Source organism: Carcharhinus amblyrhynchos, chromosome 5 (genome assembly GCF_965287045.1).
Source record: "Carcharhinus amblyrhynchos chromosome 5, sCarAmb.v2.hapA, whole genome shotgun sequence".
Lineage (NCBI taxonomy): Eukaryota > Metazoa > Chordata > Chondrichthyes > Carcharhiniformes > Carcharhinidae > Carcharhinus > Carcharhinus amblyrhynchos.
In genome coordinates, this window is record NC_137328.1 from 20,643,401 (window position 1) to 20,715,421 (window position 72,021).

General features: G+C 43.2%; 1 protein-coding gene across 1 annotated transcript; it reads left to right on the forward strand.

Annotated features, from left to right (window-relative positions):
* The first annotated feature begins 31,827 nt into the window (after window positions 1–31,827).
* On the forward strand, window positions 31,828–57,679 carry LOC145343403 (5,6-dihydroxyindole-2-carboxylic acid oxidase-like). The gene is made up of 6 exons (XM_080189626.1): window positions 31,828–32,838; window positions 39,582–39,786; window positions 42,408–42,575; window positions 49,332–49,511; window positions 55,553–55,699; window positions 57,167–57,679. Exons 1-6 carry the CDS (start codon window positions 32,155–32,157, stop codon window positions 57,373–57,375), a joined length of 1,593 nt encoding a protein of 530 aa, XP_080045752.1. The 5' UTR covers window positions 31,828–32,154; the 3' UTR covers window positions 57,376–57,679.
* Window positions 57,680–72,021: the final 14,342 nt, after the last annotated feature.

Genomic DNA, 72,021 nt, shown 5'->3' on the forward strand with positions numbered 1-72,021 from the left:
AAATATATGAAAGTGCTCTGTAAATATAAGCTTTACTTTCTTTCCCTTTTATCAATGCATTGCTATCTTACGGTAGTTACTTAAAAGAAGTAACATTAAAAGAACACTGAAGTGATCTAATCCCATTGGATAATCCAATTTCAATGGACATGCAGATTGGAGATGGTGCCACAACATTTTGGCCCCAATTATCCAACTGGTTAAGCCTATGAGAACATAAGGGTGGTACAATGGCACATGGGTAGCACTGCTGCTGCACAGCACCAGGGACCCGGGTTCAATTCCGGCCTTGGGTGGAGTTTGCTCATTCTCTCCATGTCTGCATAGATTTCCTGTGGGTGCTCCAGTTTCCTCTAACAGCCCAAAGATGTGCAGGTTAGGTGGATTGGGCATGCTGAATTGCTCCTAAGCATTCCAAGATTTATAGGTTAGGGTGACTAGTGGGATAAATACCTAGGGTTATGTGAAAAGTCCTGGGTGGGATGCTCTGTCGGAGAATTGATGCTGACTCGAGGGGTGAATGGCCTCCTTCTAAACTGCAGGTAAACTACAATTCTAGTGTCATTGAACGTAATCGTGGAATCACCCCTGTGGCGTCAGTGTATTTGAATGTAATTTTATTAAACTGAAACTCACTCCTAGTTCACCTTTAAAGTCTATATTTCTACTGAGTTGACAGTAAACCTTCTGTATCATTTGATGCTTAATGAGATTTGGTGCATTCCTGATCACTAAATTCCTTTCTTTGTAGACAACATTCCATTTCAATTGACCACATTTGGAGAAACAAGCACTCTCTCAACAGTGCAGACTGCAATCACAATAAATAAATCTGAATCTTTTCATGTGAACATACACAATGTCAGCTTAGGCTTTTCAGAGAAAGCAACATTTGCCAATAAAACTAAGAAAGGTATGTATTTAAGTGAAATTTAAAAAATATATACGTTTCCCTTGATACCTTCTGAAGTTCATGATTCGTAACTGTTCAATGTATAGTAATTGAGTATTTCATTGTGTTCAGATAGTGGGCAGTAAGTGGGATTCTCTTGTGTTTTGGGGTACATATTTGTAATCTGTCTCTGGAAATCGCAGTTCATAAATGCACAAAGATTAGGCTCCAGTTCTATTCTTCACTATTATCTATTTTAAAATAATACCTCCAACTGTTTCATTCACAGCAATCTGCTAAAAACAATTTTGGAAAGAATGTGATGGAGATGGAAGAATATGTCCTAAAATTAGGTGTGGATGGAGTTTGGCATCATAGAACATGTCCAAAAGTCAACTGCAGTTAATGAAAATGAATATCTGATGGGAATGTAACATTTTTTCTGTTCTGAATTCCTGCTCATTCCACTCTCTCCCCATGTCTATAACATGATAAAAATATTTGCTTCTGGGAAGACAGTGGCACCGTGGCAGTATCACTGGACTACTAATCTTGAGATGCAGGGTAATACTTTGGGGACCTGGGTTTGAATTCCACCATGGCAAATAGTGAAATTTGAATTCAATAAAAATCTGGAATTAAAAATCTAATCATAAAGCCATTGTCAATTGTTGTTGAAAACCCATCTGGTTCACTAATGTCCTTTTGGGAGGGAAATCTGCCATCCTTACCCAGTCTGGCCTACATGTGACTCCAGACCCACAGCAATGTGGTTGACCCTTAAACACTGTCTGAACAAGGACAATTAGGGATGGACAAGAAATGCATTCCTAGTCAGTGACACCTAAATCCCATAAGTGAACTTTAAAAAATGCTGCCGTAACATTACAGCCAGAAAACTAATAGAGTCATTGAGCAGTATTTTTGCAGCCCAGCCAAAATTCCCACCAAACTGTTGGTTGCCCTTCAAATTTCCACTCCCTCCCATGGGTAGTAATTGGCACCAGCGGGACTGGAAAATCCCAGCCATTGAATCATGAAGCAATAGAAGGAGGTCTTTCAGCACATCCATGCAAACACTTTGGGCCCGATTTTACCATCAAGTTGCGTCTGTTTTCGTATGCGAAAACTTGGTAAATTTGGGTGTCAGGCAAATAATACAATCTGTGCCCGCCTCCATGCCTGTTCCTCCTTTACCAAGCGCCTAAAATGGCCGCAATCAGGACCTTGCCCGGGATGGGCAGGACAGCAATTTCACTGCATTTAAATTGTACTAGTGGGCAGCACGCCCAACTTTACCAGCACTTCCTCCTTAACCACCACTTTCGCCAATTGGGAATCAGTGTGAATCAGACATGTCCAATAAAAGACCGATTCGGGTGCTCCCTCAGTGAGGGTTAATGAGGAGGTAAGTGCATAGCGTCCGACGGCTCTCTGTTACTCACAGGTGTCCTGTTGTTGCGGCCATTTTCTTTCTCGGGTCTGTGGCGGCTCTGCGAGTGTGTGGGTGGGTTGGGGACTTTTGCTCAGCAGCATCTCTGATGTCCCACTTGCAGCACGGACCCGGGGCTCAGCACTGACCTTGGGTCTTGTGGTGCTGCTGGGTCCTAGTGCACTCAATATACTTCCAGCTGAAGGATATGCATAAAGCCCTTGCAAACTGCACTGCTGCAGCCCCTTAACTTTGCAAGGAGCATGTGGCAAATGAGGCGTGCAAGGGCAATGAGGGAGGCCCTGATTCACTCACTATGTGTTTGTGTCTGTGGGTTCCATCACACCACCCCCCACCTCCCCCACCCCCCGCCCCCCCCCACCAAATTCCTTACTTAGGAACATCGTCACACCAGAGTGGTGGGCCTAGGTACACTGAGTTAGCAAGCTTGTTTGGCAGGTAGGAGGGTGATGATGACTCGCTAAGCACCATTATTTATTGTGCAAACTAGCCTGACTCCTACCTGTGCTCCGCATGCAAGCTGGCACCTGGGCCCATGTCTGTGTAGTAGGTAAGGGATCTGAAACCCCATATAAGGCCTTGAGGCAGGTGGCATTGGGGACAGAAGAGAATCACTTGTGGGGTTTGGGGAACCAATGCTTTCCTTTTCTCAGGGAGACAGCATTGAGGGGCCTCCCCAACTGACATCAACATGAAGCATCCCTCTGGCAATCATCAGTGGAAGAGGATTCATAATCAAGACAAATTAATCGCAAGTGAGTGGTGAAGAAACATTTATTTAGAATAAAGGAGTTTAAGTAAGACATTATAACATAAAAACTTGTGAACAGAAAATGTTAAGTTGCTTAAATATCTTTCTAACTAGTGCATCCCTTCACCCGTGCCATCTCATTGCCACTGCAACTTCCTAACCTTATGTGGCCTAGCACTACGTCTCACTGACTCCCCAGAATGTACATCGGGGGGGGGGGCAGCTGCTGACCTTGCCCCATGGCCTGTGATGCATATGCAGGGTGTCCTCTGGAGCCTCTGGACATTGAGGACCCTGGCCTGCTTCCAGATGTCTGGAATGTTTCCATGACACCCTCTTCATCCCGCTGCCCCTGAGATGTCCCAGTGTCAGGAAGGGGGGAGTCAGAAGGTGTTGCCAAAGCCACAGTCTCCTGGCTGGAAGGCTCCAGCATGGGCTCGAACACTTCCTTCTCCCTAGTGGTTCCTGTGGGTCCCTGGGTCACTCCATGGGATGGTGTTGCTTCTGTAGTGAGCTCTAGAATCTCCAGCGTCACCTGGCACTGCCAGTCCTGAGTCGTGCATTCTACCCATGGTGGTTGAGCCCTCTACGATGGCCACTTGAGTCGAGGGCCACCTCTCAATGGCCGCAGCAGGTGCCCCCTGAGACTGGGCCCTGCTCTGCAAGCCCTCAGCCGTGGTCCTTTGAAACTGGCTATGTTCTCAACAGCTGCTGCCATAGCCCGCTGTGTCTTAGTGCTGTCTCACTGGGTCTCCTGCAAGCTCTCGAGCCTCTCAGCCATGGGCCGCAGAATCTCGAGAATCCTGTTCAGTCCCTCAGCTGTGGCCTGCTGTGACTCGGCCATTACTTGGAGCCTGCCACCCATGGTGAGGATCCCCTGCCCCAGGCTTTCCACTGCAGACGTCACCCTTGCAGTGTTGGCCTGGGAAGCACACAAGTCAGGCAATAGCTGGTCCGCTTGAAAGCTTTGGGACTCCTCCCAACAGCCTCACAGTTGGTCCAGTGTGGCCATCAGCCCCACCTACATTCCCTGGCTCTGTTGCTGCATCTCCAGCAGCTGAGGGGGAAGTGATCTCAGAGGCCCAGCATGTGGCCTGGGGCCAGCTCAGTCCTCGCCTCTGGCAGGCCCCCACGTTCCAGAGGCCTCGGACATTCCCTCCTCCATCCAATCTACATTATCAGATGCATCGTGCTCACCAGAGAGTGACGCAGAAGTCTCATCACTAACTGAACCCACCGATGTGTCAGTATCTGGGATGGTGAGTTGTGAGGTGGACACTGACAGCAAAACTGTGCCACCCTTGTGGGGGGAGGATTCCTTCATCCACATCCTCCAAGGACTCGTCCGAACTGTCCTGAACAGGATGGGTGGGAGCTACAGTGAGGGCTTGGAGTCCAGAAGGCTCTCGGGTGTCCGGATCTGTCCCTGGACACAAGGTTAAGTGTAAGGGAGGGAGAGGAATCCGGAATGCCAAACACGTGATTCACATTTTTCCACTGAACAAAGAACAAAGCACCAAGAAAATTACATCACAGGAACAGGCCTTTCAAGCCTGTAGTGACCAGGCTGCCCATCTGATTTGTAACCCCCTACCCTTCCGGGGACCATATGCCTCTATTCCCATCCCATTCACATAGCTGTAGACATGTCCCTTAAAGGTCACTATCATAGCTGCATCCACAACATCCCCTGGCAGTGAGTTCCAGGTACATACTACCCTCTCTGTGTTAAATAAGCATGCCTCGTATATCTCCTTTACACCTTGCCCCTCGCACCCAAAACTCATGCATCCGAGAAGTTACCTCAAAGTGATTGAAGGAATGTCAGGTGCTCACGTCTTGACAGCAGCCCAACCATGCTGTCATTGACAGCCCACACCTCCCCCTCTCTGGGGAGCTCCAGCGCCCGCTCCTCAAAGTGGGTGAGGACCCAGAGGTCTGGTTCACCGTGCACAACACCCGTGAGAGGGTGAGTCAGAGGACGATCTTCTCCTGTGAAGACAGAAGGAACCATGAAAAAAATGGTGGCGTGATTCCTGCAGCGTATCAAGTGGTGGGCCTTAGAAGGCAAGCACAGTGGGGCTGTTGGGGGGGAATAGGAAGGAGCTGCTTGGGGACCAGGAGCTGGAAGTATGCAGGGTGCTGGAGATGGGAGGATTGAGAGGAGATTTAGGGGAAGATGCAAGATGGGGTTCAGCACTCAGCCTTGCTGCATGGATGAGGTCATTGACTTTTTTACAGCATTCCTTTGCGGTTCGGGGGGGGGCACTGACTGAGGCAGCCTCCCAGGCCGCATTTCCATCAGCCCCCCCAGGTCTGCATCCTCCTGGGGGGGAGGAGGTGTCCCACTTCACCTCTGCCGTATCCAGTAGACTCCCAAGTTCGCTCTCAGTAACTCTGGGTGCTGGTTGTGCGCACATTTTGTGTAAGAATACCTGCCTGCCTGTCTGTCCTTGAGTTTTTAATGGAGCTGTCCCTTGTTAGGGCAGATCAGCTGCAGGCAGTTTGGCAGATCATTCCAGCAAGTTACATGCAGTTTGCTTGTTAACATTGAGGGAAAAGCAAGTGAACACTTGCATGTATGCTGCGAGGAAGAGGGAAAAGGGTGAGGGGGGAATAGTGCCTCAATGATTGGGGATAGGAGAGAGAGAAGGAGATGTCACACATCCAGAGGAGATGGAGGCCTTGTGTGGAAGGGTCTGGGGTGGATATCTGTAAGATGGAGGGTGGGAGGGTGGATATCTCTGCCTGAGATGAGTGAGGGGGAAGGGGGTCCGCTGCCACTCTGCCTGAGATGAGTGAGGGGGAAGGGGTGGTCCACTGCCACTCCACCTCAGATCTTTGGGGGGAAGGGGAGACAGAGCTGTGATTAGTCTGGGTGGCGGGCGGGTGGGGGGGATAAGGGGGTCAGTAATGGTGCGGGTGTGGGGCAATGTCTGTGGGGGCCAGGGGGAGGCATTATCTGGCCCGGGTGCAATGTGATAAGGGAGCAGTATTCTCTCTTTTTTTTACTGTGAATGCGAATTTGGAGGCGCAAATGGGAGCTGCAGGGTTTTGGGTGCAATAAGCCCCACCCACAGTTTTCTGTAGCATGATTCAGAATTGCTGACTTTTTTTTCAGGCAGAGTGTGTATGGAGTTGTCAGAGGTCTAAAAGTCGGATCTGAAACACTCCCAAATTCAAGTCCACCCAGCACTTCAAATCAAAATGGTAGAATTGGGCCCTTTGTAGAAGAATACAGTCAGTTTCATCCCTTCCTTCTATCACTAACCTTGCAAAATTTATTTCTCTCAAGATCCAATGCAATTTCCTTTTGTAATCATTGATCAAAACACCTCTGTATTAGGTGCCATCTGGCAACATTAAGTCCCAACACTTTAACGTAGCCTTATGCATAATACTAGCAGGCCACGGGAGATCTGGGAGATCATGAGAAATGACTGAACAAGTTAATTGTCCAGTGTTCAAAGTAAAACTCTCAAACTGCAGCTCTGTGCTCTAATACCTAAATGCTAACATAAACTGAACACAGTGCTGAGACTTTATTGGTAATGTTGTGTTGAATTCCTGTTACTCTATTCTGAAAGAAAAGTTCTTCATGTACTTATTTTCAGCTGATCCTATTTGAACACCACTCTTGCAAGTTCCCTGAACTTCATGTACAGCATATGTGAATGTTAGTAGAAAGGTGTTAAAATCTTCAGGTGCTCTTGAGAAGGTAGGTTTAATTTTCATCCAGATGCTAAGTTTCTCTCTGTTCTCTCAGCTATCACTCAGACTCCACTTCATACCTACTTGCTATCACAGTCAAACGCTCCTAGGACTCTGAGATTACCTGAAAGGACTAACACAGCACTTGGTGAAGTCAACAAAGAACCGAGCAACCCGAGTGAGATCTTTGTATCAGAAGATGGACTCTTGGCCTCCCAAGCAATGACAACTAGTCCAACACCGAGCAATCTTGTGGAAGATACAAATGGAACAACGCCAGCACTGACATCAGCTACTTATGCCATCAGTCTGGTTAATACATGTACGTAGTTACCATTTATGAATGTTGGATATAAGCTATTCTGAGAATATAATAACACAAATACTATAATGAAAGGGAAGCCACTAAAGAATTCACTGGCATTTATACTCTTTGTTTCTTTAAAGATTCGCTTTATGAATGTAGAATGTACAGGGAAGATAAGCATTACAACTAAATAAGGAGGAAAATAGCACAAAATCCTTTTCCAGTCCTGTTAAGGTCAATGGGTTGTTGAATGACTTTTGCAGCCCTGTCCCCATGGGATGGGGCTATATAATTCTGCCTATTATGTCCCTTTTTGTTTAAAGTTTATTAGTTAGTGTCACAGATGGGCTTACATTAACACTGTAAAGAAGTTACTGTGAAAATCCCTTAGTTTCCACATACTGGCATCTACTAGGGTACCCTGAATGTGAATATAGCATGGCCAATGCATCTAACTAGTACATCTTATGGACTGTGGGAGGAAACCGGAGCACCAGAAGGAAACCCACACAGACACGGGGAGAGCTTGCAGACTCTGCACAGTGATGCACGCTGGGACTCGAACCTGGGTCCCTGCACTGTGAGGCAGCAGTGCTAACCATTGTGCCACCCAAAGTCTGATGCAAAGTCTGGGAAAAATCCGGATGCATTTGCAACTAAAGATAAATCACAGATGACTTTGGCTTTCCGTTCACCATGATTTAAGGGCCAAGGGATGCGAGGGGGATGTGAGGAAGAACTTCTATATGCAGTAAGTGGTTATGGTCTAGAACTCACTGATGGAAGAGAGGTGTTCAATGGTTTCAAAAGGAAGTTGGATGATCACTTGGGGGGAGATAAATTTACAAGGATTGGAGGTGATTTTTTAAAAAATACTCACACTGCACAGGAACAATGGGGCTTCAGAGCCTTGCCTTAATTACATTGCTGCCACATCGAGGTTTGAAATGCCCCTCCATGTCAGCTGCCCTCAGTAAAATGGAAGTGGGCAAATGGGCTAATTTAAAAGTCTGCAGCAATTTAATTTAGCAGAAATTTTCTCCAGCTTTTGACTTCAGCTGCAAGGAATTGCAAAGAAAGAATCAGTCAAATGGATAATGCGTTTATATGAATGTAAACGATTTATTTTAGTGGATACTGTCTTGGAATTTTTATTTGTTCATGTGATGAGGGTGTCTCTGGCTAGACCAGCCTTAATTTCCCATCCCTAGTGGTGCTTGGCAAGGCGATGAGCCACACCTTGAACCGGTCCATGTAGTAAGATGTGCACTGCAGGACTTGAGGGTTTAAGTTAGATTTCCAATTAAAATGAAATAAATTTTGGAAGAATATTGGCCAAAACTACAACCAGAAAATGACAAAATCCGTGCTTTAAAGTTGCCAATTTTACCAACCCTCAAATCTCCTAGTTTTAAGATGAAAGTTCAGCCAGCAGCACTAAATAAGAGAGAATCTTTCCATAAAAGTGCAGAATCCTGACTAACTGAGCTTCTGGAATGCCAAACCTGACATCCCACAAAGATTCCTGTGTAATCAAGTCAGATGTCCAAATGATTGCACAAGCCCTACAGGGAACCCATTCCCTTTGAGTTAGCTTGACCTAAATAGAAGTGAAATTCTGACATTTGTACTGACTGAGAGCTTTTGTTTCATTAGTGCACCCGGTTATTTAACCACATAATTATCTTTTCCACATGATGACTTTTTTTCATTTGAGCATAAAAAACCAGAAAATAATTTGATTTACAACAGTTCTGATACCAAATTTATGCAAAATTCCTGCTCCTCAGCCTGGCTCAGCTCTGGTGGCAAAAGTGATTCTTAGAGTAAATATTCACGCCTTGCCTTAGCTTGCATTTATTTTGCTGAAATAATTTTCCTTATAATTCTTGGCACAGCAACTGTATAAGAGCCAAACGATGTGCACTTCATTTTTAAATTTGCAATCTACTTCACCAAAATCTCCACATTCCCAAAGTGTGTCAGCTCCCCACCTTTCTCCCACTTGTTAAGAAGAACAAAGTTATTGGACTGCATTTCCAATAGGCAGATCCCTTATCTGCATAATAGTGCAAAAGCAGGAGGGGGAAGAGAGTTCTTGACAGTGATGTGCATGGCAAAAGACAGCACATCTGTGAAAACACATACGAATACTAGCAATTGGTAGTGTTACATTTGTGCTTGTATTGGATTGATTTTCATGTTCTGGGATAGGACAATTGTCCATGCACATTCACAGTCACATTTGCTCAGTAATGACCAAACAACCATACCCTGGTTGACTTTTCTGCTAAATTAACTGACGGGCACGGTTATAGCAACCAACCATCCAGAGATATACTACACAAGCAAAGAATTTTGTTTATACTCAACTCTGGAGAATCTTGCTGACCTCTTGGGGAAACTCACTTCCTTCATTTTAACATACTCATTCCCTCTCACCTTTCATGTTTTATAACATTGCCAGAGACAATTAGCATTCATAACTTTTAAAGGTTCATTCTCCTAAAATCACAATACTTTAACAAGCACTCTTTTCCTGCTCCAATTCTGTATGCCACCGTTTCACCATGGCACTATTTCACACTACTTCAGCATCAGTATCTACTAGGATACTGCACTGCAGCATCAGTACCTATTAGGATGCCACATGGCACACAGAGTTGCTAAGTTTTCAAAGAAGTGTTTCTTCAAATGGCAAACACAAGAGCCACAACATTATATATCCACCCCCATCCTCTCCAATAGTGACCAATAAATGACTTTGTGCTGATCCTACTCTTTCTACTGTTGCTTCAATTTCTTCAGCACGGGCTCTGGAGAGCTCCGTGATGAGAAGTTTGTGTTGGTGACCTTAAGGATTGTAGATATGATAGGATCTGCCTGCTGAGCAAAGCAGCTTGGTTGCTTTGGAGACAGCCTCTCAATTGGTTTTATGGCACCATGATGTATATTGCTTGAGGGGGTGACAAGAGCGGCATGGTGCACAGTGGGTAGCATTGCTCCCTCAAGCTCCAGGGACATGGGCTCGATTCCCGGCTTGGGTCACTGTCTGTGCGAGTCTCCATGGGTTTGCATGGGTTTCCTCTGAGTGCTCCGGTTTTCTCCCACAGTCTGAAAGGTGTGCTGGTTAGGTGCATTGGTCATACTAAATTGTACTGAACAGGTGCCGGAGTGTGGCGACTAGGGAATTTTCACAGTAACTTCATTGCAGTGTTAATGTAAGCCTACTTGTGGTCGAATAAATAAATAAGTTAGAGTGCAGATGCATTGTAATCCAGTGTGTGGACAACATGCTCTGCTGCCACAATCCTGAGGATGTTGTTCATCAGTCCCACTATTCTGGAGAGCACACTTTAGGAAAGGCCCCAGCTGAAACATTCATTGAGCCAACCACACACACTGCATGTTAAACCGCAGAATATTTTTCTTTCATTTGTTATTCAGGGTTTGCAAGCATTGCTGGCTTGGTCAACATTTATTGTCCATCCTTAACTTCTTTTGGAAAGGTGGTCAAGAGCTGCCTTCTTGAAACACTACAAGTAGTCCACGTATTGTAGCAACACCCACAATGCAGTTAGGGAGGGTTTTTCCAGGATTTTGAACAAGTGACATTGACAAAATGACAGTATAGTTCCAAGTCAGGATGGTGTGTGACTTGAAAAGAAACTTGGACGGTGGTGTTCCCATGCATCTACTGCACTTGTCCTTCGAGATGGCAGTTTTGGAAGATGCTATCAGCGCATCTTGTAGATGGTACACACTGCTACCAATGTGGGTGATGGGGGATTGAGTAGATGTTGAAGGTGATTGATGTGGTGCCAATAAAGTGGGCTGCTTTGCCACGGATGATGTCAAGCATCTTTTGTTGGAGCTGTACACACGCAAGAAAGTGGAGAGTATTCCTTTACATTCCAGGCTTGTGCCTTGTACAGGTTTTGAGGAATGAGAGGGTGAATTACTCTCCAAAGAATTCCAAACCTCTGACCTGGTCTTGTAGCCAGAGTATTTATATGGCTGGTCCAATTCAGTTTGTGTTCAATGGTAATGCCCAGGATCTCGATAGCGGGGATTCTGTAGTGGTAATGACACTGAATGTCAAGAGGAGATGTTGGAATCTCTCTTGTTGAAGATGATCATTTTCTGACATTTGTGTGGCCCAAATGTTATTTGCCACCTATCAGCCCAAGCCTGAAAGTTGTCCAGGTCTTGCTGCATTTGGACACAGTTTGCTTCACCATCTGAGGAGTCATGAATGGTGCTGAACATCGTGCAATCATTATGTTCATCCCCACTTCTGACCTTATAACAGAGGGAAAGTCATGGATAAAATGGCTGAAGATGCTACTGTAACACCACTCTGAGAAATTCCTGCAGTGATGTCCTTGAACTGTCCACTATATCTGTTATTTTTGCATCTTGCGAACTTAAAAGCAGTGGGATCTGAATTCTACTAGGGAAAGTGGCCAGGATGAGAGAGAATAATAATTTTAATGGGAACTATAAGAAAAAAGTGGAGCTGAGAAGGTCATGAGTAAATCCGTAGCTGCAGAAAGTCCTTGTGGCGCATTGGTTAGCACTACTGCCTCACAGCATCAGGGACCCGAGTTCGATTCCCGGCTTGGGTCACTGTCTGTGCAGAGTCTGCACATTCTCCCTGTGTCTGTGTGGGCTTCCTCCCACAGTCTGAAAGATGTGCAGGTTAGGTGATTTGACCATGCTAAATTCTCCCTCAGTGTATCCGAACAGGCAACTCGGGAATTTTCACAATAACTTCATTGCAGTGTTAATGTAAGCCTACTCATGACACTAGTGAATAAACATCAAACTTTAAAACTCAAACTCTTGACAGTTGAGTCTTTGAAAGTGCTCTTGTAAATGATTTGGGGGATATGTTTTCCAGGAATGTATGCAGAAGGGTTAGGAATATGGAAAGGGGTTGGTAGTGTACAGCAGATAACAAAGTGATCAAAAATGGTCATTGTTAGTAGCAAGGCCAAGTGAAATGGCAATGTGGAGGGGTAGCCCTGTATATGAACAGGTCTTTTTACATAGAGGAAGAGAATAAATTAAGACAAGGGCCAGAATTGTACTGCCCTGCCTGCCACGAGAATCGGAGCGGGTGAGGGACGAACCATGGAAAGGTCCGTTGATCTCAGGCGGGATTTTACAGTTTCGGGACGAGCAAGGCCATAACCACCCCCCCCCCTCCCCCACCCCCCCCAAGGAAGTCAATGAACTCAGAGAAGAAAGAACATAATGAGTTGAGATGGAGATTGAAATCACCGAGGATGAAAAGTGTTTGGTGCAGAGGCTGAAGGAGGACAGCAGTGACAACACTCGGTGAGACATGTTTTACTCTATTTGGGTGAGCAGTAGAGAATAAGGATTTTAAATGAAAAGTAAAGGGATGGAACAAGGTCAGATTCCCTCAGAAAGAGGAAATAGGAGAACTAGCCAAGGTGTGATTTTGGCGTTAAGAACCACAACGCCATTATGACAGTTTTAACCTACCAAATGGTGAAAAGAATAGCTAGGTGGGCAGGTTTGAGTTGGTGTGAAGGTGCCATATTCCTCAGTCAGTAAAACCCATGGTAACTATACAATCATTCACAAGAAGTTCATGCAAGGTCTTGATCACAAGTCAATGAGCAATCTGGGGGGAGGTGTAGAGGGGGTTGGAAAGAGAATGGAATATGCAATTGGGGTTGGGACTCATAATAAGGCCATAATTATGCTACTCCCTTCAGAGGATGCCAAGAGAGATATGCACGGTCTTTATACTAATGTAAGACGGAGTTAAGCCTGGGAGAGTGGCAGGACAGAAGGGAGAGTGAGCTGTGATAGAAGTTAGGCTGGGGATTTGCTTGATCGGAATTGTTTCTACGTCCAAGGCATTGCATAAATAATGAAAGGCCTGGATAGTGTGGATATGGGGAAGGTGTTTCCATTAGTAGGAAAGACGAGGATATGAGCACACAGCCTCAGAATAAAGGGACAACCCTTCAGAACCGAGATGAGGAGGAATTTCTTCGGCCAGAGTGTGGTGAATTTATGGAATTCATTGACACATAAGGCTGTGGAGGCCAGGCCATTGAGTGCATTTAACACAGAGGGTGGATAGGTTCTTGATTGGTAAGGAGGTCAAAGACTACAGGGAGAATGTGGTTGGGAATCTTATCAGCCATGATTGAATGGCGGAACAGACTCGATGGGCCAAATGGCCTAATTCTGCTGCTATATTTTATGGTCTTATGGCTTTGATTGCATGGCCTTGATAACAAACACATTTTAAATGCCTGCTGATAAAAAAATTAAAGATGTTAGAATTAAAGACCAGAATACCTGGAGGAGGAAAAGTGAGGAAGCAAGGTGATAAAGAGAGAGGTCTCAGGGTAGGGGGGGTGGGAAAGGAGGAGGTAGAGGGGACGGCAGGGTGGGGAATAAAGAGAAAAGCATTTTAGAAAAATAGGGAAGCAAAATGTGCAAATAGATAGCTGAGGTAAGACAGCAACTGATCAATCCTAGATTTTCAATCTGAAGTTATGTATTTTTGTTATCTGAAAATAGGATATGGGAAAAGGGATCTGGAGTTAGGTTGCAGATCAGCCACAGTCTCATTGTATGGAGGAACTAACTTAGTTTATTTTTTTAATCCAATGAGGTACTTTGCCTTCTATTTCATGAGCTCCAATTTTGTTAACCAGCAATTTATGTGGTACATTATCAAACAATTTCTTAAAATCCATATAGACAATATCTACTGTCTTTCCTTCATCAATATTATTTGTTACTGAATCAAAAATTCAATAGTTTCATCAAGTACCATCTTCCTTTTACACATCTGCGACTTAATTGACTGAAACCTCTCAAAGTGCCTGTTAATAATTTTCATTTACTATCACTTCTGGAACCTTACATACTATTGATATTAAACTGATTGACCTGTGGTTGGTAGGACTATCTTTACATTCTTTCTTGAGTAAGGTATCACATTTGCAACTCACCAATCTTCTGGTAACTCCCCTGAAGTTTGAAAGATTTATACAAACCCCTCTGCTATCTCCAGCCCCGCTGCTCTTAGCAATCTGTGATGCAAGACATCCAGATCAGGCACATAGGCACATTTCCAGCACCATGGTGGGTGCACTAGAGACAAGGCTGATACAGCAACAAAAAGCAGTTCACTGATCCAAACAGGTTACTTTCAAGTAATAAGAATGATTAGTCAGTATCCTGTTAGAAACATATACATGAAGTGATTGACAAGACAGAATTGTTTGATGATACGCATGATGAGATAAAGAGCAGTGAACACTGTCAATCTTGTGGCAAACATGACTGCTGTCAAACCTTCCAAAGTTTGATTTAATCTCATTTATTATTGTCACAGTTGTTGGGATACAGTGAAAAGCGTTGTTTCTTGCATGCTGTACAGACAAAACGTATCATTCATAGAGTACATGGGGGATAAAGAAGAGTAGCAGAATGTAGTGTTGCAGTTACAGATAGAGAAAGATCAGCTTAATATATGCTCGGTTCATTCAAAAGTCTGATGGCAGCAGGGAGGAAGTGGGGAAGAAGAGTTTGCCAAGGTTCAAATTATCTGGTCTAGCAAAATTGCTAACTGTCCACTATTGGCCACTATGACACTGGCACAAGTGTCAACACTACTTCTGCAAACTCTAAAAACATGTATCCACAGATGTGCAAGGCCACGGTGTGAACCTTTCAGTGACAATGGTTCACAAATTTCAAGAGCAGAATACATAGCCCTGGAGAACAAGAACCATCAATCCTCTGTGGTGTCACAAAGGCTCTGCATCATGGAAACTAAAAATCTAGTCATTGCAGGTCAATTGGCATTTTGCAACTGCACACCATAGAATCCCTTCGAATCCCTACAGTGCAGGAGAAGGCCAACAAATCCATCAAGTCTCCATCGAATCTCTGAGAGAGCATTTTACCCAGGCCCATCTCTGCTCCTCCCTAGCCAAAAACCATGAAATCAATTAGACATCACATTGGCAGATCAACCACATAAGCCACTCTTGAAGCCTCACTTCACAGTCTAACATCAGGATATCCAGAAGCTTTCAACAAACTTGGCAGTTCAAGGGAGTTGCAACATTATACTTGCATGGGGCTGCAAGTTTGTCAATTGATCGACCACTTAATTGCAGCATCAATTTTCAAGACAAACTGAACAAAAGGAGAAAGATAGAATCATTAGAACAGTACATGAGCACCTAGGCTGGTGCAGTGCAATTCTTTGTGTCATAAAGAAGGGTGGATCATTGAGAGAATGCTACAATCCAGAGCACTTTAATGCAGCTTTGAAATAGTGTCATTGTATAATACACACATTTTTCTTGAAGTTTGATGGTTACTGGTCTGAACATCTTGCGAAAGCATCCTGGGAATTTACACATTTCAAAGCCCATTTGGACAATACTACTTTTAGTTTCCTTCTGGCCTATCTGTTAGCTAGGAACTCTTTCAATCTCACATGGTCCACAGTACATGCACTGTGCTCAGATGTATCTGTGTCACTGATGATATTTCTATTGTGGGAAAAACAGGACCATAATCTGCACTTTTTGATTGTAAGCGGCACATAATGAAGAATGGGTGGGCAAAGATATGAACTGTGACATTAGCGTACAGCAGATCAAATTCTTCAGTTCTGTTTATTCCAGTACTGTCATATGATCAGATTATGAAATAAAAGATACTAAAGCCATGCCAACTCCTGAAGATAAGAACTCTTTGAAGATGTCCAGCTCTCTTTAATTTTCTGTCTCCACGCATTCCCAGTTTTGATCAAATATCGTCATCGCTAAGGAATTGTTGTCTTTCTTGTGGTAAGGATGTGTCTTTCTTGTGGTACAAAGACAATCAGCATGTCTCAAAGTACTGAAATAGTTGTTATCAAAAGGATCAACATTACAATTTTATGATCCTTGGGAGCCTGGAGACTACCCTGGAGACAGATGCATCACAGAAAGATTTGGGAATATGCATACTGCAAAAAGGAAAATCAATTGCATTTGCTTCAAAATCTCTGCCCATTACGCCATCCAATGACTCCAACATCAAGTGGGAAACATTAGATTCAGTGTTCGGAATCATGTGTTTTCATTCCTATCTATTTGGCAAATAGACCACAAGCCATTGGAGATGATTGAGTGAAAATCATTGACCAGTACACCACTAAGATAGGTGTATATGTCTTTTGGTAAAACTTCCATGTTGTGACTGTGAGATTAACCCCAAGCCAAGTAGCTTGAAGGTCACATCGGATGCACTTAGCAGATTGCATAACCCAGCGAAAACAGAAGATACATCCTCAAATCTAAAAGTTAATTTCATTGACATTGAACTTGAAGATGCTCTCCAAATTGATCTAATACAGTTTTCACAATACAAATGCCAGCAGCTACAAAAGGAAATGGCAAAAATTTCTCCAAAAATGGTGAAAAATCATCATTTAAGGATGACATGGTTCATTATGTCCATGAACACATGAGGCCATTTTAGCCATATTGGAATGAGTTAGGCATCTCTCAGAGAGTCATTTTAAAGTCAGGACATCATCTGGAATCTTTGCCAGCTGATATCCTTCAAGAACTTCTTCACTAATACATAATGTGGAGAGGCCAGCGTTGGACTGGGGTAAGCACACTAAGAAGTCTCACGACACCAGGTTAAAGCCTAACAGGTTTGTCTGACAGTACTAGCTTTTGAAGCCTCAAGCTCCTTCGTCAGGTGAGTGAGGACTTGTGTTCACAAACAGGGCATATAAAGACACAAACTCAATTTACAAGATAATGGTTGGAATGATGGTCTTTACAGATAATCAAGCCTTAAAGGTAAGACAATGTGAGTGGAGAGAGGGCCAAGCACAGGTTAAAGAGATGTGTATTGTCTCCAGCCAGGACCGTTAGTGAGATTTTGCAAACCCAGGCAAGTCATGGGGCTATAGAAAGTGTGACATGAACCCAAAATCCCAGTTGACACTGTCCTCATGTATGCAGAACTTGGCTATCAGTTTCTGCTCAGCAATTTGCATTATCGTGTGTCATGAAGGCCGCCTTAGAGAACGCTTACTCTAAGATCAGATCTTGGGATGAAAGAGCTTGAGAGTCCAAAAGGATAGTGCTGCCAAATAAATCTGTTGGACTTTAACCTGGTGTTGCGCAACTTCTTACAGCATAGATTGGATGAGAGTGTTCACAAAAGAGACAATCTATTGATTGAATATTAATAATGACATTGAAGTTGTTGACAAGAAGTGTGATATATGTCAAGAGCATATGCCAAGTTAGGACAAAAAAACAAATGATTCCGCATGAAGTGCCTACCCATCTTTTGTCCAAAATCACATTCAACCTCTTTTGTGTCCAGGGCACTGACTTAATCATCATCACTCACTAATTTACCAATTTTCCCATTATTCAATAGTCCACAATATGCCAAGCAATGAGCAATTAAGGTATTACATCATTATAAACACATGACATCTTGGTCAGTATTCATCCCTCAATCAATGGGCGGAATTCTCTGACCTCACCTGAGGCTGGGGTTCTCCGGTCCCACTGCAGTGAATGGAGATTTGACTGAGCACCAAGTCCCCTGTTCTCATTGGCAAAAACAGCGAACAAGGTGGGAGAATTCTGGCCAACATCAACAGAACTAAGTCTTACAACACCAGGTTAAAGTCCAATAGGTTTATCTGGAACCATGAGCTTCCAGAGTGCTGCTCCTTCCTCAGTGTGCCTCAACTCACCTGAGGAAGGAGCAGCGCTTCGAAAGCTCATGATTCTAAATAAACCTGTTGGACTTTAACCTGGTGTTATGGGACTTATTATTGTGCCCGCTCCAATCCAATGCCAGCATCTCCACATCATGAACATGAGCAGAGACAGATTGGTTGAGTATTTTTCTCACTGCTCTTTCTAGGACCCACTGTACACAAGTTGGTTCAGCATTACTGCATAATTGTGATGGTGGTTTAGAATTATTCTTTGGTTGTGAAATGGTTTGGGATGCCCAGATTTCATAAATGATGCAATACACACTGGTACATTCTTTCTAAGTTACGTTCTTAAAGAAAAAAGATTGAGTAACTCCTATACAGGGACAAGCTGACAAGCTTTAACTTCGAAATATGTATCTAATACAAATGTAATCCTTGAACAACTATTCCCATTTATATACTATCTTAAAGCTGGCATAAAGATCTCAAGACTTCAGGGGAACATGATCAGACAAAAATTGGCACAAAACCACGTATAGAGATATTAAGACAGATAACTAAGATTAATCAGAGAGAGATTTTATGCAACTTTAAGGAGAGAGAGGTAGAGATAAGTAGACATTTAAGGATGGAATTACAGACTTTGAGGCCCAGGCTGCTGAAGACATAGCTTCCAATGATTGAGCAATGTAAATGGGGATGTACAACTGACCAGAAATAGTGAACGGAGATGTCTCAGTGCACCATCCAGCAGGTATTTCTAGTTTGCTCACTGTCCAAAATTAGATTCCAGATTGATAGACACCCAAATAATTTGAAGTCCATGATTCAGATTACATACCAATAAAAAGAGGTGCTTCTAATGTTCATACTACATTGTTCTCTTGTCTGCACAGGTATCAATCCATCAGATGTCTCTATGTTTGGTCTTGAAGCATGGAAATTCGGTTTGATTTCAGCTGTTGTCCCTATATTTTTGGCTGTGGAGGCTCTTGCTCTTGCCATTTACTGCATCAAATGCAAAAAGAGAAGCAGGTAATGTCTTTCAGTGCTGCTCTTTCATTATCTAATTGATTCAATGCATCATTTGAAACCTGAAATGTTTAGTTGTGATTCCTATATGTTGGAAATAATCACACGATTTTACTCAGATGTAGAATCTGACATTGAACATATTTTTTAGATTTCATTATTTGCTGCTATATTATGTAATGGGTTGTGACTTCTGAGCTATCCATTGTTGGATTAGGAATGGGGAGTCTATCCGAAAGATGTGCTGGGAATCTCCTTCAGAGGTTCACAGGGAGTAGGATATGCATTGAAGTTGCCCAGAGTGCAAGCTTCCAATGGAGAATTCTCTGCATTGGGAACAATGTGAAAGTGCTAGTTAAATCTCAAACTTCGGATGTTTCCGACTGGGTTACCCTAATAGATACTCAGAAACTATTAGAGGGATTAAACTACTTCTAAGTTCTGAGTAATTATTGCACAAATGCAGGAGACTTGCCCCACATGACAGTTTACCCCTTTAATAGGACTGCCCACGCCCCCAAGAGATTACAAACGCTGACAGGAACTCCCTAACCCATGGGAATTCCCCACCCTCAAGGGGATATTTCCAAACCCAACTCCTACCCCCATTTGCCTGAGGCTGGGTCTGACCTTTGACCCTTCCCACACTCTGGCCACCCCCGGACCTGACATGATGCAACCCAACTCACACCGACCTCTGACTATCCTGACCTCACCCCTTCACCTCCAACCATCCCAAATCTTTGAACTCCTGACCTCTGACCCCCACCAGATCTCTGACCTCCAACACCCCCGACCTCCAATGACTTCTCTCTGGGCTCCCCCTCCCCCCCCCAAAAAACCCCTGACCACTACCCTGCATCAGTCCCACAATCTTTAACTCCTCTCAAACTCTGACCACAATCTGGATCACCAACTCCCTGACTTCTGATCATGCAACCCTGACCTACCCTATCCATGATGTGGAGATGCCGGCGTTGGACTGGGGTAAAACAGAAAGATATCCCACAACACCAGCTTAAAGTCCAAACAGGCTTATTTGTAGCAAAAGCCACAAGCTTTCGGAACAGACTGTCCCTTCGTCAGGTGGCTGGGAGTTCTACTCCCCTGGCTCACTGTCTGTGTGGAGTCTGCGTGCTCTCCCCGCGTCTGCTTGAGTTTCCTCCGGGTGCTACGGTTTCCTCCCACAGTCCAAAGATGTGCTGATTTGATACATTGGCCATGCTAAGTTCTCCCTCAGTGTACCCGAACAAGTGCCGGAATGTGGCGACTAGGGGATTTTCACAACAACTTTATTGCAGTGTTAATGTAAGATGACATGTGACATTAATAAATAAACCAAACCAAAATTCTCTTGTGATAAAGATGCAACAGCATAAAACAACTGAGCTGAAAATGATTGAAACTGCTTTTGCATTTCAGAAGTACAGTTTGCAACAAAGCTGTTAATGTTTCTATGCAGTGTAGCGACCTTAAAGATATTCAGTGAATACACTGTTCTTGATTGGGAAAGTTTTTTTTCTTTTAACTTCACTAATCTTTGACCAATTAAACAGATAAATTCACTTCAGTAGCCCTCTCCACTTTCAACAAGGCAAATGGAATCAATCTTACAACTCGGTTATGGCATTTTATCATAAGGTTTGATACACATTGCTATCATAAGCTTTCCATTTTGGGTACACTATTATTGTGCAATTACTGGAGGAAACTTTGTCTTTAGACACCAGTGTAAATCATAGAAATCCTACAGTACAGAAAGAGGCCATTCGGCCCATCGAGTCTGCACCAATCACAATCCCACCCATGCCCTACCCCCACATCCCTACATATTTTACCCACTAATCCCTCTAACCTACGTATCTCAGGACACTAAGGGGCAATTTTAGCATGGCCAGTCAACCTAACCCGCACATCTTTGGACCATGGGAGGAAACCAGAGCACCCAGAGAAAACCCACGCAGACACAAGAAGAACGTGCAAACTCCACATAGACAGCGACCCAAGCTGGGAACCAAACCCAGGGGCTATGAAGCAGCAGTGCTAACCACTGCGCTCCCATGCCACCCAAAATAAAGTGCACTATGGTGAAATTTCAGTACCATTTTTAGGGATAAGTTGTTAATAGAATGTTTCTGATGTTATGGGGGAACCAAGTTATTTGGAAAAACAGGAATTTGGAAAAAATGAGTTGAGCAAAATAGAGAAGAAAATAATAATTGCATTACCTCCGTAATGATTTTAACAGGAAACAATATTGTCTAATTTCTCACAATCCTTTAACTTGTTCTTTCATGCAAGTGCAAAGTGAGACTTGGGCCAAGACTTTCACCATGACTGAGAGCCTCTCCATCACGCTGGAAATCCCGAAATAGCCATAAATTTGAAGTCCCGTCCCCAAAACCCTGCATATCCCATTTTCACCAAGGGGAGGGCTGGAATTGAGCCAGAATTCACACGTGCTTGATTCACAGAGATACCTGCTCATTTAAATCACCAGTTGCCTTCACAGAAATGGGATTTTGTAAGACGAGGATTATGAACTGGACCTTTTTGTTTTATTCTTTATCTTTATTCATTTAAGCACAGTGTCAGAATACAGAGTCAGTCTCCATATTCATTCCAGGGTCACCCACAATCACTCCCATTTCAGGCCACCCCTATCCGCTGATAATCTAACCTGTGGGTGGATATTTTTATATGTCAGATTCACAGGACCAGGAAGTCTCCCGAATCTGCACCCAATCCAAGGATGAAAATCTGAGCCTAGGTTACAATTCCACACATGCTTCTAGGTCTCTTGTACTTTGGTCAATATGCTTTGATATTGTGTATAAGAAGGCCTTTTAGCTTTCAGATGGAAGCAGCGTTACATCTAAACTCAATGAATCTAATAGCCATTTATGTATACTTTATCACTAGATAAGGATCAGGGCTGGTGGCAATGGCTGACTTTTTTTGTGTTTTTTAGTTTATTTGTTAGTGTCACAAATAGGCTTATATTAACACTGCAATGAAGTTACTGTGAAAATGCCCTAGTCATCACACTCCGACACCTGTTCGGGGGCACTGAGGGAGAATTTAGCGTGGCCAACGCACCTAACCAGCACATCTTTCAGGCTGTGGGAGGAAACCAGGGTACCTGGAGGAAACCCATGCAGACACAGAGAGAACATGCAGGCTCCGCACAGATAGTGACCCAAGCCAGGAATCGAACATGGGTCCCTGGCGCTGTGAGGCAGCAGCGTCAAAGTACAATGCTGCCCAATTGAAATCAAAGTGCACTGACGCACATTGTTGTGCTCCCTCTCTCTCTGGCTGATGTGAACTGTCTCAGGGATTGAACTTGGGACCTTGGATTGAATTGCAATAGGTGCGCCTTTTCCTCAAATGTTTAAAAATTGTAAACATTGTTTACAATATTAAAAGTAAAAGTTTCAGAAAAAATAGCCATTGTATTTACCTCTATTTTCTTTTTCCAATAGAAAAGCAATTCCAGCAAAAAGCTGTGAGGACAGTGAGGCTGCTGAAACAATAAATGCTGAATCTAATGAGAATACACTAACTGTTAACAACTCAACAGTCTCACCGTAAGTTCGCCAGCAATACATTGCTGCTCTTTAATCATATTGGAAAACGGCTAATGTTACGCCGTTGTTTAAGAAGGGTGGCAGGCAAAAGGCAGGGAATTATAGGCCGGTTAGTTTAACGTCTGTTGTAGGTAAAATGTTAGAATCCGTCATCAAGGAGGAAATAGCGAGGCATCTTGAGAGGAATTGCTTGATAGAGCAGACGCAGCACGGTTTCGTTAAAGGGAAGTCGTGTCTGACAAATTTACTGGAGTTCTATGAGGATGTGTCTAGGGTGGTGGATAGAGGAGAGCCGGTGGATGTGGTCTTTCTTGATTTTCAGAAGGCGTTTGACAAGGTGCCTCACAAGAGGTTATTGCAGAAGGTAAGGGGGCATGGAGTTGGGGGTAGGGTGTTAGCGTGGATAGAGGATTGGTTGTCAAATAGGAGGCAGAGAGTGGGGGTTAATGGGTGCTATTCAGATTGGCGGTTGGTGACTAGTGGAGTGCCCCAGGGGTCGGTGCTGGGGCCTCAGCTATTTACCATTTATATAGATGATCTGGAGGAGGGAACCGAGTGTATGGTGTCGAAATTTGCTGATGACACCAAGATTGGGGGAACGGCAAATTGCGCGGAGGGTGTGGAGAGTCTGCAGAAGGATCTAGATAGGCTGGGCGAATGGGCCAGCAAACTGGCAAATGGAATTTAATGTTGGCAAGTGCGAGGTGGTCCACTTTGGTAGGAATAATGGTAGGAAGGACTATTACTTACTGGGCGAAAAACTGCAGCAGGCGACGGTGCAGAGGGACCTCGGGGTCCTTGTGCATGAGTCGCAAAAACCCAGCCTGCAGGTGCAGCAGGTGGTCAGGAAGGCTAATGGGATGCTGGCCTTCATAGCGAGGGGGATTGAATATAAAAGTAGGGAGGTCTTGCTGCAGCTGTATAGGGCATTGGTGAGGCCGCAGCTGGAGTACTGTGTGCAGTTTTGGTCGCCGCACTTACGCAAGGATATTTTGGCCTTGGAGGGAGTGCAGAGAAGGTTTACTAGGCTGATACCGGAGTTGAGGGGGTTGAGCTATGAGGAGAGGCTGAATAAACTAGGCTTGTACTCGTTAGAGTTTAGAAGAATGAGGGGAGATCTCATTGAGACATATAAGATGATGAATGGGATGGATAAGATAGAGGTGGAGAGACTCTTCCCGCTCAGAAAGGACAGTAGGACTAGGGGGCACAGCCTCAAGATAAAGGGGGCGCGGTTTAGAACGGAGTTGAGGAGGAACTTCTTCACTCAAGGGGTGGTGAATCTCTGGAATTCTCTGCCCGTTGAAGTGGTGGAGGCTGCCTCGCTAAATATTTTAAGACGCGGGTTGATGGGTTTTTGATAAGCGAGGGGATTAAGGGTTATGGGGAGAGGGCGGGAATGTGGAACTGAGCCACGACAGATCAGCCATGATCTTATTGAATGGCGGGGCAGGCTTGAAGGGCTAGATGGCCTACTCCTGCTCCTATTTCTTATGTTCTTATGTTCTTATGTAATGTTGAGCAAATTGTGAACAAGGATATTATGAATTATTTAGTGTTATGAAAAATTAAGCTTGCTTGTTTGATTGTGTTGTTCAGATCATCTTCATTTTTTTAATCCTGTGTTTATTACTTCTGTGCCGCAATCCTCAAAGAAACTGATAACTTTAACAAAAGAAATTCAAACTCCCAGTTAATAACCGAAAGATTAACACAAGATTTCTTATTTTAAGACTTTCACTCAAAAGCACTTTTGACTGAACACCATTTTTCTAAGGCAACTCTAAACGGCAAAATAAAGCTTTTATCACAACTGATAAGACATGTTTACATTACATTGTCTTTTAGGTAATCCTATCAAAATTAGTCTAAACTGATTTTTAGCTCCCAGGGGTTTACTTTTCCAGCCTGGAAATTTTTTACCCCAGAACTTTCGTACACAGAGTAAGTTTTCCTCGAGACTTTTCCATCTAGCTAAAGCTAGGCAAATCTTCCAACCCCATTTTAACCCTGAAGCACCTACTTCCCAGTAAAATAATCTTGGCCTCCTTTAATATTTAACAATTAAACCACGCAGGCCTACTGTCAGACAGACTGCAAAGTAGGTCACGCAATTCTTTTCATTTTACTTTAAATTAAAAACACATGCCCAAATCATAAGAATCTCTTATAAAACTTACAGCTGTAACATAGTAGCTTTTCCAAGACATTGCTTATGGAATGAAAGGGGATACAGTTGTAGCGGATGTAAAACATGCATCCATTCAGATATTGCCATATCCTCTGTGCACCAGCGGTGATAGGCGACGTTGGGGACAGCGCTGGAACATAATTGATACCAGGGCAAAATGCAGTGTGTTGTCTAAGGCGCTTCTGAAGAAAATGGAGCCTGGTGCTGCATGAGTTTCCACCATAAAGTAAATCTTGTTGCACATTGTGGACAGATCATATGCATAGAAGATATAATCACCTTGGACTACACACAGGGAAAGTTCCAATTCTATATAGTCAATGCCAAACCATGCTGGGTTTCCATGACAGCATTGCAGTGGTACTGATTCACCTTGGTTAAAAGCAAGGATGCTGGAATCTGATACAAAAAGAAACAGAAAATGCTGGAAAATCTCGGCAGATCTGACAGCATCTGTGGAGAGAGAATAGAGCCAATGTTTCAAGTCTGCTTTGACGAAGGATCATCCCAATTAATAGTTACTCTGAAAGAGAAGAAACAAAACCACTTCTAACTTCAGCATAGCTATTTTAAACATCCAGACTGCATGGGACACACTTCACCCCCCCACCCTCCAGGGGATTCTTCCAAACCCCGCCCCCCTCCTTCCAACTAAGCACCCCACCCCTCCATGATCTTCCCCCTCCATTACTCCCCCATCGACCCAACCACTTCAAACCTGATCCCTACCCCCCAGACCTGGTCCCCAGCCCACCACTACACATCTGACCTCCACTCCCACAGCAACTCGACTTGACTCACAGAACCCAGCCTATCCCAGTATCTGACCCGACCCAACCCCCACAACCCCACCCTATCCCAAATCATCTAATGCACTTTAATAATGAAAAATGCCTATGTAAAATGTTTTGCTGCAATTATACACTCTGTCATGGTAGCAGTCAAGGGCAGGATGGACGAGGATGGAAAGAGGGTGTAAGGATCAACAAATTGCTTTATGAGGGGATGGGTTAGAAACTGAATATCCTCATTCAGCACACTTTGTGATTCATTGCAGTTAGCAGTTTCCATCAGCATTCAATGCCAGTTTTTCCATCTGATGATAAGGATCTTCAGGAGTCATATTTAAGTCTTGTTCTGTTGAACACAACACTATGTTTCCCTTTAGCTAAGAAGAAAGAGCTAGTTCTAAAATTAAATAATGGCTTTTAAATTAAGATCTCAATAATTTCCAGCAACATTTTTCATGTAATGTTGAATTTAGATTTATTTCTATAGGTGCTTTAATTTAATAAACACATGACATCAGTTCATGCACAACTAAATTTCATTATTATTTATATTTTAGAGCAAAAACTCCTCTGGAGACTTCGGAGACGCAATATCTTTCTGAAGTGGAAAAGGAAGCAATGAATGAGCAATCCCAAGATCCATCTGATATAGACATGGACGGTGAAGACAAAACTTCCACAGCCTAAACTCTGGCTTTATAGAACATCGTTTTCCTTTCTCAGTTTCATCATGTTCCACTATAAATGTGAATAAGTTTAAACTATAAATTTATGGATAGTTCAGCCTCCAGATGATGGTTGTTACGAAACACAGGGTTTCACATTGATCCAATAAACTTTTCTTTTTGGAACTTCAAATTTAATCTATAACATATATTGTGAAGAATATTTAATGTCTGCCATGCCCCTGAGTTGGAGTTTCACTTGTGCAATAGTACTTTATTATTTTTAACAAGCTTTTTAGCCTGGAGGAGTGGATGGGTCAGAATGGGTAAATCCAGGAAACATTTGGACATGCTGGCAAGTTGGCTCCAATTTACTGTCTTCCAAGTTTATTTAGAGTGTATTAGGTTGATAGTGCACAATCGCCTCAGATGAGGTGGGTTGATGATTAACATGTTAATATGGAGCGATATTGCAACACAATTTAACATTGCTTCCATGAGTTTCCTGTGCTCCCTGAAACTCGCTGTTGAAAGTGTGGTGAGAACACTATGACAATTGAAGAGGTTAATTACAGCTCATAGAAAAACTGCAAGGGATACTCATTACGACATGCTTCCTTAAAAACTCATGGGGAGGTATTTGTTCACAGTACTTTAGCTAAGAGTTTACAGTGTACTTATATGAGGTTCAGGTTGTCGGGTCAGGTGTAATAAATATCTGCAGTTGGCTAGAAGTCTTGCTCCCTCCTGGACACACGCTCAGTACAAATAACAGCAAAATGGACTATTATTTAAATGGTAAAAAATTACAGCATGCTACTGATTTGATTTATTACTGTCACATGTATTAACATACAGTGAAAAGTATTGTTTCTTGTGCACTATGTAGACAAAGCATACCGTTCATAGAGAAGGAAACAAGAGAGTGCAGAATGTAGTGTTACAGTCACAGCTAGGGTGTAGACAAAGATCAACTTAATTCAAGGTAAATCCATTCAAAAGTCAGACAGGGAGGAAGCTTGAGTTAGTTGTTGTGTGACCTCAGCCTTCTGTATCTTTTTCCCAACAGAAGGAGGTGGAAGAGAGAATGTCTGGGGTGCATAGGGTCCTTAATGATGCTGGCTGCTTTGTCAAGGCAGTGGGAAGCGTAGACAGAGTCAATGGATGGGAGGCTGGTTTGCATGATGGATTGGGCTACATTCACAACCTTTTATAATTCCTTGAGACCATGGGCAGAGCAGGAGCCATACCAAGCTGTGATACAACCAGGAAGAATGCTTTCTATAGTGCAAAGTTGGTGAGAGTTGTAGCTGACATATCAAATTTCCTTTGTCTTCTGAGAAAGTAGAGGCATCGGTAGGCTTTCTTAACTAGTGTTGGCATGGGGGGACCAGGACAGATGGTTGGTAATCTGGACACCTAAAAACATGAAGCTTCCCACTTTGTCCCTGTTGATGTCAACGGGGGCATGTTCTCCTTTATGCTTACTGAAGTCGGTGACAATCTCCTTGGTTTTGTTGACATTGACAGAGAGATTATTGTCATCGCACCAGTTCACCAGATTGTCTATCTCTTTACTGTACTCTGTCTCGTCATTGTTTGAGATCTGTCCTACTACAGTGTAGAGGGGCTTGGGTGTCCTTGTGTATGAATCACAAAACATTGGTTTGCAGATGCAGCAAGTAATTAAGAAGGCAAATGGAATCTTGTCCTTCGTCGCTAGAGGGATGGAGTTTAAAAACAGGGGGGTTATATTGCAGTTGTCTAATGTGCTGGTGAGGCCACATCCATTCCCACCTTTCCCAGAATTCCAATAATGTTTTCACCCAAGTCACAATTCTATGTGATTGTGCCCAAGGTAAACTATTCTTCCTTCTTGATCTGTCCGCAGCTTGGTTGACCACACCACCATACACCACCATCTCCCTGCCTGTCCAGTTGGGTGCGACTGCACTCACCTCCCTCACCTTCCTCTATTCTTATCTATCAATTATAGCCAGAGAAACACCTGCAATGGTTTCACTTTTCCCTCCTGCACTGTTACCACGTGTCCCTCAAAATTTGATCTGCGGCCCCCTCCTATTTCTCACCTACATGCTGCACTTTGGCAACATCATCCAGAAACATACATTCTGAGGCCACCCACATCCATTCAACCACCACCTCTCTCAATTCCTCCGCTGCCTCCAAATTGCCTGCTTGCCTGAGATTCAATATCGGATGGGAAGATATTTTCTTCCATCTAAATATTGGGAAGGATATTGCTTTTGTCCCTGCCCCAAATAGTGTCCCCTTACCATCAACTACAACCGTCTTGCTGGCAGTTGTCTAGGTCTGAACCAAATTGTTTGCAACCTTGCTGTCACACTCTACCTTGAGTTGAGCGTCCCACCACAGACCTATGCCTTCACTAAAATGATTTATTTCCAGCTGTCAAACATTGCCCAACTTTGTCCTGCTTCCATTCATCCACTGCTGAAAGCTCCATCCATACATTTTGTGGTGATACTGCACCTCTAAGAAATGTATTTTAATCATGTTTCTCTGCAGAATATGTTAGCCGTCCCTGGGATTTTGTCGGCACTGTGGTGTCTGTAGCCAGTGTCCTTCTTTGGACTGTGGGAGGAAAGAGGAGCACCCAGAGGAAACACATGCAGACATGGAGAAAATGAGGAGATTCCACACAGGCAGCCACCCAAGGCTGTAATTGAACCCAGATCCCTGACACTGAGACAGTGTCACTATGCCATCCTGCTAGATCAATCTGCTCTAACATATCCTGATAAGGCTTAATGTCAAATTTTGTTTGATAATGTTCCTGTGGGGAATTCCTTGGGGAATTTTGCTCTATTAAAAATGCTACACAAATTCAAGTTGTTGTTGTTGTTGAGTTTCTGCTTTAATCTGATCATATTTTCCATCCTCCAATCTATCTCCTGCATCACCCATCTAAGTAGCATCCAAGATGATCATTTAATCTGGACATATGGCATTTTCCAGCATTTTTAGTTTTTGTTTCAGATTCCAGAATTGGTAGTATTTTGCCATTATCTTGGCATGTGACTTTTTGATTACAAACTATTCTTTCATTCAGGTCAGAGCTCACTGATACCAAACTCATAAAAGAGTTTGATTTCCACAATATTAAAAGACATGTTTATTGATAACAGCAGATCTCAAAAAGATAAACAGATGGGGTAACTATGCTACTCTTCTGCCAATCTAAGAGTATGATCTGAATTTTTCAGATGATGGGGTTTGATCCTTGCACCATCCCCCCACCCCCTCACCCATTCTGACAGGCCAATTGCCATTTTACACTCAAATGAGTAGTGATTGACCTGAAATTGAGAATCTTTACATTGTTTTATTTCCTCCTCTGAGTTATCAGGTACCCGTCAGCCTAAAAAAACTGAAGCAGGCCAGGAAAAGGCCATTGAATAGCCATCTAGGGCTTTAATTGGGACAAGGATGGGTTTCCTGTTCGAGGCCCGGCCCTCCCCACTGCAAAAATTGGAACCGGATTAGGGTGGGTATGATCCCAGATGGGGTGGATGGGATCCCAGTGGATGGGATCTCAGAGGGAATCCATCTGTGCAATTTCACATACCTCCACCAGGTTTTATTCCATTTCCTTCTCATTCATTTCTCTGTTTCTTTCTCTACCCTTAAATTTCATTGGTACAGGGGATGGACAGTAGGTCCAATTGTTCAGCAAGGTGCTAGATGTCTCCTCATTAATTGGCTAATGGGGCACACTCCATTTAAGTAAATTCTGAGTGGAACTGTTTATTTTACTTCTATTTAACTGTCACAGTAAAATCTCACAGTCCATCGTTTGACAATGAACCAAGTAGCTTACTGTTATAGACACCTAAAGCGGGATTTTCTGGCCTCACTCACTCCAAAACCAGATAATCTCACCCTAGGTTATCCATCTCCATGGTCCGCTCCTTATTTGCTCTGATTTCCATGGCCGGCGAGAAGGTAAAATTCTCCCTGAGTTTAATTCAGAATTTCTTCAGATAAAATGCATGGATCAGTGTGACAAATGAGAGGAATTTTGACCTAATAGGCTGCAAATGTAGCTAAAATTTGTGGTGAACCAGATCCAAGAAGTTTGCAGCACCAGCTACCTTGACCCTAAGTGCCCTGGAGTTCTCTCCTTACATCTTTCCACATATTTAACTCCCTTCCTACCTTTAAGACACACCTTAAAACCTTTCCCAGTGACCAATCTGCATTTATTTTTGGTCATTAAATTCTCCTGTGAAATGCCTTGAAACATTTTACTACATTACTATAAATCCTAGTTGTTTTAAATTGGGTTGCACTAGCTAGGCGGGGGTGAACTTTGTTTTATTCATTCATGAGACATGGGCACTGCTGTCTGGCCATCCCTAGTTGCCCAAGGGCAGTTGAGAGTCAACCACATTGCTGTGGCTCTGGATTCACATGTAGGCCAGACCAGCTAAGGATGGAAGATTTCCTTCCCTAAAGGAAATTAGGGAACTATATGTGTTTTTCTGACAACTGACAATGGTTTCATGATCATCAGTAGATTCTTAATTCAATTGAATTCAAATTCCACCATCTGCTGTGGCAGGATTCGAACTTAGGCTCCCAGAACATTTGTTGAGTTTCTGGGTTAATAGTCCAGTGATAATATCACTGGACTATCACCTCCCCATCTGGGAATCTTGTAATGTATGAAAGGTGGCAACCAATTTGCACGCAGCAAGCCCTCACAAAGAGCAATATGATGATAAGAAAATTCGCTGTTATGATTTGATTGAAGGACAAATATTGGCCAGTTGCCTGGGGATAGTTATCCTCGTTTCGTCAAAATATTGGGATCTGAGAGAGCAGCCAGTACCTCAGTTTAACATCTCACTCAAAAGATCATACCTCACTGAGAGCAGGAATCTTTTGCTGCGTATCAGAATGTCAGCCTTAGACCTAGAAACTCACAACCAGAAGCAATAGTGCTGTCAATTGAGTTACAGTTGGCATTTCCTAGCTACCAAATGGTTATGTTTTATACTCATCAGAGGAAAAGGGTTTCCACCCCAATACAAACAGAAAATGCTGGAAAATCCCAGCAGATCTGACAGCATCTGTGGAGAGAGAATAGAGCCCACATTTCAAGTCTGAATGGCCATTCATCAGAGCTGGGTTTCTGGCCCTCCTCCCGATCCACTGACGCCTGCTTAAAGTGAGTATTGAGAACAAGCACTGGTGGATACGCCTTGAATTCAACTAACCAAATGTTCGGCTCTACTAGCCATAGCATTTGTGATGAGATCCTGCCCAATGGTGATCCCTAAAATGTTGATGATGGGATATTTGTCAATGGTGAGGTCATTGACTTTCAAGAGGGTTTTTTTGGCTTTCCTATTCTGCCAGATGAATTACTAACTGGCACAATGTCTAGAGCTCATTGGCCTTTAAGATAACCATATTGTCCCCAAATGTCTTCTCTTTCTCAAGGGTAGATATCCCAGTAGATATCTCAGATCCAGAAGTCTTCCACATGATCACTAGCCAAGAGAAACAACTCTTCTTAATGACTGTTACTTCAAGATTTCAGCTCAGATGTTTTCCGAGCGCTATTTGTTTGGGGAAGGTTAGCAGTGGAGCCAGTGGCAGTTTAGATCTTGGAATGAAACTCGTGTCTCTCTTTATTCATACTTCAGCTGTTTGTGTCTTGGCAGGACGATGCATGAGGGCTTTGTACATCAACCTCGCTTCAAGATCTCCCCAGCCACTTTCTGTTTCATCGTTAACCTGAAGATACACTGGCCAACAAAAATTATCACGAGATGAGCACCAGACCCTACCCTAGGGATAATTGGGTATTTAAGGGGATTGTGGAAAGGATTAGCTGGAAATGCTACCAGTTCTGTTGGATGAATAATTAAACTTTTTTTTGTTTTACAATACTCAGCCTCTTGATTAAGTAGGATTAGTGAAGTTGGGAAAAAGTTGGGGCTGAGGGTGTTTTTTAAAAAGATGAATTCAGCGGGATTTCTCACCTATCTCAGTATGCTTTGCACAGTGAGGATTCATGCCCAGTTCCCCAGGGAATGTGTGCAGTTAGAGGTGTTGCAGAGTGGGGAATGCTGCCCTGCTCTCACCGCCGATCCTAGCGACCGCTGCGGCTCCAGCCTTGGCCGGGGTAGCTGTGCCGACCTGCGGGCTGACCCGGCTCGCCACGGCCCGCAGTACCCGCACGATGGGCTGGACGAGCGGGAGGGCTGGCCCCTGCTCTTCTTCAACCGCACCTGCCGCTGCGCCGCCAACTTCGGCGGCTACAACTGCGGCGACTGCCGCTGGGGCTGGGGCGGAGCGGACTGCCAGCAGCCGCTGCTGCTGCAGCGCCGGGACATACACAGCCTGAGCCCCCGGGAGAGGCAGCGCCTCCTCCAGGCACTGCACCTCGCCAAGGTCACCCCTCACCCCCGGCTGGTGGTGGCCATTCGCCACCTCCCCAACATCACCGGGCCGGACGGCCGGAGCCCCCAGTTCCAGAACATCTCCATTTACAACCTGTTCGTCTGGACTCACTACTACTCGGTGAGTAAGACCTACCTGGGGGGAGGCAGGACCTTCAGTGGCATCGACTTCTCTCATGAGGGACCCGCTTTCCTCACCTGGCACCGCTACCACCTGTTGCAGCTGGAACGGGATATCCAGGTAAGGGCATCATCCTTCACCCATTTCAAATTGGCACTGGGAGAGTTGGTATTTCAACATGTATCAAATTAGGGGGCATATCAAAATGTATCAAATTAGGGGGCATATCAAAATGTATCAAATTAGGGGGCATATCAACATGTATCAAGTTAGGGGCATATCAACATGTATCAAGTTAGGGGGCATATCAACATGTAGAAGGTTAGCATGTCAACATGTATCAAGTTAGGAGCATGTCAACATGTATCAAGTTAGGAGCATGTCAACATGTAAAGGTTGGCATGTCAACATGGGATGACACAGTGGTTAGGACTGCTGCCTCATAGCACCGGGGACCCAGGTTCAATTCCCGGCTTGGGTAACTGTGTGAAGTTTGCGCGTACTCCCTGTGTCTGTGTGGGTTTCCTCCGAGTGCTCCGCTTTCCTCCCACAGTCCAAAGATGTGCTGGTTAGGTGCATTGGCCATTCTAAGTTCTCCCTCAGTGTAGCCAAACAGGTCAGAACGTGGTGACCAGGGGATTTTCACAGTAACTGTAGTGGGAATATAAGCCTACATGAGACTTTTAAGCTTTTAAAAAATGTATCAAGTTAGGGGCATTTCAACATGTATCGAGTTAGGGGTATGTAATACAATATTTCTAAATGTAAGAAATTGTTTCTCAGTAAGTATTTAGGTATGTTGTTCTCAGTAAGAGTTTTTTAAGTTATGTTAACTTCTTGAGGGGCCCATTTTGTTATTTGATCAGATGTCAGTTCATTTAAATTGGCACAGAGTACCTACAATCAATGCCTAATCCCATAAATCATCAGGGATTTGATATTCAGTTTCTTTATAACTGTTTATAATATCCAAAGGTGCACAGGAGCATTCTAAACAAAATCTGACACCAAAGCACACAAAAGAACATTAGGATCACAAACCTCGTCAAGGCTTCAAGACTATTTTAAACAGGGAAGGCACAAGAGAGATGTAGGGAGGGAATTCCATCAGGTCCTGGGTAACCAAGACCACTGCACCTATGGTAGAATGGTTGAAATAAAATATGATGTGGGTATGCCGGCGTTGGACTGGCATAAACACAGTAAAAAGTCTGACAACACCAGGTTTTAGTCCAACCGATTTATTTGATAATAGACTCACAAACTTTCGGGGTTAGCCCCTTCGTCAGGTGAACTCTCCATTCACCTGGACTAAAACCTGGTATTGTCAGACGTTTTACTGTAAAATAAGATACTCAAGAGGCTAGAATGAGATGAGTGCAGATATCTCAAGAGGGCTGTGTGGTTGGAGGAGATTACAGAGCTGGTAAAGTGTGACAAGGTGGAGGGATGAGAATTTTAAAATTAAAATGTTGCTTGGCTGGGAGCCACTAAAAATCAGTGAACAGAGCAGTGATAGGGAATCAGGACTTGGTGCAATTTAAGACTTGCACACAGAGCTTTGGATAACTTCAGGTTTACAGAGAGTAGAATGTGGAAGACCAGGAGAATGTTGAAACAGTTAGTGAGACCCAACAAAAGCAGCAGATGAGTTAAGACAGAAATTAACTCAAGTGTTCTTATGCAGATGAAAATAAGCAAAAGGTGATCTTGGTGGTGGTGCAAATAAAGATTTGGAAATTCAGTTAATGGACCAAGTATGAAATCATATTTATCACCAGACTGGTTTATCTCAGACCATTGGCAGAGAAAGGAATGGACTTGATAGGTAAGGAACAGAGCTATTACCAGCTCAGGGTGAGAGCGTTTGGTCGGGTGCAGACACTGCCCACTGCCTCACCCGGGGACTCAGGCTGTGTACATCCCACCACTGCAGTTGCTGGCAGTCAGCTTCTATCCCCACCCCACCCCACTCCCCTGACCTTGCCCCCCAAAAACAGTGGCTTCAGTCTTCCCAGTATCTAACTGGGGCAAATTTCTGCTCTTTCTGAATTAGATATCTGTTAATTGCACAACAGGGAGGTGGTGAAAGGAAAAGGTGTTTTCAGCATACATGTGAAAACTTTGGGTCAGAGAACTGCAGAGATTCACCACCCTCTGCAAGAAGAAATTTCTTCGCACCACACTCAGGGCACTCAGCGTTCTGACAAAGAGTCCTGTGGACATGAGCATTAGCTCTGTTCTCTCTCCATGGATGCTGTCAGATCTGCTGAGATTTTCCAGCATCCTCAGTTTTTGTTTCAGATTCTTGCACTGCAATAATTTCCTTTTATAGATGCAGAGCAATGCAGATTTAATGTTAACAGTCATGTCTCCAGGCTCTAACTGCTAGGACAAACCAAGACAAGTTGGAGCGAAGCCCCAACTTGATTCCTAATTGGTCAGCCTGGGTCATGTTGTGACCCTTTCAGAAGATCACTCCTTAAAAGGACCAGACACCATAGTAAGGTTGTTGAACAGAGAAAGTTGTTGAAGGGAATGTGATAGATGAATTTTAAGAAAGCATTTGAGAAAGTACCATATAAAAGGCTGGCTACTAAAATAGAGGCTTGTGCAAAAGGAGAGTCAGTGTCAGTTTGGATTTTATAAGTTAGCTTAAGGACAGAGTAGTGGCAGTTGGTTGTTTTTCAGACAAGAGGATGGTGGAGTTTTTTATGTTTACCTATTGGGGTCAAAAATAGGCTTACATTAACACTGCAATGAAGTTATTGTGAAAATCTCCTAATTGTCACACAACGGCTCCTGTTCGGGAAGACTGAGGGGGAATTTAGCATGGCCAATGCACCTAACCAGCATGTCTTTTGGACTGAGAGGAAACTGGAGCACTCAGAGAAAACCCACATAACCACAGGGAGAATGTGCAGACTCTGCACAGACAGTGACCCAAGGCAGGAATGAAACTCAGGCCTCTGGCACTGAGGCAACAGTACTCACCATGTGTTACTGTGCTGCCCCTAATGAACCAGACCATTGTGCCCTGGATGACCAAGTGCTAGGGGCAGGTGAATATTAAGAGTACACAGTACTTCAAAATTTACAAAAGGTATGGCAGACAATGAGGATGATACCAGACAATGTTACCAGGGCCGAATACGTGAGCTAACAGAGTGGGCAGAAAAATAGCAGAGAGAATTTAATCTAGACAAATGTGTGGTAAAGCATCTTTGCAGAAAGAATAGGAAGAGGCAATATTGACTTAATGGAAGAGTGCAGAAACAGAAGGACCAGGGTGTTCCTGTACAAAGATCTTTGAAGTTAACAGGATTAATTGGATATCTTGGGTTTCAGAAATAGAGACATTGAATAAAAAGGGAGCAAAGTTGTGCCGGACCATTTATAAAGCTTGAGTGAGGACAAGCTGGAGTATTATACACAGTTCTAGTCACCACACTTCAGCAAAGATGTGAAGACCTTTTGAGAGGGTGCAGAGGAAATTTACCAGAATAATTCTATGGATGGTGGATTTGAAAAACAAAGTATGATTACAGAACCTGGGCTTGTTCTCCTTGGAGCAAATGAGATAGAAGGGGGATTGTTAGTGGTGGATAAGATGAATGAAGTTGTGTATCAGTTGTGTAAAGAAGGTCTGTTTCTGTGAATTGATGGTACATGGAACAGCCCTTTATAACAGCCACTGTCTACTTGGTGACTGTTCTTGAGTACCTGGTCACTGAGATCCAGGAGCTGGCGGACACTGTGGCTCGGAACAAGTCCCATATTGTCCCCCATTAACTGCAACTCACCATCCTCCACGATGAGGTGTTCTTGGGTAGCTGGGAGCAGTTTCCATAGCCCAGAGTGGGCCCAGCATCCATGCCATTGCCCAGGAAAACAAAGACACCAGTAAAATTTAAGCCTGGAAGGGGAAAGATCAGGAAAAAAAGTAAAAATAAAAAACATAATATGAATGAAAAAATACACCACCCACTGCATGTCTAAAATCCTCAGTGTTGCTGTGCACACAACCCCTTCACCTTGGGGCCTCCCAAAAATGTACCCAGATGGGACTGTGTGCCAAATTCCATAGTAAGAAGTCTCACAACACCAGGTTAAAGACCTCCAAATCCCACCCCAGTCTTGGTGCCAAACTCCAACACCTGCCCCTGCCCCCTCCCACTGCTGAACCCATCTCCTTCCACACTGCCCCTCCTCCAGTCTCCACCCACTCTCCTCAAGTCTTGCTCTCACCCCAGGCCTACGTCTTGTGCACTTGCATTCTTGCCCTGCCTCACCTTGTCCTGTCTCTTTCACCACCCTCTCATGTCTCCCAATATTCACAATCAAAACTTATCATCTCTGAGATCCCACTAAATATCACATCTGGCTCTTGACCTAGAATGGTGTTGGGGGTGAGTGAAGGGGTCAAAAGAAACTTGAACAGCAACCAAGACAGAAGAGTGGGTGGGATTAACCACAGGTAGTCATGTGCTATGACGCATGCATAACTGGTCGAGATTGGACAATGTAGTGTTAGGGTTGATTTGGATTCTATCACATGAAGTCAGTTGGAGTGTAATGAAGAAATTTAGTCTTATATGGAAATAATCGGGCTGAGATAGCAGAACACCACTGTGTAAATCACTGATTAGTGGAATCACCAAATCATTATAACAGTAATAGTTTTGTAGCTTTTTAGTAAACTTGTGCTTCATCTTAAATGGGTATGAGTTCCCTAGCATATTCGAGCATTTATAAACTGCATGAACAAAGACACTGAAGGTCTCATTTGGGCCTTGCGGAATTGGAGTAGATCTTTATCTCCCCAATGGGTGGGGCAATGTTGCTTAGGGTTTAGGGTTGGGGGAGAGGGAGTTGATCAGGGGCCTAGTTTGCAGGGGTTGGGGGGGGTGTTGGGGTTGAGGAGGGCTGGAGGGTTTTCTGCTTGAGAAAGTAAAGAGAAAATAGAATGCTGCAAAAGCTCAGCAGGATGATTCTGAGGAAGCATATTGAACTCTCCACACAGATGCTGCCACACCTGCTGGGTGTTTCCAGCTGTTTCTGTTTTTGTTCTACAGAAAGTCAGAACATCCAAATGCTAGGTTAGGGGCAGGGGAAGACATGTTTGGGCAGGGGGTGTTCTGGAGTGGAATCAGCATGGAATGAGGGATGTTGGATAGTCAGTGGAGGTAGTAGGGGAGAGTTAAGGCTACATCAATCATTTGGTGGGTACATTTCCAGAATATCAGAAATTGGGAGGGGGGACCAGAGCAGGCCCATGTTAATCGCTAATTTCTGCACCTAAAGCACATTGCAGAGATTTAAAATAGCTTGGGTATATGCCATTTGAAGCTAATTGCTTTTGGCATCATTCCATGTACGTTTAATACCAATTGTGCTAACCAAATGCTTGAAGACAAATAGGTGTTCACAGCTGATATTGTTTGAATGCTGCGTGAATTAATTCCAGACTGGTGATTCCACTTGATCACTTTGAATGTAATGATGACTGAAAGGTCGTGCGATACTCTGGATTCCAAAGCAGATTGCAGGGTAACACAGTCACCCTTTTCTGGTAGGGTAATACCTTTTAGAAAAGATAAGACACAACAAAATTAACAGCTGTGTCTCCATTTGAGTTGTGTCCATATAGTTACAAAAATGAAATAATATCTGTTGGATTGATGAGGACAATTTACAACATTGGCTAGTTTTGTGGGGGAAGAGGTGTGGAGGAGGAAGGTTTTGATGCTGGGAGGAAGTCAAAATTGGATGACAATTTGTGTTGTTGTGTCTTAATTGATTCAGATAATTCTGAATGCCTGCACAGAACAAGTAATCTTGCTGGAAAATGTGTACTTAAATTGCTTGCTGGTAACTTTTAAAGGCTCCTAAATTAATTCTGTATTACCTGATCAAAGTTTAGGTACATATTTTAAGGGAATGTTTGGTGTGGAACGCTGGTTGTAAGCGGGGGAGATCTTTGGTTGAATAGAAATTGTAACCTTTTAAGGTGCAGAATCTACAAAAGTTAATACATTAGACTGAGCCTTCGAACAAGGCAAACTGTATTGTAAAATTTAACAGGACATGGATTAGTCCGGAGCTGAAAAGGCAGTGGATGGTTACTAGATTTGTACAGCTGAAGTGTTGTCATTTTCTCTGAGGATCTGAAACTCAAAGAAGCCTGGGCTTATAATAATTCTGTGAAGCTGGCATTTTGGGAAAAATAAAGCAGTGCAGTTTTTGTCAGAGAAGAAAGGAAGCTGGAATTGTGTTAGTAACAAATGTTACAGCCTTGTAATGCAGTGGGACACAGTCTCGGAAAGTTGGGGCATTGAATTCTATTGCCTAACAATTGCTTGCAGTCAAAAAGAGAAGCCGGAAAACCTCTAGGCTGAACAGGAGCTGCTGTTGAGGGAAATCAGAGGCCAGATCCTTGAAAGAGAGGAGCTTAAATTCCCATGAGGAAGACGGGCTTTGAAGAATTTTGTGACTCATTGATATCTGGGAAGTTTGATGAACAGATTTATGTCTGCAGTTTAACATGCAGTTGCTTTAGTATTTGACACAGTTTGCCTGTTAATTCATTTTTGGCTTGTGCTAATTCTGGGTGTTAAGAGTGCATGGATAATAGCAGTTTGCTTTGTTAACTTGTCTACACTGAAATTTCTTCTGCTTATTTAGAACTCTGTAAAATGTGACTTTATTCTTTTAATGAATAACTCATTTTGTCTGCTTTAAAACAAAAAGGTACTGACTGGATCATTGCAGAAAGTTGGGGGTTTTGACTGTGACCATAACATTTGGGGCTGTAATACATTTATATCACATTTGCCAAATAACTATTTTTCTCATTAATATAGGAGATGCTTCAGGATCCCACCTTTGCACTCCCATACTGGAATTTTGCTACTGGAAGGAATACCTGTGATATCTGTACTGATGACCTAATGGGAGCCAGAAGCAATTTTGACCCTACGCTTATTAGTCCTAACTCTATCTTTTCCCAATGGAGAAACCTATGTGAAAATTTGGAAGATTATGATACCTTGGGAACTATTTGCAATGGTAACAACTTTAAAATGCAATGAAGGGAAAATTGTACAAAATGAAACATGAGCACGTGTTTAAAACCTCTATGACTTTGCCCTTTTTTATGGGAATCCATAAAATAAATATTGGATCTGGAAAAGCTGGATGGTCATTGTTCCAACCAATGAAAGTTACTTCATATAGAAAAATTCACTCTGATTCTTGGGAATTTTTGGAAAACAGAAACATATCCTCATGTTTTTCACTTAAGACCATTGATTCTGTGACAGCTTTCCGCAAGAACAATTTAACAAGTCTCAGTCTTGTCCTTTTCTGGTAGCCTGTCATTTCCTTATTATCTTCAGTTGCATATCCAATTTTCTTATGAAAGGCATGATCAAATCTGCTACCATCACACTCTCGGACAGTGAGTTCCAGATCCTAACATCTGCTGCATTTAAAAAAAAACTTTTCTTTTTGTGGCCTTTGGTTCTTTTGCCAATGATAAATTGGAGTCCTCTAGTTCTTGACCTTTCCACTATTCTGTAATTGTTCATATGCATTACAGTACTTTTCCAATGGAAAAATTCTGTCTATTAAAAATATATTCTTACAGTCCTTTCCTGGGCATTTTGCTACTCCTTTCTGATATTATCTCTTGATTCCCACATCCTTGTTAGTTGACTCCCTTCCCCACAGCTCTAGCAAAACTTTGTTTTGAAAAAACAAAACTTTTGAGTTTGTGTCTTCATATGCCCTGTTTGTGAACAGAACTCCCACTCACCTGATGAAGGGGCGGTGCGCTGAAAGCTAGTGGCTTGGGCTACCAAATAAACCTGTTGGACTTTTATCTAGTGCTGTGTGACTTCTGTGTTTACCCTCGTCCGATGCCAGCATCTCCACATTCTGTCATCAAGCCAATTATGTATCCATTTAGCTACCTCATGCTGGATCCCCTGAGATTTAACCTTATGCAACAACCTACCATGCTGTACCTTGTCAAAGGCCTTGCGAAAGTCCAAGTAGACAACATCAACTGCACTGCTCTCATCTATCTTCTTGGTTACCCCTTCAAAAAACTTAATCAAATTTGAGAGACATGATTTTCCACTCACAAAACCATGCCGACTGTCCCTACTCAGTCCTGCATCCCTAAATGCCTGTAGATCCTGTCTGTCAAAATACATTCCTACAACTTACTCAGCACAAATGTGAGGCTCACTGGCCTGTCGTTCCCAGGTTTTTCCCTGCAGCCCCTTTTAAACAAATGCACAACGTTTGCCACCCTCCAATCTTCAGGCACCTCACCCGTGACTATCGATGATTCAAATATCTCTGCTAGGGTACCCGCAATTTCCTCCCTAGCCTCCCACATTGTCCAGGGATACACTTCATCAGGTCCCAGGGATTTATCTACTTTGATGCACTTTAAGACTTTGTAATATGTAAATTCCTCAGGACATTATTATTTATTTCCTAATAAGTTTCCTAATTAGTTTCCTAATACCCATGCTTTTCTCAACAGTAAATACTGATGAGAAATATTCATTTAGGATCCCACCCATGTCTTGTGGATCTGCACATAGATGACCTTGTTGATCCTTAAGAGGCCCTACTCTCTCCCTCATCACTGTTTTGCCCTTTATGTATTTGTAGAAACTCTTTGGATTCTCCTTTGTCTTATCTGCCAAAACAATCTCATGTCCCCTTTTTGCCCTCCTGATTTCTCTGTTAACTACTCCTACACCCTCTATACTCTTCAAGGGATTCACTTGATCCCAACTGCCTTTGCATGTCACGTGCCTCCTCCTTCTTGACCAGGGCCGCAGTACCCCAAGTCATCCAGGTTCCCTACTTCTACCACCCTTGCCCTTCACTCTTAAGAGGAATGTGCTTACCCTGAATCCTTGTTAACACACTTTTGAAAGCTTCCCACTAAGCAAACATCCCTTTGCCTTCCCACAGACTAACTTTTGAAAGTACCTGCCTGATACCATCAAAATTGGCCTTACCCCAATTTTCAATTTTAACTTTTGGACCAGACCAATCATTCTCCATAGCTATGTTAAAACTAATAGAATTATGGTCACTGGTCCCAAAGTGATCCCTCACTAACACTTTTATCATCTGCTCTTCCTTATTTCCCAGGAGGAGGTCAAGTTTTGCCCCCTCTCTAGTCAGGCCATCCACATACTGAATGAGAAATTCCTCCTGAATACACTCAACAAATTTCTCTCCATCCAACCCTCTAATACTATGGCTGTCCCAGGCAATGTTGGGAAGATTAAAATCCCCCACTATTACCACCCTATTTTTCTTGGAGCTTTCTGAAATCTCCTTACGTATTTGCTCCTCAATTTCTCACTGGCTATTTGGGGGCTGAGAGTACAACCCTATCAAAATGATTTCCCCCTTCTTATTTTTCAGTTCTACTCATATAGACTCAGTTAGAAGTTATAGAAGTTGTTGTTTGTTTAAAATCTTTTACTTTGCAACATTGAATCAAAAAGACGAGGGGGAAAGTGTAGACGTCGGAATAGGCATTGATAAGCTGCCAAACCCACTATTTCCAATCTTCCCTTTGTTCAGAAATGAAACTTCTTGCTGCAATGAATTAAGAATCTGCCTTAATTACTCCGCGCTATTATTGTTTCCAGCCACTGAGGGTGGTCCTATCCGTCGAAATCCAGGTGGCAATGTTGCTAGACCGATGGTGCAGCGTCTCCCCGATGCCCAGGATGTAGAGAAATGTTTAGACATTACCGCTTATGACACACCACCTTTCTACTCAAATTCAGCAGAAAGTTTCCGAAACACAGTGGAAGGCAAGTATGCTTTTGAAAATAAAAATTGGATATTCATTTGTGAAATATCTTGGATGAAGAATAATTTGTGACTTTTACAGGAGAGATCTCAAACAACAAGTCCATTTTAAGTAAAACATTGGGACAGCTGAGGCCTTTCCCTGCTTTGAGAGAACCTAAGCATGTTTTGTGTGACAGCCATGTGTATAGATGTGCCTTATACTCCAGCTTTTCCAGCTCAGTGTTTCTGAACATGCAATAACTGGAGTCTTTACAGGGAATTTAGGAGGCTGCAAGTATTACTGAGCATATGTTCCAGGAGGTGGTCACGTCCACAGAGAATACAGGGGAGTAAGTGAGTAGCCATCTGGCAGGAGAGGAAGAGGACAGCAGAGCAGGGTTTCACTGCAAGTGTGGCACTTAGAAACCAGTTCGCAGTGAGGGTGAAGGTGCTTCCAAAAGGCAGTCAAAAATGGGACAAATGACTGCAAAAGGGGACACCTCGAACTGCATAATCGCTGGAGTAAAAGGTGGTTCAAGAGAATAGGCAGAGGTTTTTGAAGCTACTGATGGTGAGATATGTTGTGTCTGTCATATCAGAGTAAAGGCTTTCACTGAATGGATATGTGTGTTCTGCAGTGAAAGGTTTCAAGGTTAATTTGAATATTGTAAGCAATGACATAGAAGTGAAACAGATTGAGGTGCTGCAGTCAGAATGCCACTAGTTAAGGAGCAAGTTAATGAGTAGGGTCTCAAAGAGGTATGGGGACGTTTTTGCTGAAGAACGAGGAAGGCTGAGCCAGTAAGCTTTTGTTTGAAATTTCCCAATCCGTAATGTTTATTTATTAGTCACAAGTAAGGCTTACATTAACACTGCAATTAAGTTACAGTGAAATTCCCCTAGTTGCCACACTACAATGCCTGTTCAGATCAACGCACCAAGCCAGCATGTCTTTCAGACTGTGGGAGGAAATCAGAGCACCCGGAGGAAATCCACGCAGACACGGGGAGAATGCGCAAACTCCACACAGTCGGGAATCAAACCCAGGTGCCTGGCGCTGTGAAGCAACAATGCTAACCGACTGATCTAACTGGCTGATCTGTCATCATTAAAAAGCCCCCACTCATCATATTTGTGTTCCAGGGAGATGGGGGTGAGAAAGAGTCAGGCCTGCTGACCCTGGAAGCAGTTTGGAAGCAACTACAACTACAGATGTAGGGGACTGCTGAGATGGGAGGTTAGAAGGTCTGCTTCAGTTCACTGATATTTCAACCTGGTTGTATTGAAAGTTATTAGATCCTTTACCCTCATTCTTCACACTCCCTCATCTACAACCAACCCTCGAGTCTTTCATGCCCCCCCTTACATTTTCCAAGTCGCTTCATAACTCTATATCCCATACTTTCTCTTTGTCCCCTTATATTACTCATGCCCACTCCGTACTCCTTTTTCCCTTTCCAGCTACTTGTCCAGAATCCACTATGGACAGATCACAGGAGCCATGTGGAGATGAAAAATTCTGGTTAGGGATCTGCCTCATACACATAACTGATACTGAAAAAAATCCTGAATGGGAATCATTCAAAAAAAATGTAAATCCCTTCAATGTTGTGTGAAACAAAATCTATTCATTAACTGTAACCAATGTAGCTAATCCTTTAATAAGCTCTTAAAACTTTCAATCAAAATGTCTATACTGTCTCCTGCTGAAATAAATTATTCTGGACCTTTTGAAACTCATTCAAGTATACTTAATAAGTTCAGCTGTTATAACAACCTTGGGAAATGTATACAACAATGAGTCTCTTGAAATAAAAATGCTGAAAAAATCCCATTGGATCTGGCAGAATCTCCTTTGAGTTTACAAAACTGAAGAAAAGTAGAAATGTGATGGATAGGTTGAACAGGTGAAGCAAAATAGAAGGGCAAAGTAGGTGAGCATTCAGGCAAAATGTGACAAGATGTCATGGTGAACATGATGAAAGAGACAAATGAAAATCCTGTCTGAGAGAAGATCAGAACTTCTTTCGGGTAGGCATCCCTGGGAGAAAAAGGACAGTGAATTAAACACTAAGCAAAAATAGCAGATTTATCTGTTGAAATTGATTGCTGATAGTGTTTTTTCCATGGTACAACAGATGGCCTGTCAATTAGTATAGTCCACCAGTAGACATTAACTGAAAGCTTCAAAACTTTCTTCACTTTTGAGGGAATGAAGATTGAAATCACTTCAGGTCATGGCACTTCAAACTTAAATACACCTCTTCACCAGCTTTTTTACCCACCTTCATAAAATCTGGGCTTCCACACTGCAGATTGAAGGCCCTAGGAACAGCATGTATGAGGTCTGTTTGAAATTAACACTAATATCAAATAGTCCAGCAGGCCTGTGTGATTCATGCTGCTCCCTCTTTCCCCCTGCTGGCAAGGATGGGATCTGCTGGAATGGGAGCAGAACACCCACATTCCGGTCCACCTGATTTCTTTCTAAATTACCAGTCCACAGTCTCTGGATAACTCAGAATTCCACATGCTGATTAGTGTGGATAAAGCAGATTAGCGTGTGGTGGGAGAAATGGCATAGGGTCAACATGCAAGATTCCTAGGGGTCAGTTCAAGGATAAGACAGATGTACAAAATTCAAAGTACTCACTGGAAGGTTAACAAATGTTATAAAGAAAAAGTGAAAATTAATTGAAAGAGGGAGTAGAATCCAAATGTGCATAAATACAATAAGCATTCCTACACATTAGTGTGAGAAATGAGTAAATGTGTGCTTCTGGCTCACTCCCAGCCTCAGCGTTCTCATTCATCCTCATTCACACACATCATCTCATACCCTCATCTGGTCTCACAATAAAGTAAGCAAGCATTTGCAACTGGGTGCCAGCTGGACATGCCTTCTCACCATTTTATATTCGAATGGTCATCTTTATTCATTTCATATTTTTTAAAAAATCAGTTTTTTTGTTTTTAAACTTTTTTTTTCCAAAATATGTTTCTTATTTTGAAATTCATGTTTAATATTGTGCCAAACCTTGCCTTTCTGAAATTTGTACATCAGCATCTTAGAGTGAGGAAGAAATTGAAATGTGGTCCCCCAGGAGAAAAGGATGGACAAGCCGCTTTGGCAAAGTCAAAATGTTCTTTATGCTTTCATGGATGTGGGTGTTATTAGCAAGGCCTTCATCCCTGATTGCCTCTGAACCACATTGCTGTGGGTCTGGAGTCATATATAAGGCAGACCAAGAAAGGATGGCCTATTTCCTTCCCTAAAGGACATTAGTGAACCAGATGGGTTTTTACAACAATGGACAATGTTTTCATTGTCACCTTTAGACATTCAATCTCAGATTTTACTTGGAGGATATGACATAGTATCCATTCCAGGGCTTTGTTTCAAGATGGTTAGGACTAGAAACTAAACGTATTAGGATGATAAGGTCTACTGCAGGTCTTGTGGTGCAGTGGGTAATGTTCCTCTCCAGTGAAGGAAGGTGCTTTCATAACATGGCCATGAGTATCAATTTCTAAATCCTTCCAATATACGCCAATGGCAAGAGTGAAAGAAAGTTCTTGTTCAGCCATGTGATAGAAAGAAGTTGGGGTTCGCCTCTAGCACCACCGACAGCAGCCGATTCCACTCACTCACCACCCTCTGAATGAAAAACTTACCCCTAACACCTCCTCTGTACTTGCTCCCCAGCACCTTAAACCTGTGTTCTCTCGAAGTGACCATTTCAGCCCTGGGAAATAGCCTCCGAGAATCCACCCTATCTATACCTCTCAACATTTTATAAACCTCTATCAGGTCGCCTCTCAATCTTCGTCTCTCCAGGGAGAAGAGACCTAGCTCCCTCAACCTATCTTCATAAGGCATGCCTCCCAATCCAGGCAACATCCTTGTAAATCTCCTCTGCACCCTCTCAATAGCTTCCACACACTTCTTGTAGTGAGGCGACCAGAACTGAGCACAGTATTCCAAGTTAAGAAACAAAAACAGATTTATGAGTACTGGATATTGTATATAGGACAAGTGGCAGAATGTGGAGATTGGGTAAGCATGAAGCAATGATGAAGTGGTTTTAATGGGGAATTTTGATTGGGATAAGCATGTCCCAATGCAAGAAGAATTTATTGTGTGTCCAGAATACACTTGAACAGGGCTATGTTCTTGAACTAATAAGGGCCATGCCATATTAGAGCTGAGAAGGCAAATGGAATATTGGCACTTATTTTAAGCGGAATGGAATATAAAAGTAAAAAAAAATACTGCAGCTATACAAAGTCTTGGTGAGACAACATCTGGAATACTGTACAGTTTTAGTCTACTTGTTTGGAAAAATGATATTTTTGTATTAAAAGCAGTTCAGGGAAGGTTCGCTCAACTCATTCCTGGGATAAGGGATGTATACCCATTGGAGTTAGTGATTCTTGTGAGTGGAGGGCAGAGGGTCAAGTGGAGTTGACCACAACTAGATCAACCATTATTTTATTGAATGCAGAGCAGACTCACCAAGGGCTGAATGGTCTACTCCTGCTCCTACCTTTTATGTTCCTAGTTGGTAATTCAGTTAGCAACCTAACAGTGTAATCAAATTGGTGTTTAAAAGTGCGAAACACAAAATAGGTACTACGATTCTCGATTTAGGCGAGGTTCCTTCCAGTGTGTGGAGATGGATTGACCACAGTAAAGTGACAACCATGTGTATAGATGTGCCTTATACTCCAGCTTTTCCAACTCAGTGTTTCTGAACATGCAATAACTGGAGTCTTTACAGGGCCACCTCTCAACTCTTCTGAACTCCAGTGGAAACAAACCCATTCTGTGCAACCTTTCCTCATAAGACAACTCAATTATTTCAGGTATCAATCTAGTAAATTAAGTGTGTCTAATTTACCAATAACTGATGTTGGGCTGACTGCACCATAATTTCCTGCTGTCCCCCTGTTATCTTTCTTAAATATGGAGATGTCGGCGTTAGACTGGGGTAACCACAGTAAGAAGTCTCACAACACTCGGTTAAAGTCTAACAGGTTTATTTGGTAGCACAAGCCACAAGCTTTCGGAGCGCTGCCCCTTTATCAGGAGAGACTCACCAGATGAAGGGACAGTGCTCCGAAAGTTTGTAGCTTGTGCTACCAAATAAACCTGTTGGACTTTAACCTGGTATTATGAGATTGTGAGACTTCTTACTATCTTCCTTAAATAACAGAGGGGCATGCCGATATTTCAATCTAAGGTATAGTTCCCAAATTGAGAGTTTTGAAAAATTATCAACTCATACAACTACAATATTTTTACCTCGTTCCTTTTAACTGACTGAAACCTTCTGGCCCTGCGGATTTGTCACTCTTCAATACCAATATGGTCTTCATTACTGTTATTTTCCTTGAATTAATGTTGGTGCATCTCTGTATCTGATTCAATATTAGATATCTTGGGATCTTTGCTTAGTCACTTTGTCCTCTATTTAAATAGCTAAATAGACATTCAATATGTCTACCATTTCCATATTTTCATTGACAATATTGCAAGCACTTTGTTCCTGGACATTTTCCTTTCCCTTATATAATTGTAACATAAAATATTGATTTTGATATCCCTTGCAACTTTTTTTTCCATACTCCTTCTTTTCATACTTTTTGTAGCCACTATCAATTTTGCTATCCTTTGTTTTTTTCTGTATCTTTCCCATTTGCCATCTGTGCTATGTTTTGTATTTCTATGCCCTGTTTTATGTTGTCGCTTACTTCTTCAGTTGTCATTGGCTATTTCTTTTGGTAAAATGGAGCTCTTGCACCTTTTGAAGTGGCTTGATTGATATATATAAGGTACTGGACATGGATGTGGGGGGATTTGCCAAAGATGTTTCCTCTTGTGAGTGAGGGGCACCATTTTAAAATTAAGGGTCACCATGTCAGCACAGAGATGGGATTTTTATTTTACCCTCTGAGTTTGAAAATGCAGCTGACATTGTTAAGGGTTAACTCTTTGGCCAATTAGTTTGGCAAGCATGAGCCTGAGGAATGTTAGAGGGCACAATTACTTTCTGCTTCAGGGAGAAGCAAAACTAATAGACACCCTTCCTCAGGCTGCATCATTCAAGAACTCATTGCTGTCATACCTCATCTGGGCCAGCCCCACAATCCAGGCACTGTTTTCCCTTCCTTTTTGGAGTCTCACCCGCCCAGCCCACTCCATGTAGCCTGCAGCTCAGCTGCCCCATGCCCACAGACAGCAGGCTAATGTAAGAACTTTAATAACAGCAGAGGCCACAGACTTCGGGACCATCCACACTTAGCTGCAACCCCCATCCCGATAACCACCCTGCCTCTACGGAGCTAGCCAGCAGCCTCTGGCTCCTTGCATTCCATGGTGTTAGTTGGAGGCATTAGTTCACCTCCTTCCTCCCTCTCGGAGGTCACGGTGCCAGCATGACAACATGCCTAGTGGATGGAATGATTCATGCTGAAGGAGCGACATTAATCACACTAAATATATTACAACACATTCAAATTGATACAAATAGGATTCATGGCCTTTCTGGGTGTCATAGGGGAGAACGCAGGAAGGTCACATTCCAAAATCTTGCTATCGCAAATCCTGCTTTTGGTCTCTTGCGCAATTCAGTGGCCATTACGGGATTTGTGCCCTTGGCCAACGGGCCTGCTAAATCCCACCCAAGGTCCCTGCACTAGGTTAGAGTGATTTAAAATGTACTGTCTTTCTAACCAGTTTCTTTACTATGAATTGGCTGCGTTCTGTCTTCTAGGTTATAATGATCCTTCAGGAAGGTACGATCCATCATTTCGCAGTTTGCACAATCTGGCACATTTATTCCTCAACGGCACTGGCGGCCAAACCCATTTGTCCCCAAATGACCCTATCTTTGTTTTATTGCATACGTTTACTGATGCAATATTTGACGAGTGGTTGAAGAGGAGTAAGGCAGGTAAGCTAACACCATCTCATTTTATTTACTATTGCTGGACTTTATTAAATCTATCTCTCTGTAGGATTTCAAGTAGATCTTGAACATTTATTATAAGAGGACCTATTTCAACACATATCTGATATCCAAGTAATAGCAATGGTGCATTTTATGATAATGCAACCTGACGCTCTATTTTTATGTTCATTTGAGATGTGAGCATCGCTGGAAAAGTCAGCATTTGTTTTCCATTCCTAATTGATGAACTGCTGTCTTGAACTGTAAGTACACCTCCAGTACTGTGATAGAGGGAGCTCCCAGATTTTGACTTGGCAACAGTGATGAAATGGAACCATATAAATGGATCTTTTCTGTGCCTTCTCCAATACCTTCACATCCCTTGGGTACATCAGATCCGGTCTAGGTGTCTTATCAATTTCGTGTATGGCCACCCTTAAGAACATCTTGTTTTTATCAAATGTTAATCCATCCAGTATCTCAATTAACTCCTCCTTCACTACAACATTGGCAGCATCCTCTTCCTTGGTAAGGACAGATGCAAAGTTTTCATTCATATCTTCTGTCTCTGTGCAAATCCTCTTTTTGGCCCCTAATTGGCCCTTAGTTTCCTCTGCTTACATGCTTACATTGGGTAGAATTCTCTACTTCCTTGTCTAAGTACAGTGATGAGGAGCTCCTGCTATATTCCCGCTATATACTATGAGTGAAATCATGCCCGATTCCATTCTTGCAGCCTCATTAATTATGTATCTAAGAGTTGAGAGCTAGTTCATCCTCCCACAGTTAGCCAGCAGGCTCAACATTATACAACCCAATTTTCTCAGTACATCTTGAGTGTCCCTGACTTAAAGTAGTCAGGGTTTATGCCATTACTCTGGCAAGACCAATTCCACCGCGATGCATCGATTGGAACAAAACTTAAACTCCGTATTCCAATGCCTCCTCCTCCCACTGGAGGCTTTCTTCGGCACCCCACCATCACTGCGGAAGTATTACCACTATTTTCCACCCCTTCACCTGCAACTGTGCAAAAATGGAGACCCCCTCCACCCCACAATGGAGCTCCCACTCGGGCCTGCCTTTGGCACTGTCCCAGCACAGACTGACACTGCTGTTCCCCCTGTGCAAGGGGAAAATTCCAGGGCACTGTCTGGGCACATTCCTCCCACCCAGGGGCTGTACTTTGCACCCCTGGTGGTATCCTTTGTCTGAATCTCGCTTTTAACAAGCTATTGTAAATCTCACCTAGCATGATGTCACATCGTGAGGTTTGAATATTCAATGAGGTGGGGTTGCTAGGTAATGACCTTAAAATTTATTCAAATCCACTAAATTAAGTTCTCGCCCTTTGTATATCACTGGTGAAAATCTCTCTGGATTTTCCGCCCACATTGCTGTTCTCTCTGATGCCAAATGTGGCTGAACATCACCGTTTCAATCTCACATGGACACTTTCACATCACCGCCAGCCCATCTGTCATGTTGCTCATCCTCTGGGGAGGTCTCACCTCTTTCCGTTGTGAGATTGTGAAGGGGAGAGCAATTGAGGAAACTCACTCCAGTGGGTACTGCACCTGAGCGGTCTTGACATCTTCAGAAGTCCTATGTCTGCTCTGAGGGAATGTGTGGAACTGCGAGCATCACTATACCTCTCCTCGGTATGAGTCTGAGGTTGATGCACCAGAGTCATCAGCCAATGGCCCTTATCTCCCAGCATCCACCCTGCAGACTCTCTGGATCGAGTTATTGTTTGGTGAACATTCCCAACCTCCTGGCGTGCCCATCAACTGTGAGATGTCCATGCCCCACATGGACCTCGACTCAACCCATCTGAAATCTCCTTCCACTAAGTGATGTGATATCTGTCCCTGTTTGTTGAGCCTGGTCAGGGTACAGTTCCCTCCCCTTTGGTCTTCCCTCTGCCATCCATTATCTATCTCCTTACCCTCTTCCTGTCATTGTACCTACAATTGTGCCTCCGTGCACTGTCCTTCTTCCACATTGCTCCCTTGTTTTTGTCAGCTGCTCCAACCCCCCACTTCACACCCTGCCCCCAATCAAACTTCAGTCCAGTGGAGGCTGAATGAGTCCCACAGCACAGCGCAGGCATAGGGCTGGAGGGCATAAAGCGGTCTGCCCCAGCAGAATGGCATTCAGCACAGCAGGAACACGGAAGCACGATGGCAGGTAGGTTCTGCATGTTGTTGCTCTCGTTGCAGATCGAGTGAACTGAAGTGTCACTCTTTTTCAAATAGCTTTGAGGCTGATGTGATTTTGCATTGGTGTGATGGCATATTGAAAGGCCTAACCTGATTCCAACGAGCAACTGTTTTAATGAGTGTTCATCTGATGTAAATGGTAGTCATGGCACCAGCCGGCAGAACAAACCCACCCAGTGCTGATCCAATTTCCTTAAGAACTAATTTTACAGCTCTGCTTTCATCACTCTCATGGGCAATAAGTTGTAGAACATTCTGACTTGCTGTGTAAGTCTGTCCGTATCTCTTGCTGAAAACCTTCTGAGCCCTTGTACCATCAGCAGCTAATAGGAATAACTATCCTTTATCCAAACTCTATCAAATTGTGGACTAGTGGAGTGCCCCAGGGGTCGGTGCTGGGGCCTCAGCTATTTACCATTTATATAGATGATCTGGAGGAGGGAACCGAGTGTATGGTGTCGAAATTTGCTGATGACACCAAGATTAGGGGAACAGCAAATTGCGCGGAGGGTGTGGAGAGTCTGCAGAAGGATCTAGATAGGCTGGGCGAATGGGCCAGGAAATGGCAAATGGAATTTAATGTTGGCAAGTGCGAGGTGGTCCACTTTGGTAAGAATAATGGTAGGAAGGACTATTTCTTACGTGGCGAAAAACTGCAGCAGGCGACGGTGCAGAGGGACCTCGGGGTCCTTGTGCATGAGTCGCAAAAACCCAGCCTGCAGGTGCAGCAGGTAGTCAGGAAGGCGAATGGGATGCTGGCCTTCATAGCGAGGGCGATTGAATATGAAAGTAGGGAGGTCTTGCTGCAGCTGTATGGGGCATTGGTGAGGCCGCAGCTGGAGTACTGTGTGCAGTTTTGGTCGCCGTACTTACGCAAGGATATTTTGGCCTTGGAGGGAGTGCAGAGGAGGTTTACTAGGCTGATACCAGGGTTGAGGGGGCTGAGCTATGAGGAGAGGCTGAATAAACTAGGCTTGTACTCGTTAGAGTTTAGAAGAATGAGGGGAGATCTCATTGAGACGTATAAGATGATGAATGGGATGGATAGGATAGAGGTGGAGAGACTCTTCCCGCTCAGAAAGGACAGTAGGACTAGGAGGCACAGCCTCAAGATAAAGGGGGGGCGGTTTAGAACGGAGTTGAGGAGGAACTTCTTCATTCAAAGGGTGGTGAATCTCTGGAATTCTCTGCCCATTGAGGTGGTGGAGGCTGCCTTGCTAAATATTTTTAAGACGTGGGTTGATGGGTTTTTGATAAGCGAGGGGATTAAGGGTTATGGGGAGAGGGCGGGAATGTGGAACTGAGCCACGACAGATCAGCCATGATCTTATTGAATGGTGGGGCAGACTCGAAGGGCTAGATGGCCTACTCCTGCTCCTATTTCTTATGTTCTTACGTTCTTATGTAAATTGCCTCTCACGCCTCTTTTTTGCAATGAGAATAACTCCAGCTTTTCCAACATAATTATGTATTCCATCATCCTTTGAACAATTCAGATATATCTCCTCCTTGCCCTTCACATCCTTCTTTCCAAAACCCTGTTGACTAGAACTGTCTGCAATACTCTAGTTGTGGCTTATTCAGAAATTTAGAAAGGCTAATTGTCCACCATGAATGCAGGATTGCACAGCTTGGTTGTTGAATCACTTGGATCTGTCTCCTGCATGCTGTTCACTCTGTGTATCATACATGTGGTCTTGTGTTGTTGCTTCATTGGGCTGGCATCATATATTTTAGTATCCTTAGAGCTGCTCCTGGCATACTGAACTTATTCAACCAGACTTAGTCACCTAACATGGTTATGGTAAAGTAAGAGATATGCCAGGCCATGAGGTTAAACATTATGACCGAATACAATTCAATGATGATGAAGTGGAAATGGTCGAGAGCTTCCAAGTTTCTAGGTGTTCAAATCACCAACAATCTGTCCTGGGCCCTCCGTGCTAACGCTATAGTTATATAATATATACAGAAAACCCACCAATGGTTCTACTTTCTCAAGAGGCCAAGGAAGTTTGCTACAACTCTTGCTAATTTTTACAGGTGCACCATAGAAAGCATCCTTTCCAGACATATCACAGCTTGGTATGGCTCCTGTTCTGACCAAAACCGCAAGAAACTAAGTGTTGTGAACGTAGGCCAATCCATCTTGCAAACCAACCTCCCATCCATTGACTCTACACTTTTCACTGCCTCAGCAAAGCAGCCAGCGTAATCAAGGACCCCTCCCCCCTCCCCCCGGACATTCTCTCTTCCACCGGGAAAAAGGAAAAAAAGTCTGAGGTCACATGCCAACCAACTCAAGAACAGCTTCTTCCCTGCTGCCATCAGACTTTTGAATAGACCTATTATATATTAAGTTAATCTTTCTCTTCACCCTGTCTATAACTGCAACACTATATCCTGCACCCTCTCCTTTCCTTCTTCACTATATACTCTACGAACAGTGTGTTTTTGTCTGTATAGTGCGCAAGAAACAATACTTTTCACTGTATCCCAATACATGTGACAATAAATCAAATCAAATCAATTCAGGAATGGCTGATGTTCATAGCATCTTAGGGATGCGTGGTTTTGAGCTGCATGATTGTCCATCTGTGAATCTTTTGCATTGGAGAAAATACCACACAATATTGTGGAGGGTGTGCTCTATGTGAAAAATGATTCACTTTTATGTCATGCTTAACCAAAACACACTGTTTCTTTCCTGTAGCCATGTCCTGTTCTCCATTCAAGCACTCTACATCATATTTTATTTCTTTGTGTTTTCCTTTTGTTTTTCCACTGTTCCACTGTAATAATCTTTCAATGTAATCATCTGGTGATATAGTTTAGTCATCTGGTAGTTGAGAATGTGAGAGTTGCTGAAAAAGGAGATATGCTGTTGAAGCTTTTTGTCTTGTGCTCATCAGGACAAATTCACAAGAATATCAACTATAAAGGAAACAACAATTTAAACTGCATGAACAAGAAGTGCTGATCAGCACATTGTTTCTGATTGATAGAAATGTTGCCTGGAAAGCAGTTAATTGCCAAGTTTATTGTTTAAATTCAAACCCGGCAGGTGAAGCAGAGAATGGCTGTCGCCCAAGAATTTATTTATTTGAAAAATGTCCAATTGTAAATGACAGGCCCCTGTCTGTGAATATATGTAGCTTCTAGTATGTGTAAGTAAGCCACACTGGATTCATTCCCCAGAGCAATGCCTTGATTAATCAGTGTTAATCTACCTGGTTTGAACTTAAACGAAAGCTTCACAGTTAACTGTGCCCTGGTAAAATCAATAGTAGTCACGAAGTGGAGATGCCGGCATTGGACTGGGGTAAACACAGTAAGAAGTCCCAGAATCTCCATTCACCTGATGAAGGAGCAAACCCTGAAAGCTTGTGAGTTTACTATCAAATAAATTGGTTGGACTTTAACCTGGTGTTGTGAGACTTCTTACCCCGGTAAAATCACCATGGCAATACCACCAAGAGTCCACTTGCTAGCCAATCAGCACTTTCTGCTCATTCTGTATAAATTATGGTTCCCTTTACAACTGCATTCTTTCAAATGTATTGTGATAAGTGCAAAACAAAAAGCTTCAACAGTTGTATCTTTTTTTCAACAGTACTCAAATCTTCTGTTACTGAGGAAGGATCTACACCCAAAACATTTTGCTCTGCTTGCTTATTGGGTGTTTCTAATATTTTTTGCTGGAATTCTAGCATTTGACGTATTTTGTGCATTGTTTGTAATACAATAAAAATATGCTGCCTGCTCTACCTAGCTTATACCATCCTGTTGCTAAAAATCAGCTTTTTGCCTCTCTTTTTCCAGATTTATCAGTCTTTCCATTTGAAAATGCTCCCATAGGACATAATCGAGAGTACAGTATGGTTCCTTTCTGGCCTCCTGTTACCAATGCGGAAATGTTTTTGACGGCGGCTGAAAACCTTGGCTACACCTATGATATTCAATGGCCAAGTAAGTTCCTTACGTAACTATCAACTTGAGCATTTGTGTTTTAAAATGCACAATAATTGTGCAGCTTTCATCCAAGCTTGAGCTTTAAAAAACAACCCGAAGCTACTTTGCCTTGACCTTGATAAGCACATTTGAAAAACTTAGTCTCTTGAAATCCACTATTCATTTCACTGGTCTAGCATTTGTCAGTCTAATGCCTTTATATTAGGTTGGTGCAGGAACTGAAAATGCACCAAAACCACAATTCACTTAATACAGGTTCATGGAATTAAATAATTGATATCACCTGAGGCGACGAAACAGATTAAAAAGTGCACTGGAAAATGGAGATCATGAGAAACAGTGTTCCTTATTCAAAAAGAAATTGCATTTTACATTATTTGTCCAGAATATCTTTCCAATCCATTTTTTCTATGCAATTGCTTTCAGATAGTTGTCAGCCATTCTACACATCAAAGTAGTCTGCTTCCCTGGCACTGCATGGCAACTTCTTCCAAATCTTATTCCTTTTCAGGGGTGAATGATCCATATGACTCCCTTCTTTGTTCTGTTTTTCATCAGCTTTACTTGTATGACTATATATAAGAACAGAAATTTCAATTCATTTCAAAGACAGGCAATTGCGTATAGACCCCAAAACATGTTGATTTGATTAATGAAGTTGGAAAGGGTGGCTATACAAATTCATACAGTTCATTAGGGATCGTTTCCTAGCATAGCTGACATGTAAAAACATCTGATTGATGATGCTGATGGGGTGAAATGGTGGCACAATGGTTGGCACTGCTGCCTCGCAGCGTCAGGGACCCAGATTCGATCCCTAATTTAGGTCATTGTGCGGAGTCTGCACATTCTCCCCATGTCTGCGTGGGTTTCCTCCGGGTGCTCCAGTTTCTTCCCACAAAGAGAAAGACATGTTGGTTCGATGCATTGACCGTGCTAAATTCTCCCTCAGTGAGCCCGAACAGGTGCCTGAATGTGGCTAGGGGATTTTCACAGTAACTTCATTGCAGTGTTAATGTAAGCCTACTTGTGATTATGACAAATAAATAAACTATACTGCACATCATTTCCAATGGCCAGGCATGTAGTTCCCATTGTTAACTAATTGTGTCAACATTCAGTGTAAATTCTGACAACTAAACATTCTTATGTTTGTTTGAGAAAACAATTACTTTTTTTCCTAAAGTTTCAATTTTCTAAGATTTTTAGCTTCAAAGTTGATGACCAATGTTGAACAGACCTGCACTGAATAGTTTTTCTTCTCAATAAAAAGCATTTTGAATTCAAGCATTACCTATCTGTGAAACACCTTTATAAGGATCATAAATACTAACGGTTTGGTGCATCAAATTACAATAGCGAGAGGGAGTGAAACATTGAGATTGTTCATCATCATAGGTTTATGTACACCTTGCTGAATTTTGGACTAGATGAAATATTTTTAACTTTATGTATTCTCCACAGATCAGTCGTTTTCATTGTTGGAGATGATAGCCATGGGAATTGTGGCTGCTCTGGTGTTGGTTGCTATTGTTTTCGCACTCTCTACATTAGCTTTACGCAACAAAAGAAGAAAGCTCGCTGCAAGTGAACTGAGTGAACCTCTTCTACAGACTCCGTATCCAAATTATTCAGATTATGATGAACCAACGGTACCCCCCAAAACCCCATAGTCTGTTAACTTTTCTCGTGCTTTCATACCATGCCAATGTACTTTAGGAAAACAAACCGATTTCCTGTATTTAGTTCAAAGAACAATAATCCACAGAATTTTGAATCTCTGGACTTGCTGTAGTAATAAATGAATGAGGCCAACTACAATGAAAATGGTTGCTTATGGCTTTTAATGTTTCATGGTCATTGTTAGGGCTTTGAGTGGGGTTTAAAATTGAGAAGTATTGGAGATCATTTGTAGACCACAAAGTCACTTTTCTGCTAAATATTCAAACAAAAACTCCAATAAACTTGTCTGAATCATCTTGTGGTGACTGGTGCTGTCGTGTGATCATGATGCAAAGCAACACTTAGAAACAAGACGAATTACTGGATCAAGCAAGCCTTTGGGGTTGATTCAATCAAAATTGTAAGTGCCAAATGAACATAAAAATGGAAGAGTTTCAGACCCGTTAATCCAGCAAGAGAAAAAAATCAAATTGTATGACACATTTCCCCCCCGCCTCCCCGCCGCTGACCACTCAATGGCCTCTGGTCCCACCATTAGTGGGGGACCATATGAGATCGTCACTGATGAGGATCACAAGGAGAGATGACATTGGTAGTTGTATAAAGACCCCAAAACATGTTGATTTGATTAATCAAGTTGGAAAGTGAAGCTACGCAAATTCATAAAGTCCATTCAGGTTCGTTTCCTCGCGCAATATGTCATGGAGCCAACCAGGGAACAGGCTATCTTGGGTCTGGTAACCGGTAATGAGGCATGTTTAATAAACGACTCCAGAGTAAAAGATCCCCTCGGGAGTAGTGATCATAATGTGATAAAATTCTGTGCCTCTATAAAGCCAAGGATGCTGTCTGCTCTTAGCAGCCTCCCGCAAATTATTCACCTGGCATTGAAGACATATATGTACACCTCGAAGGATCTTCATTCCTGTAGCCCCAGTTAAAATTGTATAATTTAATTTGCTTTGTGTGTGAGGCACTACCCTATATCAGGTAAAAGCGCTGCAGCTTGCATATGTCTAGGTATGCCAGGAGTGGGACAAAGTTTCCTCTGTCTTTGTTTGGTAATGGAACTTCTAACCATGTGAAATAAGGCAACTAACAGAGCTGAAAATGGAAACTTATGAGATACATCTTTATCTTTCCTGTACACATCACTGAAGGAGGGATAATGCAATGTTCATGTTCTCTAGTTGTACTAGCTTCTCAAATCCTCAGTAAATGAACCTATGTATTAACTAATCCCTATACATAGTTAGTGCCTTGATGTTTAGCTACTAAGTAAGTACTAGGAGAATAAAAACACAACGTGGCAGTGGTGGAGAACGTTCCATTTTCAAGCACAATATGGTGTCAATCAATGGAAGAAGATGGTAATCATAAAGTATAACTGCAGTGGTCTTCAGTAAAGATTGCAGCACACAGGGGAGATGGTGGCATAGTGGTATTGTCACTGGAATAGTAATGCATTGCAGATGGTGAAATTTAAATTCAATAACAATCTGGAATTAAAAATCTAATGATGACCATGAAACCATTGTGATTGTTGTTAAAATCCATCTGGTTCACTAATGTCCTTCAGTGAAGGAAATCTGCCTGGTCTGGCCTACATGTGATTCCAGAGCTACGACAATGTGCTTGAGTCTCAACTGCCCCTTCAGGGACAACAAGGGATGGATAACAAATGCTGGCCTAACCATGGACAAATAAAAAAAAACTTTCAGTGAGTTCAACAGGCAGAGGCAGCACATGAAGAGGTTCAGCACCAGACAATATTAATTGGGAAAGGCAAGAAGCTAGGATAGAGGCCGGATTGATCATGGATAAGGGAGAACTGAGGGATGTCATGGAAATCGGGCCAGGTAAGGTTGCAAAAAAAAACTGATGAAATCGAGATAGATGGAAACTGGAATTTGGTGCCATCCTTCATTTTATGGAGCATTGTTGTGCATCCCTGCCACAACTCTTGTGGGTAGTACTTCAGAAATAAGCATGCAAGTGGGAATAGTATCATTTGACCCATGTACAGCCACAGTAGTGGAACATGCTGTGGTTTCTGCATCATGGAATGATGTGGAATGGCTGCCACGGATAGTGGTGCACATCACTATCTTACTGCGGAGTAAGCCACGTCAATGGTTTACTCCCGGAGAGCCCTCTCCAAATCCTAAGGTTGTCTACAGCACAGTTGCATGGAAGTGGTATAACTGTGGCACCATGTCCCCACGGAGTTCCTCAGCCATCGAAATGCTTTAGGCCCGCTTCGTCCCAAAAAATTCTAAATGCTGAACTGATGGGAAAACTGGTGTAAATCATGATTGTTTTTTTCAGTGGGAGTTCAGATTTGAATCTCTGTGAAATACAGAGGCCGCAATCGTGAAGATCATTAAAAGCTCGGGGGTGGGGCCTATTCGTGCTGGAGTCTGACAGTTTCAGAACTCTGCACTTGCGCGGTTGCCCCAATCTGTCAGACTGTAGTTCAATGGCCAGCTCAATCGCTGGCCAGCCCTGGACCCCTGCAGTGCTGCCCTTCCAGCCCCCTCCCCTCCCTCAATGGCCCAATTGTGGCCCCCAAAGCATTCCCGGGCCAGCCCTGACCACCGGCCCCTCACCCTGTCCAGCAGCACCCCAAACTCCAGCCCCCCTCCCCCCCAGCAGTGACTATCCCCCCACCCAGCAGACCTCCTCATGGAGAGCAGACTCCCAGCAGACCAGCAACGCCACCAACACCCACCACCACCCCCCCACCCGGCCCAGCCCACCCCAAGCGCTGGCCTTCCTCCAACCCTGACCAATCGCCATGCAGAGTAGCAGCAGGACACCACCCCCCCCCCCCCCCCCCAAGCCCCACTAATTGCTCCAAAGCCCTACCCACAATAGGCCTCGCCTCTTTAGCACTGGCAGGTTCCCAGTGGACATTGCCAAGGTGCCCCTTGGCCATGGGCACTTTGCTCTTTGGGCAGTGCCAGGGCACAGACTGGCACTGCCAGGGTGCTCATGCCCAAAGGGCACCACCCTCCCACCATCCAACTCACTGGGGGGTGGGGTGGGGGGGGGGCCTTCACTCCAGCAGGGTCTCCCACTAGTTCCCTGAACGTAGGGATCTACTCTAAACCCACCAGAGCGAAATACCCCTGGCGGGGTGGGAGATGCTATTGGTCTGAAGAATCCAGTCCCGCACCTGATAATGACATTTAAATTACATGAAAAATAAACTAAAACCTGGTCTTCCCACCGGGAGACACACATCCGTCAGGAACGTGTGGGAATCCTGCAAAATGGCCTACACAGGCATCATCCAACCCAACATGCCAAAAAATTAGTGCATCACGATGGGAGAACTGGGCCCTAAATCAGAGAAACAGAGATGGACAATTTTGCCACTAGATGGTGCAGTTGACTAAGAAACTGGTCACTGGCTAACAGGCAGAAGCTGAACTTGAACCCAGTTTTCTCATGAAGCAGGTCATTTTGTTCCTCTTAATCTGGCCCACAATTCAGAACAAAAATATGTCAGCTATCAGGATTATTCTTTCTGACAGCTTTAAGATATCAGGTGGAATAATTTGATGCCGTCTAAAAACTGAATCTGATTCAACTTGAGGGCTGATCACAAGGACTGTTGATATCCTGTAAAATGCTCCAACTACTCCCTTTATAACATAGAGAACACATGGTGCTCTTATTTCTTGGATCCTGATCCAATCTTTGGTCAAACATTCCTCTTTCTCCCTGTGTAGCTATCAATATACTCCAGGGTGTTCTGAAGATTTAAACAAGAGCTAATCACATTTGTAACATCACAACTGTGTTAGCATTGCAGTACTTGAACAAGTGATAGATCTGCATATATTGATGGGCCAAATGGCTTCTTCTGCACTGTAGGGATTCTATGGGGGTAATTTTTCCATCGTGACCCGCAACGTTTCTAGTGAGCGGGCTGGGAGATGTGCGTTGTTGGCCTTTTTCTGGGTCTGTGAATGCACTGGGAACGCATGTACATCTCTCAGAGCCGGAGAACAGCCGGAGACCAGGCCACACTGGAAACCCGAGGGAAGGCAAGTAAATGATTTGAATCTTTTTTTAATGCAGTTTTAAATATGTTTTGCATGTGATTATCAGGAACCTCCTGGGCCTGATTGAATCTCCCACCCCTCCAGGAGTAATTCATTCTGGCAGGTTTAGAGTAGCTCCCCACAGGAGCTCCCACTGGGGCAATCAGGGCCCCCCCAGGGGGTTGGGCGTCTCGGGGGGGGTGGGGGGGGAGCGGGTGATGCCGCCTAGGCATGGACACCCTGGCAGTGCCAGCCTGTGCAGCGAGAGGGATGGGGGCTCTGCCTGGGTGAGGGGGTTGGGGGGATTGCCACTGCTGAGGGGGTGGGTATTGGGGCACTCCAAGGCGTAGGGGGAGGTTAAGGGCTGGTCTGGGAATTGTTGTGGGGGCCGAAATTGGGCCATGGGGTGGGGTGGGGCTGGACGGGCAGCACTGTGGAGGTCCCGGGCTGGCCAGCAATCAAGCTGGCCAGCAAACGGGGACACTGACAGATTGGGACCATTGCGCATGTGCAGAGTTCCAGAACTGTCAGACTCTGGCGTGAATAGACCCCGCCCCCCTGGGAGTTTTTAACAATGTTCACAATTGGGACCTCTGCATTGCACAGAGTGGGGACATTCGGGAGTGAAGCTGAACTGAGAAAACAGTCTTGATCTAGAACGTTTTTCCCACCAATTCAGCACTTTCGGGAGTATCGCCCCTCTGATTCTATGTGCACGTAATCCTTTAACACTTAATCTGGCCCAAAACTAGCTATACTTTCCTTCTAAACAGTACTTCCAAATTGAAGAGGTTGCTTCTACTGACTGCAGATGGGCCTAAAAAGAGAGGCTTATAAAATTGCCAAAAATGTAGTAAGACTAAGAATTGGGAGCAATGTAGACTTCAGCAAAGGAGCACCAAGAAACTCATGGAATCATAGAATCCCTACAGTGCAGAAGAGCCCACACCGACAGTCCAGCCGAGCATTTTATCCAGGCCCATCCCCATAACCGCATACATTTCCCATGTCTAATCCTCCTAACATCATAAGATACTAAGGCCAGTCCACACATCTTTGGACTGATAGAGGAAATGGAGCACCCAGAGGAAACCCATGCAGACACAGGGAGAACGTGCAAACTCCACACATGCAGTCACCCAAGGCTAGAACTGCACCCAGGTCCTTGGAGGTACGAGGCAGCAGTGCTAACCACTGTTCTACCCTGATAAAGAAGGGGAGAATAGAATATGAATATTAATCTAGCAAGAAACACAAAAATGGACTGTAAAAGCTTGTATAGGTATGTAAAAAGTAAACGATAAGCAAAGGCAAATATGAGTCCATTACCAGCAGAGACAGGTAATAGAGATTAGAGAAATTGCAAGAAGTTAAAATAACTGCAGTAAGTAGTCTCATAACACCGGGTTAAAGTCCAACATTTAGTAGCATGAACGTTCGGAGCTCTTCTCCTTCATCAGGTGAGTGCACCTGTTCGTATATTGACTGGTTCCCTCTTCTTTATCAGGTACACTCACCTGATGGAGAGGGAATCAGTGGATATACGCACATATGAAATAGGAGCAAGCCATTCAGCCCTTTGAGCTTGCTCCACCATTCGATAAAATCATGACTGATGTGTTTGTGTTTTGAATTTCACATTGTCTTCTACCCTTGATAACCTTTGATTCCCTTGCCTAATCAGAACCTATCTCCCTTTGCCTTAAAAATATTCAGTGACCTTCTGAGGCAGAGTTCCACAGTCACCTAACCCTCTGGGAGAAAAACATTCTCCTCATTTCTATCTTTAAAGGGAAACACCTAATTTTAAAACAGTGACCTCTAGTTCTGGACTCATCCACAAAAGGTAACATCCTTTCGATTTCCACTTTGTCAGGGCCATTGAGGATCTTATATACTTCAATCAAGTCACCCCTCACTCTTCTAAACTTCAATGGAAAGCCTAGACTATCTAACCTTTCTTCATAAGAACACAATGATCTGCCCTTTACAAATCCGTGCTGACTCTCCCCAGCTAACTCAAACTTCTTCAAGCAACTGTTAATTTCTTCACTGTTTATAGAACATTATCTGCTCTGATTAACTAAGAGCCTGTGGTTACACTGAATGCCTTTAAACCTTTTCTTTAATAAAGGAGTCATATTGGTGACTCTCCAATTCTCTAGGGAAGATTGGAAGATTTTAGTAAGTTCTTCCGTATCTCCATCTCAACTTCCCTTAACAACCTAGGATGCAACCATCCAGCACAGGTAAATTATCTGGTCTGAACATAGCCAGTCTTTTCTGCACATCCTACCTATCAATTTTCACCCTGTCTACCATCTCCCCTTCTACTGATATTTTGCCAGCTTTCTCTTCATTAATACCAATGCAAAATACTCATTAAATATTCTAACCTTCCTGCACGTCCAGGATATATCACCCCCTTTGCCCTTGATAGGCCCCCTTTATTACTTTCTTACTATTTACATGACGGTAGAAGGTTTTTGGATCATTTTTACATAAACTGCCATTCTATACTCATAATCTCTCTTTACCAAACTTACTCTCCTCCTCATTACTTTTTTCTACTTAACATATTTGTCCTGGCTCTCATTTGAAGAATTCGCCTTGAATACTTCTTGCATCTTCCCTTATTGTTGCATCGTATTCTCCATCTCGCTTTCTTTCCAGGGTCCTAACTTTGGTTCTTCTGTTTTTCATCCATTTTAAAAGGTACCAACCCTGACCTGAAACATTTCCTCCTTAAAGATCGCCTATGCTTCCATTCCTGTTAGTCTTTGGTTTCATTTCACCCTGGCTAGATCCCTTCTCATCCCATTAAAGTTAACCATCTTCCAATTTAGAAATTCTACTTTCCATGGATGTGTCCTCTTCTCCTCGACTAGTCAAGACCCTTTGATACAATGAAAAGGTGTAACTTCAGAGGCTCTATTAGTGGAAACAAAAGTTATCTATTAATAAGAATTGTACAGCAAACTGTCTCTTTGCCTAAGGAAGCTCCACCCTGGGCCATGTGACCTTTACTCTGTTGTGTTGCCTTTAAAGGGCCAATCACCACATACAATGATCATTTTTGCTCCAAGTGTTCCCCCACTGACACTTGGCTGATTTTATACCCTAGCACCAGATACAGCAATGCCTTCTTTCTAGTTAGGCCATAAACATACTGATCAAAGAGATTCTCTTGAATACATTACAGAAATTCCTTCCCTTCTTACTCTTTACTCTAACAATATCTTCATTGCTATTTTTGAGAAATTCAAGTCTCACAATATGACCACTCTAAAGATCTTGCATACCCCTGTGATTTCCCTGCAGATTTTGTCTTCTATCTCACTATTTGAAAGCCTACAGACTATCCTCGGTAATGTGATCAAACTTTCCTTACTTTTCATTGGTAATCAAATGGATTCTGCCCTTTCCTTCACAAGGACTTGCGCTCTATTTCTAAAACTATAATCTGTAATCTGCACAAACAACTCACTGCTTTTGCTCCTCTATCTTTGCTTAACACTGTACCTTCTCAGTTACTAAGCCATGTTTTCATTATTGTCACATTACCTTCCCACAGATCTATTTGTATCTGTAGCTCACCAACCTTCTTCCCACTTTGTTTTTCTACATACGTGCATTCTAAACTGGTTTGTATTCCTCATATTTCTTCTTATTTGGGTAGTATTTCTATCTCATTTGGGTACTATTTCCTTGTATTCAAAATTCTTACTCCTCTAAGCATTTAATCCTCTTTTCTATGTGCTAGTGTCCATTCCCCTGACGATCTAGTGAACTGCTTTTGAAAAAATCTAGTCGCAGTAATGGTGTTATTCAATTGTTGCAAAAACCCACCTGGTTCATGAATGTCCTTTAGGGAAGGAAATTTACCACCCTCACCTGGTCTGGCCTAGATGTGACTCCAGACCCACATCAGTGTGGTTGACTCTTAACCACCTTCTGAAATGTCTTAGCAAGTTACTCAGTTGAAAGGATGAGCAACAAGTACTGGCCTTGTCAATAACACTCCTGTCTCACAAAAGAATAAATTGAAAATAACTGCTTCCAATTATGATCATTTCTGTAGAAGGATCATTTAGATCTGAAACATTAACTTTGTTTACCTCCACAAATGCTGTCAGACCAGCTGTCTTTATCCAGCACTTTCTGTTTTGATCCTTCCAATTAGGACATTGGTTCCAGTCTTGTTGAGGTGTTTTGAATTGGTACCTTCTGCCCAGAGTTGATCCCTATGCCCCAAGAGCTAGAAGTCCTCCCCTCTGCCCCATGCCTCAAGCTGTGCACTGATCCTCCCTATCTTCCTACTTCTAATCTGGCTGGTACATGGCACTGGGAGTAATCCAGTACTATTTTTGAGGCCCCACTTTTCAACTTCTCCCAAGCTCCTGAAAGTTTGACATGAGGACGTAAACACCTGCCTCTCTATCTCATTAGTATCGATGTGTACCACAATTTATAGTTCACTCCATTCTCTCTTTCGTCACCCAAGTTCATTGAATCTGAGATCTTCAATGCCTTGTGAGTCTTTGATGCAGCAGTGGGTGATACAGATGTGATATAGCCTTCCTGGGAAGTGAAAGTCATTCCTCTTCTGAAACCTCTTCCCAGGGTCCTTTGATGGAGCAACACGTTCCTCAGAGTGACCTGAGTTCTTCTGTTCTAGTCCCAAAGGGCCCACAGGTCGATTCTCTCAATCTTGTCTTTTGGATCAGGTTTTCGTTGAAAAATCTTTGTTGTCCTTGCAGTTCAGTAATCCTGCAACCTACACTTTCCAACAATGTTGACAGCAATATTGTTTAAGTGTTGTTGATATAAGTCCCTTTCTTCCAAACAGAAGCTTCTCTTTAAGATCCCACAGACTTTTTGTTTCTCTAAGTCTCCATCTCCGCAGTTGGGAAGTCTACCCACTTTACTGAACAATAAGTAAATTTAACTTTTGTTTCTTGCTTACTCATAGTTTTATTTTCTTTCTAAATCTTTTTGCAGTGCATCTGAGGTTCTTTTCCTTGTATTTGATTGACATTTCAATCCAAATTGCTGGGTTTCATTTTTTATGAATCCAGTTGAAATTTCTCTTCTTCTCCAACTCTCATTGCTAATTTCTTCTTTGTTACATATCGATCAGTAGCTACCACAGAGAAAAGTAATCAGCTGCCACACTAGTGGGCTATAGTAAAACACGATGCAAGTTCATTAAGAAGGTGTTGCTCGTTCCAGGTCTAAGATGGAAGAGCCACAAACACCCCAAATCTCTCCGCTTCCATCATTGCTGATCACATGATGTTACACCAGAAGAGATGAGACCACTTTAAATATATAACAGGTGCTGAGCACGTGTGAATGAGAGAAATGGGGCAACTAAGCTTTGGCATCTTAGATTACATTGTTCCTCATGTGGCCTTACCCCTGTGACTCTAACACACACAAAGAGGTTGGCAACATTCCATTCCACAGATTTTACATCAGGAACCCCGTACGGGGTGGGAGCTTGGGAATAACATCATTGAACCAATGTGAGTCTGAACTCCATTCATTGACTTGACATAACCATGAGCATTCAGTTGCTTATAGTGAATGAATGGAATCATTTATCCTCTGATGAATGGTATTAATTGTTAACCCAAGACTCCCCTTCATTGATGAGATGGCAGAGTTGATACACCTGTGCCCTCTTCACTATTGCCTTCACTCTCTAAGGCTGCATTCCTCTCTTTCACTCTGTGGCTTTTCTAAATTTGACGTAATCCTCTTGAGTTGTGCTGATCCCTTGCAATGCTCAAACTTACAAATCTGTCTAGCCCTTGGTTTCCTGGCAATGGGTTCTGAGTCCTGTTAAATTGTCCTGGACCCTGTCCACTATAATGGCATCAACAAATGGATATAGGTCCCAAAAAGGAGTCCCTTAGATCAGTTTAACAGTCTTCCCACACTTCATCACATCTCTTTGATCCGATCTTAGTTTTGATTTTGTAAGACAATATTTTATTTCAGTGTTGAGATGGTGATGCAGCTGTTTGATAGGATGGATTTTGACCCTCTCTCCCTCGCACTCTGATTACCTCTGATTTACCTGGAGCCTCACAATGTGCAGGTAGAGATGGCACTGTTATTCTCCAGCCTCTCCCATTAATACTGGGTCCTGTTGTTGTGGTAGACATTGGCACACTCTCCCGTAGTTCATCATCTGCAGAGAGTCCATTCCTCATGTGGACCTGTACCCACCCTATTTGGAGGCTGTGGGGACTATCACTTACTGGAAGTCCCTATCCCCTCCACCTCCATCGGAGCTTCACACCTGATCCCTATCTACAGGATACAGATGCCCCGTGACCATTATCATTCAGTCTGCAACCTAGCACAGAGCCTGCCATACCCAAGGGCATTGAGTGTAGCACAGCACTGAACACCAAACTGTGCATTTTTCCTGTGGAGCATACAGCCCTTGCTTCTTCCTGCAGCTCGGGTAAACCATCCTTCCAATGATAGCTCCTGCTACATGGCTATTGCTCTTCTGCATTGTCTCATTTCTCTATCTTCTGACTGAGGTCCGTATAGCCTATCATATCAGGCTTCTTTCCAGGAGTGCCTGTACGCTCTGATTCCTGTTTGCCAGCCCCTGAACTTAAACATGAGTCTTAACATCGTTCCCATTTCCAAACAGGACCATGGACAACCATGAACCTCACAAGCACTGTAGCCTTTGATCCAGAGTGCGTGGGTCCTTAATTATGCTGGCTGCTTTGCAGAGGCAGCAAGAAGTGTAGACAGAGTCAATGGATGAGAGGCCAGTTTGCATGATGGATTGGGCAACATTCATGACCTTTTGTAGTTCCTTGCGGTCTTGGGCAGAGCAGAAGCCATATCAAGTTGTGTGATACAACCTGAAAGAATGCTTTCTATGGTGCATCTGTAAAAAGTAATGAGAGTCGTATCTGACACGCCAAATTTCCTTAATCTTCTAAGCATTGGTACGCTTCCTTAACTACTGTTTTGGCATGGGGGGACCAGAACAGGTTGATGGTGATCTGGACACCTAAAAACGTGAAGCTCTCGGTCCTTTTTACTTCCTGAAGGCTGTCTTGGAGAATGCTTGCCCAAAGATTGGAGGCTGAATACCTCTTTGATTGCTGAAGTGCTTCCCGACTGGAATGTCCCCTTCCAGCACCACTTTAGGGTTATGTCAAGGTCTTGGTCAGATTGTGGAAGAAGGTTATTTGAAGTCATACAAAACCCTGCTGCCCAAGATCTAACCTTACCCAGACTGTTCACCCAACACCTGTGTGCTCCATGTCAAGCAATGCTATGAGCTTAAACCTTTCCTCCATCTTTACAAATTCCTTCTTGGCTTTGCTTCTTCCTATCTCTGCAATCTCCTCCACCTCTACTACCTTCCCAGATATTAGCAGACCTCAAATTCTTGTGCATTCTTGATTTTAATACTTCCATAATTGCCAGCCTTGCCTTCAGATGCCGAGCCCCTAAACTTTGGAATTATCATTCTATGTCTCTCTGCTTCTCTTTCTTTCTTAGGACAAACTTGAATGCAGACTACAGGGTCAATGGCAGGGTTCTGAGGAATGTGGAGGAACAGAGAGATCTTGGGGTTCATATCCACAGATCTCTGAGGGTTGCCACACAAGTGGAAAGAGCCATGAAGAAGAGTTATAGTGTGTTAGCATTTATTAACAGGGGGTTTGAGTTTAAGAGCCGTGGGGTTATGTTGCAATTATACCGGACGTTGGTAAGACCACATTTGGAATATTGTGTGCAGTTCTGGTCACCTCATTATAAGAAGGATGTGGAAGGATTGAAGAGATGCAGAGGAGATTTACCAGGTTGCTGCCTGGTTTGGAGGGTAGGTCTTATGAGGAAACATAGAACCCTACGGTGCAGAAGGAGGCCCTTCGGCCCATCGAGCGTGCACCGAACACAATCCCACCCAGGTCCTACCCCCATATTATACCCACTAATCCTTCTGACCTACGCATCCCTAAGGGGCAATTTCTTAGCATGGCCAATCAACCAAACCCACACATCTTTGGAATGTGGGAGGAAACCGGAGTACCCGGGGGAAACCCATGCAGACACAAGGAGAATGTGCAAACTCCAAACAGAACGTGACCCGAGCCGGGAATCAAACCCAGGACCCTGGAGCTGTGAAGCAGCAGTGCTAACCACTGTGCTACCGTGCCACCCCATGAGGAAAGATTGAGGGAACTGGGGCTTTTCTCTTTAGATTGGAGGAGGATGAGAGGTGACTTAATGGAGGTTTATAAGATGATGAGGGGGATAGATAGAGTGGACGTGCAGAGACTATTTCCTCGGGTGGATGTAGCTGTTACTAGGGGACATAACTATAAACTTCATGGTAGGAGATATAGGAGGGATGTCCGAGGTAGTTTCTTCACTCAGAGAGTGATTGGGGTGTGGGATACACTGCCTGCTGTGATAGTGGAGTCAGACATTTTAGGAACTTTCAAGCGGTTATTGGATAGGCACATGGAGCACACCAGAATGATAGGAAGTGGGATAGCTTGATCTTGGATATGTTGATAGCTTGGCACAACATCGAGGGCTGAAAGGCCTGTACTGTGCTGTACTGTTCTATGTTCTATATTCTTTCCTCTTTTGAAATGTTCCTTAAAATTTACGTCTTTGTTAAGCTTCTTATTATCTTCCCTAAAATCTCTATGCGGTTCAATGTCATGTTTTTTTGCAACACTCCTGTGAAACACCTGGAATATTTTAGTATGAAAGGCACTATATAAATTCAAATTGCTGTTGTGCGAGAATTGCACCAGGCATGAGAGATTCAGTTATGTGGAGGGACTGCAGTAATATTCCTATTGACTTAATGCATTATTTATCCCAGTACAAGTCTTGAATGATAGTTTTCAGATTGCTGATAGGCAATGACTTTGTGGTATAATTGCTAGACTATTTTTCCAGAAACTTAGCTAATGTTCTGGAGACCCAGGTTCGAATCCCACCACGGCAGATGGTGGAATTTGAATTCAATTTAAAAAATCTACAATTAAGAATCTACCAATGACTATAAAACCATTGTTGTAAAAACCAATCCGGTTCACTAATATCCTTTAGGGAAGGAAATCCGTCCTCCTTACCTGATCTGGCTTACATGTGATCCAGAGCCACAGCAACGTGGTTGACTCTCAAATGCCCTCCAAGGGCAACCAGGGATGGGCAATAAATGTTGGCTAACCAACGACGCCATGTCTCATGAATCCAACACTACTGGATTAAATTTTATGATTAAGCATCAATTTTGTTTTGAAAATACTTGTATAAATTGTATTTTTCTACCTGGCTGTGTCCAACTGGCTGAGTAAAAAAAACACTTCAGCTATTATTTCTCAAGGAGTGCATTGAACAAGTTACAATGTAATAGATGCTGGCCTTTCACTTCTGGAACCTGGATGAGAATCTCTTCTATTGACTGCAATTGGAGTTTTTAGATCAAAGTGTGAAACTGGCACTAATTAGCTTCACCTCTATGAAAGTCTGGATTTAGCACATGTAATGTTAGTCCTAATTGTTGATTGCCATAATGTGAATTCAGTTGAAAGTACTAAACTAGATCCCTTCAAATTTAGCACTCAAGCGTTTATTAGACACAGTTGTCATGGATCAGTATATGTGGATTCCTCTTCACTGATGGTGTGAAGTGCTCTGTTTGACACACTGCAGCACATTGAAGTCTGGCTAGGGACCAAGGAAGAGGGCGCACAGTCTCTTGGATGCAGCATTGGAGACGCTGATGGATTTGCAGAAGGCTGAAGAAATAGAGGAGGCTATAGAGATATAGAAAGACTGGAAAATAGGGATAGATTTTGAAACCTGAGGCATTGCCAGAAAGGGAGCTAAGAAACACAGGTGTGATGGGTCAATGGACTTGATGTGCATTAGAATACAATTAGAAGAATTTTGGGCAAGCTGACATTTATGCTTTGTGGAAGATGGGAGGCTGATTTAACAGTGCATTGGAGAATTCACGTCTGGAGGTTGTAACAGCATGAATGAGGCTTTCAGCAGCAGATGGGTTGAGACAGAACAGAGGAATGACAATATTGTAGGGCTGGATTTTAGATTCAACCATTAACCTGTCCTCTCAGGGCTTCTACCTCAAATTTAAACATTCTCTTATCTCTGCTATGTTTATAGAAGAATTGGACTTTAAATTCTTTTTTAGATTCTCTCCTCATTCCTCATCCTTGCTTTCCATAACCTTTTATTAAAGTCTTTCTCTATCTTCCCCCATTCCCTTTTTTATATTTATCATGCTCAGAGGGCTGAGACTCCTCCATTCAATTTTGATTTGTTTTTAAATAGTACTCTGATGTAGTAAGGATGCTCACTTGAAGTTGAAACTGAGCCACATTCCCAAAGCAAGATAATGAGAGAGTATGGGGCAGAAACATGATCAAACTTTTTACGAGTGCAAAGAAGGCCCAATTTCAGGGATTACCATCCTAAACTTCAAAGACACCTGATAAACATTCAATCCAAAATTCATTCAGACCCCTGTCTCTTTGGCTGGGATTATTTTTC

Excerpts from the sequence above, each read along its gene's own strand:
- LOC145343403 (XM_080189626.1), top strand. The coding sequence starts at position 32,155 with ATGAATTCAGCGGGATTTCTCACCTATCTCAGTATGCTTTGCACAGTG. Across the intron at positions 49,512-55,552 it reads GTTGAAGAGGAGTAAGGCAG|ATTTATCAGTCTTTCCATTT; the intron begins GTAAGCTAACAC and ends CTCTTTTTCCAG. Across the intron at positions 55,700-57,166 it reads CTATGATATTCAATGGCCAA|ATCAGTCGTTTTCATTGTTG; the intron begins GTAAGTTCCTTA and ends TATTCTCCACAG.